Source organism: Lepisma saccharinum, chromosome 11, assembly GCF_977018435.1.
Source record: "Lepisma saccharinum chromosome 11, izLepSacc3.1, whole genome shotgun sequence".
Lineage (NCBI taxonomy): Eukaryota > Metazoa > Arthropoda > Insecta > Zygentoma > Lepismatidae > Lepisma > Lepisma saccharinum.
This window is the reverse complement of record NC_139239.1, coordinates 63253743-63325831: the sequence shown is the minus strand read 5'-3', so window position 1 is coordinate 63325831 and position 72089 is coordinate 63253743. Positions and strand designations below refer to the sequence as shown.

The following is a 72089-nucleotide window of genomic DNA, read 5'->3' as shown; positions in this document are numbered from 1 at the left end:
ATATATACCCAACAAAACTCAGAAACTGTCATACGCGAGAGCTATATTTTGCAACAACTATAATTACCCAACACTAGCAACAAGAACAAAAAGAATATATCAATTATTTGTATAATATTAATTAGTAACTTTAGATAATATTAATTATTAGTTTTCAGTTGTAATTAATTTTAAAAAACAATTAATAACATGTTAGGTGATGATAACCAAGTGCAAAAAGCATTGCATTTTTTTACACACAAACAAAGCACCACTTAGTTCACAAAACCTCTAACAGATGGCAGATAGTTACATGGTTCTAGTTAGGATGATGATTTTTGGGTTGTTGGATTGGGGTTGAAGAAGACTATTTGTTGTAGTGACCACAGTATTGTTTTTTTTTTTTTGTGTTTTCTGTTCTCTTACGAGAATTAATATAGGTTGTCATAGAACCCTCCAATTCATGAGTTAGAAAAAATCTGTTTGCGGAAATCAAAAATGGCAACCGGAGGTGAGGTTATCTTGGAAACGGTAAGACTTAGGAAAAATCTGTTTGCAGATTCATCATGTACACCTATACGTGAGAAAAAGTATGAATAGAACCTATGTTCGGAAATCCAAAATAGCAACCGGAAGTGAGGTTATCTTAGAAACAGTAAGACTTAGGAAAAATCTGTTTGCGGATTCATCACGTACACCTATATGTAAGTAAAATATGAATAGAACCTATGTTCGGAAATCCAAAATAGCAACCAGAAGTGAGGTTATCTTGGAAACGGTAAGACTTAGGAAAAATCTGTTTGGGGATTCATCATGTACACCTATACGTGAGAAAAAATATGAATAGAACCTATGTTCGGAAATCCAAAATAGCGACCGGAAGTGGGATTATCTTGGAAACGGTAAGACTTAGCAAGAATCTGTTTGCAGATTCATCATGTACACCTATACGTGAATTAAATATAAATAGAACCTATGCTCGGAAATCTAAAATGGCAACCGGAAGTGGGGTTATCTTGGAAACAGTAAGACTTAGAAAAAATATGTTTGCGGATTCGTCATGTACACCTATACGTGAGTAAAATGTAAATAGAACCTATGCTCGGAAATCCAAAATGGCAACCGGAAGTGGGGTTATCTTGGAAACGGTAAGACTTAGGAAAATAAGACTTGAGAAAAATCTGTTTGCGAATTCATCATGTACGCCTATACGTGAGAAAAAGTATAAATAGAACCTATGTTCGGAAATCAAAAATGACGACCGGAAGTGGGGTTATCTTGGAAACGGTAAGACTTGTTAAAAATCTGTTTGCGAATTCGTCATGTGCACCTATACATGAGAAAAAATATGAATAGAACCTATGTTCGGAAATCCAAAATGGCAACCGGAAGTGGTGTTATCTTGGAAACGGTAAGACTTAGGAAAAATCTGTTTGCATATGCATCACGTACGCCTATATGTAAGTAAAATATGAATAGAACCTATGCTCGGAAATCCAAAATGGCAACCGGAAGTGGGGTTATCTTGGAAACAGTAAGACTTAGGAAAAATCTGTTTGGTGTTTCATCATGTACACCTATATGTAAGTAAAATATGAATAGAACCTATGCTCGGAAATCCAAAATAGCAACCGGAAGTGGTGTTATCTTGGAAACAGTAAGACTTAGGAAAAATCTGTTTGGTGATTCATCATGTACACCCATATGTGAGAAAAAATATGAATAGAACCTATGCTCGGAAATCCAAAATGGCAACCGGAAGTGGGGTTATCTTGGAAACAGTAAGACTTAGGAGAAATCTGTTTGCGAATTCATCACGTACGCCTATACGTGAGAAAAAATATGAATAAAACCTATGTTCGGAAATCCAAAATAGCAACCGGAAGTGGGGTTATCTTGGAAACGGTAAGACTTAGGAAAAATCTGTTTGCGGATTCATCACGTACGCCTATATGTAAGTAAAATATGAATAGAACCTATGCTCGGAAATCCAAAATAGCAACCGGAAGTGGGGTTAGGGGCCAGGAATCTTAAAAAAATAAAAAAAAATATTTGTTTGTTAGCTTGCATCACAATACGGAAGTAATGAGAAGCACGCACGCGCGTGTGGCACATCGTTCCCGAGAGGTAGGTTTACAAAGATCACGATATATAAACATTTGACCGGGACTTGGAAAATTACGATAAGGTGCATTCATCCTTCAAGGATGAGAAAGTGCATTATTTACTCATCACGCTGTGTCAGTGCAACGAATAAAGGCACGAAACGTGGAGAGAAAGTAAGTTTTTTTTTTTAGGTTTTGGTGAACCTCAATTAATAAAAATAAGTTTTTGAGGTTTTGGTGAACCCCAAATGAGTAAAATGAGTTTTTGATGTTTTGGTGCTATTTTCTTCGCTGTGAAACATCGTCAGCACAATAAATAAGGCGCAGAACGTGGAGAAAAAATGAGTTTTTGAGGTATTTTTGAACCCCAATTGATGTCCTTCAACCGGGGCACCTGCACTACTAGTAGAGGCTCTCGTGTAGTTTAGCACGTAATAAAAAAGGATAGGTTAAATTATATCACGTAAGATCGTGGCATTCATACCAAGTGTGAGTGGGAAAAAAAAGGGAAAAAAAAGGAAATTTTACTAAAACATCGCTAACCGCTAAAACATCGACAAAAAATTGTCAAAATATGTCAAAAACTAATATTCAATTGATAAAAAAAAGGATACAAATACATACCTACCAAGTATGAGTGGGAAAAAAAGGGAGAAAAAAAAAATTTTACTAAAAACATCGCTAACCGCTAAAACATCGACAAAAAATTGTCAAAATATGTCAAAAACTGATATTCAATTGATAAAAAAAGAGGCTACAAATGCATACCTACTAAGTACGAGGTGGGAAAAAAATGAAATGCATTGAAAATTGTACTAAAAACATCGCTAAACGATAAAACGTTGACAAAAAATTGTCAAAATATGTCAAAAAATAATATTCAATTGATAAAAAAAGAGCATACCTACTAAGTACTACTTTGAAACGGCCCAATTACACTACTTACTGAGATGTTTTAAACTGCCTAATGAAAACTTTCCCATCTTTCTTAGTTGGTTTGGTTTTGTACAGTTCAGGACACGGTCGCTCGACTCACAATCACAAGCTCCAACTTTACACCATATGTTCTCGAACTGAATGGTTTTGAAAGAAGGTCCCTAATCAAGGCCTTACCTGCAGCACTGCAAATTGATGACTCTTCTGGTATGTCAACCCTGGCGGAAATTTTCAATGTACTTTTACACCAGGTACAAAAACACGACACAAAGAACAGAAAAGAACAGCACAATATCACAGTAAAAAACAACACGCAACAGCAGCACCCACGCTTCTAAATTAACCTTCCTTTTCACCCTAACCTGCAGTGTTACATACCCTCCATATTTCCGAGTAACCGACCACATGACGAATATGTTCAAGTACCGGCTGTGATTTCATTTCTTATAAATAGCATACGACTTGTGATCACTCGCTAACTTCATAATGTAATTTGTTAATTACTATAGAGTATCAAACATGAAAATCGTACCGCGTTAGGTGGTGCTACAGATGCACAGAAAATTCTGGAAGTTAGCAACACTTGTGGCCGTGTGGACGAATTTTTTCCACCACCCTTGCCAAAGACAGATGCGGTCTTGGTGTTGCTTGCCCTCGGTCTTTTTTCCTCGTAAACGGGGATGGACAGTGTCCATGCAAGAACTGCGTAAGTCACTCGAAAAGCGAGAAGAAAGGCGAGCAGTCCTCTTCTTCTAAACGCGGCCAATCGTGCCGCATCGCCCAACGTCGTCAAGGGTGTAGCCTGTTTATGTTTCAAGCCAAAAGAACAGAAAATAGAGGACATGAAAATTCTGCAATGTAAATATCTTATAGTAAATAAATTCCATTCTAATGTGTATAGAGGCATTGAAAAACACGAACTTTAAATATCAAAAGTGTTTTAAAAAACAACGCAAGCGGCGCTTGCCCCGCCTTTCCTTACCGCACGCTTCTGTGAAGGGACACTGACAAAGAACACCCGTGCTCACGCCGGGATTCGAACCTGGACCTCTGTCGTCTTGGCACACTGTGAAAAGCAGAGTGGATGATCCAAATATCGTACACTCCACTGACGTAACAGTGCCGATTAGTAATTCAGACCACTGTTTATTACATCTTGAGAATGCTGATAAACATTTTAAAATAATTTTCTCCAGAGACCATTCGATGTTAAGAGTTTTCAAATGAATGCTAAACATTTCCATTCACACAATATTAAGTAGTTAGATAATAAGGGTCATTCCATGTCAAATCATCCAGAATTTTGTGAAAATGTCACCCACCATCTCCGATTTTGATGAAATTCAGTATACTTATAGAACTTTTGATGCTAATTACAAAAATGACAACTTTTTTGAGATTGGTCAAGGGGTTCAGAAATTACGCGATTTTAAAAATCTCCCTGTACGCCACATGCGGCTCCACTTTGAATGACACGCATTAGGTTATAAATTATAGTATCTTCTCTCAGGTTTGCCGTAGAAACTTCAAGTTTGATTTCTTTTGCTCAGGATAGTGTAAGCTTTCATTTAAATAAGGTTTCTGATCAGTGCATCAATAATCATGTATTTTATGTATAGTTTCATGTATTTTTTTAGAAAAATAAATGACTAAATTCAAGAGCGAATTTCGTGAAATGCCCCCCCCTTCAATTTCACCCAAATTTTATATACAGGTAGCTGAGAGTGAGTACTAATGCTTGATGGAAAAATTGGGATGGGCGGTTTAGAGACAGGGTGATCAAAAAATCATTTACATTAAAAGTTAATCTTATTAAAAATGCTTATGTATTTAGCACAAAGTCTGAAGTACAATATGTTTTGAGGTATAATATTCAAAATTTCTGTTCACTAAGTGTGAAGGTAAGCATAGGCGTAACCTGGTGGGGGCAAAGGGAATCATTTTCCCTATCCAAACTTTATAGATTAATTAAAACCTACAAGTCAAATATATTTTGTGAACCTCCTGGCACTTGAGAAACAAACAAAAAAAGAGTAATTATTGTGATTTTTCAAATGTATTTAGCAAATAATCTTTGACACTATTTTTATGGGATTGAAAACTTTGATTCTCTCAACCAATGATAGTTCCCAAGTTCCCAACTTACGCCCATGAAGATAGTACCGAAAAGTACTTACTCGATTGTATTCTATGCATTGCCAAAATTTCATGCACTATAAATTGTGCAGTTCACATTTTCTGTTCCCAACTGTAAAAAAAATATATATCTGTACCTTCTCTGGATGCTACATAAAAGGATTTTCTTGGAATTGCTGGCCTGTCAAGGAAGCTATGCTTTGTTGCATGCTAACTTCATCCACGCTTTACTTCAATTCATATCTACTTGTATGTGAAAACTTCAGTGTTTCAGGTGGACTGTCGAGCTAGGAAACAGTCATCGTTGAAGGAGTGGATCTTTGGATTTTGTTGAACTTGTAATGGGGAGCAAGAAATAGGTGCAAGTGGAATCAATGACACCATATTCAAAATACCGTGGTCAGCATTCAAATGATTTCTTAATTAAAATCGTTCAAACAAAGTTGATTCTGTGTTTCATCATTTATTTGCAGTAGTAATGTAGGTATATGAAGACATACGGATTATGTACTAGAAACACAATTTGTAATTTTTACACAAATCAATGATCATTAACTGTAAGTTTCTTTCACAGTAACTGTAAAGTAACTCAGTTACTTTCAAAGTACCAGTAACTGTAACAGAGTTACTTTTTAAATGAGTAACTGAAACTCGGTTACTTGTAAAAAGTAACTTACCGAACACTGTAAATAACCTGTAGCCTAAGTTCAAAACAGTTAGTGTTGCCCACGGGACGAGACGGGACAGGCTTTTAAAAATTCGAGACGAGACGAGATTGACCATGTGTCATAAGACAAACGAATATTTTCGAGACGAGACAGCATTTCCACGAGACTTCACGAGACGAGACAGGCCAAAGTCACGTCTCGTGGGCAACACTAAAAACAGTGCATACTTAATCTTCCTGGTGCTGTTGTATAGTACTTTGCAATCGCTGACACATTGTACTGCGGGTTGTTATCATTTCACCTTACGTGATTAATAAGAAATTTATGCCTCTAATACTATTTCTATGGAATTGGTACTTCATTGCTGAACTTGTTACTTGATACTGTTGATGTCTATACAAGTCTTCTAAGTGTTCCAACCACCCCATCACAAGGAGATTTTCTGTGGTATGTGGCAAGAAAAGCTCCATTTGGAAAAACTTCAATCAGCACAAATGTGTATTATTAATTCTTACTTCATATTACGTATCTCCGTGAAGAGTATAAAAAAATCCATATTGAGATAAAATGCACAAAAAGAAGAATGTTCTCGAAGAAAATTTGATAAGCTTGGGAATGCTAATGACTATGATTATTTTTTTTAAAAAAAATTGAAGACAGTTGAAACTAACTTAGATACAGTTAATGAGATAGTGAAGTATAAATTAGATGTAGTAGCTGTCCAGGAAGTTAGGTGGCCAGGAGAAGGGAATTGTAAAACTAAAAATTATACTTTTTTCTATGGTGGTACTGAAAATCATAATTTTGGAACAGGCTTTTTCATAAATAATAGAATTATCTCGGCTCTTAAAACAGTAGAATTTATTAATGATAGGATATCATATGCAGTTTTACAGGGTAGGTGGTGTAAAATTATTTTAATAAACATACATGCACCAACGGAAGATAAAGATGATAATACTAAAGATGATTTTTATACAGAGTTAGAACAGTTCTTTGATAAATTTTCTCAGTATGATATGAAAATTCTGTTAGGTGACTGTAATGCACAGATTGGCAAAGAAGAGACATTTAAACCCATGATTGGTAAAGAAAGTCTTCATGAATTAAGTAATGATAATGGTATAAGATTGATTACTTTTGCAACCTCAAAGAATTTAATTGTGAAAAGTACCACTTTTAAACATAAAGATATCCATAAATATACCTGGTCTTCTCCAGATGGTAAAACTCATAATCAGATAGATCATATTCTCATTGATAAGAGAAGGCACTCTAGTATAATTGACGTTCGTACACATAGAGGCGCTGACTGTGCCAGTGACCATTATTTAGTAATTGCTAAATTAAGAGAAAGACTCTCAGTGATAAATCATAAGCAACAAAATCTAAAAGTTATAAAATTTGATACAGGAAAGTTTGCTGATGAAAGAATTAAGAAAGATTACCAAATTAAACTGTCAAATAGATTTGAGGTTTTGCAGGATTTAAATGATGATGAAAATATAAATGAAACAGACGTAAATAAGAATTGGGAGCACATACGTAATGCAATAGAATCAGCAGCTAAAGAAAGTATAGGATACCATAAACCAAGAAAAAGTAAGCCATGGTTTGATAATGAATGTCATAATCTAATAGAAATAAGAAATCAGGCTAGACTTAGGTGGTTAAATAACTCGGATGATACAAATCTAAGCAATTATAATACAATAAAGCGAGAAGTTAACCGCACATTTAGAAGTAAAAAAAAGAGATTACTTGAAAAGCAAAATCAACGAAATTGAAATAAACAGCAAAAATAAAAATATCAGAGATTTATATAAAGGTGTAAATGAATTTAGAAAGGGGTGGCAACCTAAAGTAAACTTGATAAAAGATAAAGACGGTGATTTTCTAGCTGACCCAAGCGATATTCTAAATAAATGGAAGAACTACTTTAATGACCTTTTAAATGTCCATGTAGGAGATAAATCAGAAGTAAATGAAGTACACACAGCAGAACCTTTAGTTCCAGAACCTAACTTGACTGAAGTTAAAGATGCTATTAAAAGGCTTAAGAATAACAAAGCACCTGGCATTGATTTAATACCAGCTGAGTTAATTAAATATGGTGGAAATTCATTAATATGTCAAATTCATAAATTAATTTGTTTAATATGGAATAAAGAAGAAATCCCTCAACAGTGGAAAGAATCCATAATTGTTCCTGTGTTTAAAAAAGGTGATAAAATGAACTGCAATAATTACCGTGGAATTTCTCTACTCTCAACAACATATAAAATATTATCTAACATTCTTTTAACAAGACTAACCCCATATGCTAATGAAATTATAGGTGATTATCAATGTGGATTTAAACGTAACAGATCAACTACAGATCAAATTTTTCACATCAGACAGACACTTGAAAAAAAGTGGGAATATAATCAAAATGTCCATCAGCTATTCATTGATTTCAAAAAAGCATATGATTCGGTCAAAAGAGATAAATTATATAATATATTAGTAGAGTTTGGAATACCTAAGAAGCTTGTTAGTATGATAAAAATATGCACCAGTGAAACAGAAAGTAAAATTCGTGTGGGTAATAATATGTCTGACAAATTTATAATTCATGATGGGTTAAAACAAGGAGATGCATTATCTCCATTGCTCTTTAATTTTGCCTTAGAATATGCTGTTAGGAAGGTAAAAGAAACTAAAGAAGGACTAAAATTAAATGGTGTGACTCAGTTGTTAGCATATGCAGATGATGTAGACTTACTGGGGGATGATATAAATACGATTAAGAATAATGCTAAAATATTTTTCAAAACTGCTAAAGAGATAGGTTTGGAAGTTAACAAAGAGAAAACTAAATATATGCTTACAGGCCGATCTGGAAAAGAAAAGGTGTCAAAAGCAATAGGTACGGTGATAACTGAATACATTATAAACCGAAGAAGAAAGTGCAATCCTATTGAACTGAAATCGCACCACATAAATAATCAGGGAAGTGAAGTGGTAAATGGTAAGAAATATAGTGATGTGGTAAATAGCGGAAATGTCTGTCTTGTGATGAATGGTGAAAAATGCAGTCAAATGGTAAGTGATAAAAATGGTAGTGAAGAAAATGAAGATTACAGTGAAGTGAGAAAAGATGAAAAAGACAAGGAAGTGGAAAATGATAAAAGAGTTAATGTAAAACAAAAAGAACCATCTGCACGAACATCCGATAGAATAAGGAGTGTTCCGGGCAAATTTAAAGATGATTTTTTATTGTAAAATGTAAAAATGCAACAAATATTGTAAATGTTAAACCTAAGGAACAAGGTCTTACACCCAATAGTTTCTCTCAAATGAAAAAGAGAGTTATACAATGCAATATTGTGCATCTAAACATTCAAGGTATTACAGGCAAAGTGTTAGATTTAGAAATGCTCCTAACCAATGAATGTTTAGATGCACATGTACTGTGTGTTACTGAGCACTGGCTATCCAAAGATGAAATTACTTATCTTCAAATTCCAAATTTCCACCTAGCTAGTTTCTCATCAAGGTCTCTAATAAAACGAGGGGGAACAGGCATATTTACAAAAAATGATATAATTGCCAAACAAATTGTCCCCAAAACTGTGAGAACTATACAAAAACATTTTGAAATTAGTGTTGTACGTCTTGCACAATATAATTTAATAATAGTATGTTGCTACAGAACGCCTGATGCAGACTATACAATATTCATAAAAAATCTGTCAGTATTGTTAGATGAATTAAAAAGTTATACATGTGAAATTTTGGTATGCGGGGACCTAAACATTGATTTTCTAAAAAATAGAGGACGGAAACTACACTTTGAAGCCACAATAAACACTTTTGGCCTAAAGCAAATTGTAACTACACCCACACGCATAACGAAAGAGACACTCTCCCTCATAGACCACATGTTAATAAGTGTACACTCAAAAGAGTTTCAATGTGAAAACATATCAGTCCACTTCTCCGACCATGAAGCACAATTTTTATGTCTCACATGTAAAAGAGAAGCTACTGAATATCATAGAAAGCCACTAAAAATGCAGAAACGTAAATATGATGAAGGTTCTATACTCATGTTTATTGGAAAACTAAACAGCGAAAATTGGGAAGATATTTATAACTTACCTTCCACAAACGAAAAATTTAATCTCTTTCTGAACAAAATTATCTTGTTACACAATGAATGTTTTCCACCTAAACAAGTAAACATATCCACCGAGTGTAAACCATGGGTCACAAACGGAATCAGAATCTCAAGTAGAAAACTAAAAATGCTCCATTCTGAAAGTAAGGTGAATCCCAATCCATCTTTTCTGAAATATTACAAGAGGTATAAGCAAATATATAAAAATGTACTCCACCAATCAAAAATTAATCATAATGACCGTAAAATCAATAATTCAAACAATAAATGTAAAACAATGTGGGAAATTATAAGAAATGCATCAACAAAACACCAACCTTTAGGTAATAATATGGTGATATGCATTAATGGAAAAGAAGTCCAACATCCCCCTAATATTGCGAATGCTTTCAATGAGTATTTTGTAAATGCAGTTCCAAATAGAAGGAATGGGTTTATGGCTGCTCCAGAAGAATGTTCTACACACATAACAGTGAATGACAAATCCTTGTTCATTTCCCCCATTACTGAACAGGAATTAAAGATAATCTTCAGGCATATAAAAAACAAACGATCTTCCGGCATTGATGAAATACCAGACTTCCTAATTAAGAAATGTTATAGTTCCCTATGTCAACCATTACTACATATAATAAACAATTCCATTGAACAGGGTATTTTCCCAGACAGGCTAAAGATAGCTGTTGTTAAACCATTACTGAAGAAAAATGACCCAAAGGATTTATCCAATTACAGGCCCATTTCGCAACTCTCAGTCTTCTCAAAAATTATTGAACATGCAATAATGATGAGAGTAGAAAATTTCTGTAGTAAACACTCAATCTTAAGCTTGTCGCAGCATGGTTTTAGGTCCGAACGAAGCACGAAAACAGCGTTAGCAGACTTAGTAGAATGTGTCACACAATCTCTGAATAATTGTAATCACACGGTAGGAGTCTTTTGTGACCTATCAAAAGCTTTCGATTCTGTAAATCACGAGATATTGCTGTGGAAACTTCAAAAACTTGGTATTCGTGGACTACCACAAAAGTGGTTTCAATCTTATCTTACCAATAGAAAGCAAATTATAGAAATCGCTCACACCACAGCAAAAGGATACGTAACACATCAACACTCCACCATGAAAAGTGTAACATGTGGGGTGCCTCAGGGAAGTATTCTTGGCCCTCTTTTGTTTCTTATGTACATAAATGATTTACCAAATGTTATACCTGAGGCAAATGCAATATTATATGCTGATGATACAAATATTATAGTAACAGATACTTCCAAAGATGCTCTACAATCTAAGGCTAATAACGTATTAAACAAATTAGATGATTGGTTTTTAAATAATAATCTACTCCTCAACAGCAAAAAAACAAATTACATTACATTTTCTACAATCCAAACCAGAAACCAAATAAGCCTCAATCTAATATCTGGGAATACACAACTAGAGCCTAAAAAAAATTCAAAATTTCTGGGTATCATTCTGGATGAACACCTTAGCTACACAGAACACATAAACACGCTACAATCAAAATTAAGTAGTGTGTGCTATGCCCTTCGAGAAATGGTAGACATCTCAAGCACCCAAACTGTAAAGTGCCTTTATATGGCAAACTTTGATGCTTTACTAAGATACGGTATTATGGTTTGGGGTAACAAGGGCCACTCCAATGTCCTTTTGATGCTTCAAAAAAGAGCTATAAGAATCATAGCTGGAGTAAAGAAAACTTATTCATGTAGAACTCTTTTCCGTGAACTTAATGTGTTAACTCTCCCCTGCATATATATTTATGAATGCTTAATTTATGTTAAGCAAAATATTTCCAACTTTGCCACAAATGAGGAAATACATGGCCTAAACACAAGAAATAAAGACAAACTTCACATAAAACACTGCCGCCTTAACTTATGTAAGAAAGGTCCCTTAAATTCTTCCATAGATCTCTACAATAAACTACCACAAGATGTGAGGAAAGAACCAAAATTGATGATATTCAAGCACAAGATAAAATCAATGCTTCTGAAGCATGTTTTTTATTCTATAGCTGAATACATGGAAGCGACTTTTACATAAGACAAATGTAACATAATGTAGTATAATCACATATTATTCTTGTAAAATTAAATGTCAAATGAAAGTGGATAATTAGTATCACCTAGAAGTAGGCTGCAATGTTCTATATCTTCTCATGTTATATCTTTTTGTGATTTTTATATAATACCAGAGTAAGACCCAATTTTTTACAATTTTTGGCTATATATTTTGTATTTGTAAAATCTATTAATGTAGTATTGTATTGTAATGTAAGTATTGACATGTCCTATATTACCATGTACTGTAATTTGTACACACCGGTAGTCCTTGGACGCAAATAAACTAAACTAAACTAAACTAAACCAAGTGTTAGGTAATAATCAAAATCTAATTATTGATAACAACTCGTTTGAACCAGTTTCCAAATTCAAATACTTAGGAGTAATATTAACAAATGAAAATTATATTAAAGAGGAAATAAAAAGTAGGCTTAATTCAGGAAATGCATGTTACTTCTCTCTTCATAAACTTTTGTCTTCTCGTTTAATATCTAAGAAACTAAAAGTTAAAATATACAAAACAGTAATTTTGCCTGTAGTATTATATGGGTGTGAAACTTGGTCCCTTACATTAAAAGAGGAACATAAATTGAGAGTATTTGAAAATAAGATCCTTAGGAAAATCTTTGGACCTAAAAGGGATGAGGAGACAGGTGAGTGGAGAAGGTTACATAATTTAGAACTACATAATTTGTATTCATGTCCAGATATTATTAGAATAATTAAATCAAGAAGACTTAGGTGGGCAGGTCATGTGGCACGAATGGGAGAGGAAAGAGGAGTTTACAGGATTCTTGTTGGGAAACCAGATGGTAAGAGACCTGTAGGAAGGCCAAGACGAAGATGGACCTAAAGGAAATCGGTAGGGATGGAAAAGAGTATATAGATCTTGCTCAAGATAGGGACAGATGGAAGGCCTGTGTTGCTGCAGCCATGAACCTTCGGGTTTAAGAAGGCTAGAGAGTTAGTTAGTTAGTTAGTTTGAAACTAACTTAGATAGAGTGGAACTTCGATTTTACGTTGTTCAGGGGACCAAGCTGAAAAAACTTAGAATGTGAGAAAATGTAAAACCGAGGAAAATTTGCTATGTTGGGACCAGCATGAATGTAAAATGCAGGGAAATGTAAAATCGAGGAACTTGAAATCGGGGTTTCACTGCAATTATTATTTGTAGGTTTTAATTAATCTATAAAGTTTGGATAGGGAAAATGATTCCCTTTGCCCCCACCAGGTTACACCTATGCTTACCTTCACACTTAGTGAACAGAAATTTTGAATATTATACCTCAAAACATATTGTACTTCAGACTTTGTGCTAAATACATAAGCATTTTTAATAAGATTAACTTTTAATGTAAATGATTTTTTGATCACCCTGTCTCTGAACCGCCCATCCCAATTTTTCCATCAAGCATTAGTACTCACTCTCAGCTACCTGTATATAAAATTTGGGTGAAATTGAAGGGGGGGCATTTCACGAAATTCGCTCTTGAATTTAGTCATTTATTTTTCTAAAAAAATACATGAAACTATACATAAAATACATGATTATTGATGCACTGATCAGAAACCTTATTTAAATGAAAGCTTACACTATCCTGAGCAAAAGAAATCAAACTTGAAGTTTCTACGGCAAACCTGAGAGAAGATACTATAATTTATAACCTAATGCGTGTCATTCAAAGTGGAGCCGCATGTGGCGTACAGGGAGATTTTTAAAATCGCGTAATTTCTGAACCCCTTGACCAATCTCAAAAAAGTTGTCATTTTTGTAATTAGCATCAAAAGTTCTATAAGTATACCGAATTTCATCAAAATCTGAGATGGTGGGTGACATGGCCTGGATGATTTGACGTGGAATGACCCATAACGAAAAAATACAATAAAAAAATAATAGTTTTGCGGGTTAAGTGGTAGAGCAGCCACAGGCTGAATTTCTATCACGAGGACTTCAACAACTAATTTGACAAAAACTGTGTTGATCTTTTCGTTTCTAATACACATCGCTGTTCGTGCGATAAATTATACAATGCAGTGGCCATTAAGAAGCAGTATATTTGAGATTGGTAAAGTTACGTCAGTCAATATTGCGTATTGTAGCATCACACAGCACGAGTTGCATGAGCGCGAAGAGCGAAGAACCGGGTAGGAATTCTGCCGCTGTCGTCTGCTTCAGAAGGCAGGAAGGGTCACATGAACCAATCACGGTAGACCTCTCGTACGCTGGCTTAAGAGAGCCTATTTACGCACGTGCTGTAGAAATGGAAGCTTTCCCTCTATAGAGGCAGCAAGGAATATAGGAGTCCTGTACGCCGAACCTGCTCGGTGTCCGGCCGGGAAAAGCATTGGAAAGAGATGCTAGAACGAGTGTTGAGAGTGGAGCGTTGCAAGCGGATCGCGAAAAATAGCCATTATAATGCCATGAAGGTCAAACATATATGAAATTAGTCACGTTTTACTTTATAATCACAGCATTTAAGCATTTTTGAAATTTTAAATCTGGGAACGCCGGGCGTATGGGCGTACTATAACGCTACGCCACTGATCATAAGTCGTTTGGTTGGGGCGCCGGGGCTGCTTCTATAAAGGCCACTTTTTCAAAGCAGCGGCAAATACGAATGTTGTGATGAATTCGCCCCAAATTTTAGCACAAATATTTATTGAGTTGAGCAAGTTGTCCATTCTTAAGGCTCGGCAGGACCTTTGGCCGACCTCAGAGCAGCTTTTTTCAAATTTTCATCAACTTTCGAAAAACCACTATGTCCAAAATCTGAAAAATTAGAATTTCTTCTAGAGCATTCTCATGTGAATGTTTATGTGGTTTGCTTCCGCTGTTTCCTAGATATTGTCAGTAGTTTCGTAGCTACGTAAGCCTATTATTTTTTTTTTTAAAAAAAAAGTGTAAACTTATTCTTCATCACAAAGGAATTTCCACTTGGCTTTGTGTGTATCCGTGACTTGCTAGGACAGACAAAGGGTCTATGGACGATGGAATTCTTTCGGGTAATATTTCAAATTAGGATTTACTACTGCATCACAGAGTTTGAGTCCTAAGATAATTAATTTGAGACCAGACACTATGAATGAGTCTTTTCCATGGTTGATGGATTTGCTTTATTTTACTTCTCTTCTTGTGCCACTTTTGGCTAATTTCAAATTTGCGAAGATGGCGATGAGTGATGATATGATGAAATTGATGAATGGACACTCTTAAACATCCACGCCCAGGCCAGGATTCGAACCCAGGACCCCTGACATCGTAGCGCGATGTGCTAACCACTCCGACACGGGAGTCTTTCCCATGGATATCAAAACATGGCAATTTTTTAATAATACCACATGTCCCATGAATATCCAGGACAGGAGATCCTCCAGATATCCAGAATGGGAGATCTTCTATGGATATTCAGGATGGGATATTCCATAAGTATCCAGAGATATCCATGTATCTGATCTGGACATTGTGGATATGGATATCCCTTTTTGTGCGGTATGGGTCGCAACCGGAACCTCAGTGACGAGATCCTGAGTTCAACTACTGGTTCAACATGGAGAGAGTCATTAAGAAGTTAAAGCTGTCTAATGAGTCCTGACCAGATTCATGCACTACAAAGGCAATGATCTTGAGTTCGAATTATATATTTTTTTTAATAGGATTACAGCCACACTTTTTTATATTTATATTTCTGCACAGACAGTGCAATTGCAATATGCTGTGAGGGCACATGATGGAGGGGTGTGGGTAGGGTCACACATTCACAATTTCGGCCACTAGTGGAGGTGATGTGATGAGCAACATGCTCCAGCTGCCTTTACTCCTTCCCACATGGTTGCCCAAGATACCCAATTTTTAGAGGAATATGTAAATGATACTTCAATTACTCGTTCTAACTGATCACATCAAAAATTACAAACTCAAAATGTACAGAAATCAATGAAACTTCAATTGAAATCACATGCTTTGAAGCCTCACATGATTTTAATTCACTTATTTCTAAGTTGGTGTGATTTTACTATCTGTGCACTTACAAATCTTTTAATTTAGATAAATTTTGGTTTGGAACTTTTGAAATATGAAACAGATTTCTTTATCTCATACATATCTCAATATATTTTTTTAAAAATAGATGAAACTGTTTAATGTTACAAACCACTGACACAATAATGAAATCTATTTTTATGAGTTTCTTACTTGTACGCATAAACAACAACATAATTCGATAAAGAAGTTCTTTCAGAATATCAATGAAGTGAAGTCAGTTCCAGATGGGCTTCCGAGGACTAGTTGAAATCCAAAGAGAATCTCTTCAACATGATTTAATCCCTGTATGATTAAATACTAACATGTCTAATAAATTTAAATTAGTAAAATGTACATATAAATCAACTTTTTGAAGATGGTAGTTTTATTTTTAGCACTTTAAAACACTTTAGATTAAAAATAAACTATAAAAAATGGACAACTACACAAAATGTATCATTTATGGACATTATAAAAACAACAACGTAAAAAAAAAGTATTAAATTTCCGCAGATCATGAAGTTTTGCTTGTAATTGGAACATTTTAATAATATATAGTTTCTTTCAATCATGAAATGTTAAAAGGCATGATTTAGAAACAAAGTAATGCAATGTGGACATCCTTCAGCCAGCTACTTGCGTTTTGTTGCAATAATAGCCCAGCCTGCACAAAGTAGTGAAAACATCAACACACTTCCTTCCATGTATGAAACGCCCATCCTCAGAGCATCCAAGAATTTTTTGATATGTTTGTTTGTTATTGGTTCATCTTCCCTACCAATGATTCTAAGCATCTTCAAGTATTTAATTATTGGTGCATTCTCTCTAGACACCACTGGCAAATATTCTCCAAGTCTTTCTCTTGTCCACCAAGAAGAGGAAAAGCTTGTAATATGAAAAAGAAGTATAATTTATTAATATGCTGTAAGTGTATAAACAAGGGAAAACATCCAGTGTGTCTATAGTAATCTTACCAAACATTACTGTTATACAGGGCAGTCCTAGGTTTATATGAAATGCTTCTGGGTTTCCAATTCTAATTTTAAAATGGGCAAATAGTGTTGAAACATTTGGTACAAATTGTCACTGGTTCAGTGGTCAAGCTTCTTAAGTGGTCACCTTTCGATCTTGCCACTCAAGGCCCAGGGTTCGAGTACCATCTTAGGCATGGTTGTTCTTTGAGAGTGTAATAACCCATAGCGTTATTACCATAACGTGTAATAACCCATGAGGGCCAGTGCCTACTTACTGACTGCAGTAGCGAAGCGTAGACTGACAAAGTAGGCAAGTGATTATATAGACAGCTATTTTATATATACTGCTGGACAATGAAAACCGGACACTTTAATATTTGACATCTGAATTGCAATAACAGCTCGCAGATATATTACAGAATGTTCGGCAGATCATGTAGTACCATATGCACCATTCATAGGCTCGGACTTTGTTTATGCATTCATACTTAATTCAGTTTCTGCAATAGTTAGTTAGCCCTTGTACCAGAGCTTTTATCGACCCATTGCGTTATCACAAAAAATGCAACTGTCCGGTTTTTTTTTGTCCAGCAGTATATATATATATATATAATTGTTGATTCAAATTTTGCCCTCCCCAATTCATATTAAGTTGGCTCCTCTGACACAGGGGACAGAAGAATTAAAATCTCCATCCAAGCACAGAAACACATGCATGGACGATGTACTCAACACATAAACTCCAAACTCCTGGAAGTGTCACACAAACCCTCCATTAGATAACTTGATTAAAGTCTGGTAAATCGGATGTTGGTCACCTCGCTTCCACGGTTTTCATTTTCACACTTTTCTCTCTTGAGCAAAACAAAGCAGATTTAAATTGCTAAATAATACATACACCCTTAAGGGTTTCCCGATGGCATAGTGGTAACGTCACCCTGTAGCCAAGGGGTCCCAAGTTCAATACCTGGTTGAGGCACATTCTACGGTAGTTCGGATCCCACATTAAACTGTAGGTCCAGTCAGTGACGTGCACTGAGGAGTAGCTAGTCTAGCAGAGATAGATCAATCAATCTCACATCTCTAATTATTTTCAAATCACAATATTTATTGTTTTGTTAAAGCCACAGTTCATATGCAACACTTTTTTTCACGCCCTTCTCGTCCCTCGGTGTGTTCAGCGGCCTAGCTCGCTCTTTCTCCGCCTTAGCAGTTCCAGGTAGAAACGGGTTTTCGAAGGGAAAGGGAAGATTTCTGCCTCTTTTCTGCCTCTACCTCCCTTGCCACCTCGCCCCCACTGCAATGGTTGAAAGCCCATGCTTTCAGGTCCTCTAGTCTATCTCCTATAGGGCAGATAGGGGATTGGTTTCCCTTCGATTTCTTTCAATCCTCTAAAGAACTAAGGGGAAATTTTTCTGCAGTTCTTCTGTCCTCTGTATTTACACTACTTTTTACACGTTGTACAATATGTATGTATAATATGGGATGTGCTTTTATCATTTATGCAATTGGAACGTCTTATGTGCAGACAAAATGTTATGCTTTTTTAAAAAAATATGGAATATATAATGGTTAAATAACAAATATGTGCTCGCGCTCTCTCTTGTTCTCGTTTTAGTAGTGTTTTATTTAAATATACTAATCTCTTGGCCTCCAATAAAAAAATGGATAAGCTAAACAGTCATAAATACGGATGTACTTATTTGGGCAAGTGAACGCACGTTCCAATTCTTGTTGCTGGTTTAGTTTATTTTACTTCGCTTTTCTGCCACATTTGGTTATCTCGAAAATGAGGATGAGTGATGATATGATGAAAGTGATGAACGGACCTCACAAAAAACAATTCAGGCCGGAATTCGTGACGAGCATGCATTCTTGTTCTTATGTGTTGTACTCTGGCTGCAGTAAATAATGAGAAAATTAGAAATGAAAAAATGTATCCCAGAACTCAAAAAGCCAAATGAATATCATTGAAGAAAGTAGAAAAATGGTTTGTTTAAAGTTGTGTTTTGTTACCCATCGCTTTTTCTAGCTGTATAGATTTAATCGGAATAAGTAGCTAAGAGCTTGGAAAGTCGTGAGGGACAATCATAAACAGAGAATTCTAGGCTCCTGATTTCACACTGCCCTGCAGATGCACTGGGAGGAAATTATTTGTATTTTCTTCTCTCTTCCACCGTTTTACCTAATTTCTGCCATGACGATGAACGTTGATTAAATTAAACGGGTGAAGAGTGGTTGCAAAGAAACACTCATGCAAAGGCCAGGGCTCGAGTCCGGATCCTTCATTAAGGAGATCGTGAGATGGGGAAATTATGGAAATCAAGCAATGCAAAATTTTTGAAAAAAACGAAAGATGGTATTTAAAAAATTCAACTGAAAATTACTACTCAGGAAAAATGCAGTTTGCTTTACCGATACCCACGTATCCGAATGGTTAGCATCTTCCTCACACGTTTGTTGTCGGCCGACCTCCGTGGGGGAGTGGAAGAGGTCCCGGATCTGTACCCGATGGAGGCATGTAGTGGTTTGGATCCCACATTAAACTATAGGTCTAGTCCCGATTAGCCTTTCTGTGTATAAAGTGGACTTAAAACGTCAAATCAACCAACCGTGGGGGAGTGGTTACCACAGCGCGCTACAACACCAGGAGTTCCTGGTTCGAACCCCTACCTGGACATGGGTGTTCTTTGTGTTTGTCCCTTCATTAATTTTGTCGTATCATCTTCGCGATTAAACAAATGTATAAAAAAGCGAATCAAATCAAATCATTCATTGATTGATTGTGTGATTTGGTTTATTTTACTTCGCTTTCCGCCATATTTGGCTAATCGCGAAGACGATATGATAAAATTAATGAAGGGCAAGGGACACACAAAGATCACCCATTGCCAAGCCGAGATTGAAACCCGGCATCTCTGGCTCAGTAATCAAATCAAATCGTTTTTGATTTTCGAAAGTGGGTGGAAGTTATGTGTACAATTTTTTGTAGTCATTCCTAACTTTGCAATTTTTCCTGTATTTGACGTTCTTCTTTTAAAAATACTGGGCCCTAAAAAAAGGGGGGGGATTATGACCCGTTGGGCACGCCACTCATTGCTACCCCACGTGTCGACGTCACCGCACGTCACTGGGTCCAGTCCTGATTAACCTATCTGTGCAATAAGTGAACGAATTAACCCAACTCAAACAAACAGTAAAATACCGGCATTTCGCTGTATCAACTGTTGCTAAAATCATGTCCTTCCGATTAATTCAGAGCACAAACACAGCAACAAACACTCACTTCCTCACAAATTCTTTCCCCAAATACAAAGCATCCAAACAAGATCACTTTGTAAAGCTCTGAAACAACAGAAAGTGATACCAACATATTTTCTTAATTTTATCACTCACGGGAGAGACGATATACCAGTTTGGCAGTGGCGGAGCGTGACCTTTCCAACAGTGTAAGCTTATCATGATGAAGGTTATTTCCCGTTGTGTTTATTTTTGGGCTGACATGGTTAGTGATTTATCCACACACATCGACCCCCCCCCATTTTTCAATCCCTGGGATTGGTGTTTTCTTTGCTAGGCTGTGTATCTCCTACATTTCAACTGATAATTAAGTCAGTCTTATTCCTATCACAATGACTAACGTAACGATAAAAAATATGCAAAGTTAGATAAAATGAATAATAATAATAAAGAAACGAAAACAGAAGGAAACAGAGAAGTGCTGAATACTTTTTACAACCGCATAACCAAGTATCAGCTTCGTACCCTGAATCACAAAATCGGTGAATTTTATTTTTCGTTTCTGTTACTATGCCTGCTAGAGAAGTTGGCAGCAAAATCCTTGCTGGACAACGGTGTCTTCAACAAGTTATCCACCCCACCGCACAATCACACTCATTTTATTCCATAATGCACTATCACACCACAGCACAGGGCCGACAGTCCACTTTCAATAGATGGAATTTCGCAAAAGCATTACCTCGACAACAAGAACGGGGAAACAAAAAGAAACCAGATCCAAAATTGATCACTGTTCACTGTGAGGGGAATATCCCTTTCGGATATAAATAAATTCCCTCTCTTGCCCTAAAATTCCCTATATTTAGTAAAAAAAAATACAATATTAATTATAAAAGAAATGCTCACTATTTGTAGGGACATATCCAGAAATTTCTATCAAAGAACATGTAAGTGCTTTCTTAGGATATTGTAAAAGCAAATCTAGCACCTAAAAGATCATAAATAGGCTGTTCGAAGAGTGTTTGAATCACAGACTACGTAATTAATAATATTTGGTTCACATTTGACATGAGATTTGTAAAATTGGTTCAATCTTCAGCTTTCATTAACATTTATTTATTTATTTATTTTTGCACTTTTTAGCTCAATTATTACCAGCTGAGTTCATACATAAACGGAAAACAGAGATGTTAATATTTCTGATGTTTATGCTCTCCTACAAGCTAAAAACAGAAAGAAGAATTTAGCACATCAATGTGTATCTAGTTTTCCGGTATCCTGCCCATTTTTAGGTTTCTCCTTTTTCCCCTTCCTATTACATTTTTCCTTCAGAATTCCCTGTTCCTGGAATAAACCTCCTTGAAGCACCACCGTCTCAAATTTCCTTTGCAGTCAACCATTCATACTCGACAATGCTGGAGCCCCTCCTCTTGCAGGACCTGTCTCTCGCTGGCACGTATTCAGTGAAGCCAACCCAAGCATAATGGTGCTAAATCTTGCACAAGTTTAAAAAGAGTTTGTAAGTTGGGGATATAAATAAAACAAGAGGGCCACTTTTCGTTGTGGTTGAATTTTCTCAAACTTTTCACGTATAAAGTTGAACCCATGCCGTTGGTTGAACCATTCGAATTTATATTTATGTTTTGTTATAAATTAATATTAATAATATGAAAATCACAGAACAATTTAGTAGTACGTAGCATAATTTCGGAGTTTAAACGACACCATGGATGTCCAGAAGGATCAAGGCAAGGAGACACTTCCTGAAAAATGAATGTCAACCATTTTCACACATACAATTTCATTTCAGTCACATCAAATTGTTAATTACTGTAAGGGCGTTGCAGATATTTTGAGAAGGGAAATATACCTAGTTTACCCCAACACCTGAAAAAAAAAAATACTTTGCAATCCTCCCTGGTGGAAAGAAATACTGCGGACGTCCATGAACAACACTTTTTCTAAACATGAGGTTTGCAATGCTGCTGTAAGCCTGTGGCCGTAGGTTTACAAACCTAGGGTTTGGCCCACTCTTCTCCCTATATTCCTTGCTCTTCACCATCCAGATACGGTAGGCACTGCTCCTTCGCGGTCCGAAATTTGTAAGGCAACATTCAGACGGCTTACAACTTTCCGCGAGCAGAAGGCAGGAGTTCCCATGTGGCCCCTGGTGCTGAAGTGTTGCAATCTAACAAATAGGATCTCGAAGACTGGTATCGAGCCGAGTTGAACTTTGAAGTTTTTACGAATTTTGCCATATAATTACATACATTTTACTAGAACTAATAAGTGTAAGCCCGGCTTACACGGCTTACATGGATGCTCCGCGCCTGCAGTTTGGTGATAGAACTACACTGTGGAATCAGAATCATTACAACAGAAAGAGTATGTATATAATATTTAAGTAACACAGTGCCATAATAATACAAAATGTTTCTTTGTTCTTAATGTGTACAATGTATACGATTTAGATTGTACTGTTTACAAATATCAGAAGATAAGCTCCTTTTTCATATATTATTTTCCACCCCAAGTTCTATTCAAAAGCCATCAATTTATTGAATTAACTTGTAAAATTCGTTAAACATTTCACTTGAATTACCTTGTAAATAATTTGACAGTTGCCAGGACTGTAGCTGCCAACACTGATGATGTAATTTGAGCTGAATGCAGGGTGCAGACTGCAGGCATTCATCTTCCTGGAAACACAAATGCTCGCCCTTTCCACCTTTGCCCCAACCCCTAATGTCAAATTCTTGACACATTTTAAAATTCGCGAAATACAAAATAAATTGTAATTTAAGTGACCTACATGGAATTTAGAGCAATGATAATAGCTTCTTTCAGTTATTTTATGATTAATAATTATTAGTATCATTGTGATCTTCTTTATGTGCTCATGAATACACACATTGGTTTTTGGTCTGCTGGTAATGTCTCCTGCTTTCGGTTGCTTTCCAAGAAGCACTGAAGGCTCAGCTTTTCTGTGAGGGTTGAGACACATTTCTCCAACAAGATTTCAAACATCACCATATGATTGTTTGGGTGCGTTGGCTTCCCGTATCGGCAGCCTCAAGCAGAGTCTGCTGCTTGCAATGGGCTACTGAAGGAGTTTGAGGCCCTAAAAGTTTGTGAAATCGATTGCGATGGAAACTAAATAAGGCTAAAACATTAAGTACATGAAATAATAATCTAATAGTGCAAGCAGTGCTTGCATTGCTTGTACTATGTCTTCACCACTGACTGATTGTGGGCTTCAATCCCATCAGAGGCGGAAGCTCGTCCAACCACTTACGCTACTCACTCGTAACTCCACAATTTCTTCATGATGATGGGTGGCCACAGGTCCCATACACAGGCCGAAACCTCAGGAGAAAAGTTGTTACGCTTCCCCCAGGAGACTCGAAGCTGCGCATAGAGCCCAAAGCTTGCACCTTACACTGCATGGTCATGATGCTGGACTCTTTGTAAGTGTCCCTTCATGAATTGAATCATGTCATTACAAGTTGTTATAAACTTTTAGACAATTTGAAATTAATGGGACAATTTGTGTGGAATTTATTTGGTCAGTATGGAATGGGGAACTATTACTAAATTTTCATTCCAGTACAGGAAACTAAGATGTGGAAAGAAAAAAAAGGGTTCCTTCTTCTAGTCCACAATGGTCGAAATGAGATTTCATTTTTCAACTATATTCCAACTGATTTTTAAGTACAAATTATAGTATAATGAACTCCTGAATAGAATATTGCATACGTACTGATGTATTTCATTGTATGACTGATAACCAGGTAAATTTGCACAAAATTTTCTATTATTGTTCTCAGCAAGCCTTATAACTATTATATGTCTGTGCACATGCTTCACAATTATGAATAAATTAAAATTAATAAAAAAATCATATTTTTACCATTTACAAGTATGAAGTGGCCCTACAGAGACATTTGTTTGGTGGTATTTGCATCCAACATTTCTTATTTCATGTCACTTCTCTGTATCTTTAGTATAATTACGATGTTGAAGATGAATGATGATTAGTTGAAATTGATGAAGGGACACATGCAAAGAAACACTAATGCTGAGGCCAGGACTCGAATCAAGAACCTGCATGCTAAGAACACTTACACAAGTTATTAATGTAGGTACTTATATCTTTCATGTGGATTATTTGGCTAAGTTTGAATTCAATCTTTGCCTACTCTCGGCAAAATTAACTACACCTTATATTATACAACAAACAACATATATATAAGTATTTTGCATATTTAATTTTAGTTCCTATCAATTTTTTTAGGGAGTCCAGACCTCCCGAGACTCCCTAAATATGTCCTTGGAAAGGAGAACACATAATACTTACATGTGAGGCCACTTGGTGTAGTTATAAGAGTACAAAGTTGCTTTAAGGTATTTTGGAGGTCCATTTGGAAATGGATTCCTGTGTTTATCAAGAAGTCGGAGAACTGCTGGTTGACCCTCTAAAATCCTATACACAAAACTTACAAACCATGGATGGTCTTGATATTTTCCTTCAGCAACAACCCACATCTGCCAGTCTAATCGTGGTTGATAGGGTGCTGGAGAAACAAAAGGGAAGTACACATTACAATTAAAGTACACATGGGTATCATCTGCATCTAGAGGTGCAAGGAGGAAAAAGTGGGGCGGGGGGTACACAAGATGATGTAAACCTTCTATATTTTAATGTGTGAACTGCTAGATTACTAGCATGGCACTCCATATGATATATTTTACAATCCTAAAGATTATGAACTAGCAAAGTTTTTTGGCAAGTTAAATCATTTCCATGAAGTCGCTAAAAAAAACTATGTGGAATCGCAATTCATAAAAATTCCAATCAACTCCCAAAATACTGTAACAATAATAATGTTATCATCTGCATTAGACCGGAGGCAATTTTATTACAGAATAATGGTGGGATTAGTTCTGAGGAAGTTGATCTGTTTAAGCTGGCACATAGAGGCAGAGGGGCTTTGCCAATGACAGTTTTAGGGAGATATGAAATAGGATGGTCGTTAGGTTTTCGCAGTGATGCCTTCATATGACTGTGATTAGGGGGAGGGGCAGTTGCCCCCCCTCCAGTTTTAGCACCCAATCGCCATCACTGATATGATCTAGATCATATGCCATTTATCTCACCCTTCAAGAAGTAATATTTAATGAACTAATTGTTTATAATGTAATATCTGCACATATGCTATGAGTCAAAGCTTTAGCGAGTAAAAGTATATTATAGGCTTCAAATACAGTCATGTATCAAAGTGGCCTTAATAAAGATGAATCCATTCTCTAGTCCAAACACAATGTAGGACGTTAATATGTATGTGGGGAGGGGAGGGGAGTAATCAGATGAGTCCTTGCCTAAGTGACAGGGAGCCCAGTTCCACCTTTGGCAATGTAATGGTGGAGGGGGATATCACACCCCTCTCTTGGCATCTAAAACATAGTTGTTACCTTAAGGATGATTGCCTCTCCCCATTGTATATTGGGCAGTAACAACAAAGCTTGAATGAACATTGTGGAAGCCAGCCTAAAACGCAGGGAGTTTACACATAGAATTCCATTTCAGTTACAGTAATTTGTGTTAATCATTATAAGAGACTGACAATTACAAGTAACACTGGAACAAATCATTGCAGCTAGTAGTGTTTTGGGACGTATACATTGTTTTCTCCCTCTTGGGGTGGGGGGGGGAACCTCCTTGAAAACATTTACATACAATTGGTGATCATTAATTGGAATAAAATAAACATATGAAGATGTAAATGTGTTTTATTTATGCTTCTGGTTGGTACATAATATAAGTCTTCATACATTTATGTTATTCAGAAGAGACGGAAGGTATTACTGTAGGAAGGAAACAAATTACCAATCATTTCTCGTGGGGTGGGGGTTCAGTTTAAAATATGAAAACCACTTTTAAAATTCCCCATAACAATAAATAACACATATTAAATCGATAAATTATCCCACATTTTGGCCTCCCCGATGGTGCAGTGCTAGCATCATCGCCTTGTAATCAAGGGGTCGCGGGTTCGATTCCCGGTGGAGGCACATAGTGGTTCGGATCCCACTTTAAACTGTAGGCCCAGTTCCGATTACCCTTACTGTGCATAAAGTGGACTTAAAACAAGTCAAAACCAAATCAAAATATCCCACATTTTAACTACACACACGCATAGCTGGTAATGCAAAAACTGATCAGCTGCCACTGATGGATTAACTTTGCAATTATGATAAATAAAATACATGGATGACCTGGAGTGTTGCTAACAGAACATGCCTTTTGGAATTTGAAACGAGAGATGAGACATGAGACGAGACAAGATGGCTGGTACAGTCTATATATATCTCGAAAAGAATACAAACAAAATATTTAAACAGTTGAAAATACTAATTTACTTGGAATAAAGTAGTTTCCTTGGAAACCCAGACCAGCGTTTATTACGTCTAATGAAGGGTATCATTCAAAGAGTAGTGAATGAATATCTAGTATTTCTTAATACTCTTTTGAAACCCATCATTACTTCCCATTTTTCAATTTATTCAAGGTTATTAATTTTATGTTTCGCTGCGGGACGGCGTAGGTTCGAATCCGGCTCTGGTCGGAATTTATTCGGCCTACGTATAGGGCCGGTGGCAACCCACCATCGTGAGGAAATTGGGAAGCTCCGAGTGAGTGAGCGTAACCCGGTCGAGAAGACCTACAGTAAAATGGCTGGGGGTTCGTCGGGCTGATCACCCGTCCCCCTTTACTGGTCTAAGAACTCCACGCTCCAACAAGGTGACGGCGGAACAGTGTGGGAGGGAGACCAGCAGTCGGTAGGTAAGCCAAGGCCCTTCAAGGTGCTGTAGAGCTGTGGGTTATTATTATTATTAATTTTATGTTGTAATAAAAATCTAGACACAAATACAATTCATAAAACACTGATTCAGATTCCTGTTATTTGTGAAAAACATTGTTAGAGAATGGGCAGTTTAAGAAAACATTGTAAACTGTTCAAAGAATGTTGCAGGCTATGCTTTTAATAAAATTTATTATTTTATAAAGCTTTTATTATAGAAAGAGATATTTATCAATAGTAAAAGCAGGAGATACTTTTCTTTGTGTAATGAGCTAAGAATTGCAGTTCTGGATATATTTTTTTGTTCACAATACACATTTAGAACAATAGTTTTTGTTGCTCCCCGGTGGCAAGCTTAGAATTTAAAGAAAGCAATCCATTTTCACAGTGCACCGAAGTTCATATAAGAAATTTATAGCAGTAATGAAAAAGATCACTCGCTTATTGAACTTTCAGACTGAAGCGACATGCAATACACATCTTTTGGAAAGCAATGTTCAGAAATATATGCAGTCTTTCGAACTGAAGCGACACGACAAGCTGCATGTGTTGCTTGTCACTTGCATGATTCTCGGACTGAATACCGTGTTGCCTTGGTTTGTTATTCGCACGGTGAGTGCATGCAGATTGACCGAAGTGTCGTTTGTCGTTTCAGTGTGAAACTTCCACATCACTTGTTGCCTGTCTCTTTGGTATGAATGTTTCGTTAAGGGAGATTTTAGATCAAAGCGACACAGGGTCCTTCAGTCTATATCTAAGCATTCACCATGCATAGGCGAACAACATAACTTTAAAAGAGAAAATCGAAATAATTAAAAGACTATTTAAGATTCATGTTGACATACTTGAAGGTGTTGATGTGGTCATTCACGGATTTTGGTTTATGACCAGTAGCTATTTACCACTGCAGAAAATCAGCAACAAAGCACTTGCATTCTCTATCTCTATCACAGATCAAATAATAGGACTCGTTGATCTGAAGCTATCAACCGAGTGGACCTGTTAACCCCCAGGCGAGTTCCTGAAGCAGATTGCATTCTCAGTGTGAGGAATGTTGAAAGCTGGATTTTTTTGCAAAGACAAGACACCTTTACCTAGGAAGGATTAAATGTGCTCCCCTTCCTCCTCATTCGCTGCTCTTTGAACAACAGGGGGGCCAAGCAGATAGTTGGCATCTATGATTACAGTCAGCTTGAAATTTTGCCTTAGGTGATCCAACGAAAATCTTTAGAGTAGCAAAATTAGCTCTTCTTCCACGTTACAAACATCCAAGTTAGCAATTTAAGTGTCGTAAAGTAACTAAAAGTAACTGTTGAAACGTTACTTCTATTGAAAAAGTAACTCAGTTACAGTTACTTGATTTTAAAAGTAACCAGTTACAGTTACAATTCTTCAAAAAAAAGTAACTGTTACTTGTAAATGAGTTACTTGTAACTAGTTACTTCCAAACACTGGTACACACATACCAACCTACAAATGTAAGAGATGAATTGACTCGACCAGGCTTGTACAGGAAATTGTATTCCAACCATGGACCACTCTCACTGTTGCTGCCTTCAAGGACAATCTCAGGCCTACCTTTGACTCCTTTTATTTGGCTAGCATATCCATAAGGGTTAGTGATTTTCATGTGCTCTGTCGCTTTGTACATAGTTTCAAATTGTGGATATGATTGCAGGGCATAACTTCCAGCAGGGTGCAAGGTAGCAAGTGGGACCTAGAAAGATGAAATATGAAAGTTTCTACTAACTATTGACAGTGTGCAAACTAAGATTCTTTTGGGGGGAAAGTGGGTGGCATCCATTATTAGAATCAAGTGCACACAGGAAATATGTTTTGGGGAGATTTTTTTTTTATTATTATTGATAATAACCAGAAAAACATTAATCCAATACACGACTGTACAAACCATTTATTTCATCACACAAGGTTCACTGTTATATTATTGACTCTACTAACTTTTCATTCTTCATGTATATTACTTATTTTCTCATTCCTAAATACAAATTTAGATGCTTTGTCTTGATTGATTTGCTTTATTTTACTTCGCCTATTGTGCTACTTTTGGCTAATTTGTGAAGATGGGGATGAGTGATGATATGATGAATTGATAAATGGACACTCACAAAGATCCATGCCCAGGCCGAGATTTGAACCCGGGACCCCTGGAATCATAGCATGATGTGCTAACTATTTTGCCACAGTGGCAGGCAGATGCTTTCCTTTTATATAAGCAATATTTAAAATCACAATCTATTCTAACCTCCATCAAAATAAGCTCACAGTGAAATACATGTAAGAAACCGAATTATTTCTTAAGTAGCTATCGTTCATCAATACAGTATATCAGTGGTTTCCAAAGTGTGTGCTGCAGCACTCTGGTGCACCATGGCTGGGTTTCAGGGGCGGCGCGAAATGTTCCATTCCTTTCACTGAAATGATTATATTGTTCCAGATATTTGCTTATTTAGTACTTTTTACATGTAAAATGTTTCTGAATTTTGAAATATGTGTATATATTTTTAACTATTCTGACTAGGATGCCACGGAAAAATCCTGAAACACTAGTAGGGGCACTGCAGAAAAATATTGAAACACTAGGGGTACCATGAAATGAAGAAGTTTGGGAACCTCTGCAGTTTACGGTTTTAAGGGCTACAACTTGAGTAGTAGTTATTGTAGACCCACTAGAAAACATGGAGGATGTGCTATTTTCATCAAGAAAACCTTTTCTCACAGGCCTGTCCACAGTGTAAACAGCATGTCTATTGAAATGGTATTTGAAGTTACGGTATCTTTTCTTGTAGAAATAAACACTATCTTAGTTGCAGTATATAGGCCGAATGTTGAGTGTAAAGATTTTAAATTATTTATTGATAGAATACACAACCTCTTAGAACATGTGTGTACATTTAATGCTAAGATTATTTTATGTGGAGATTTCAATATTGACTTTAGGTTAGTAAAGAATCTAGAAGGTGTTATGTTAAATAATCTATTTTCAACGTTAAATTTAGCTATAACTACAACTGAGATTACTAGGCCCAAACTCGGAGGTGGAAGTTGCCTTGATAACATAGTTACCGTTATGGATGGGTTAATTAAAAGCTCAATTGTTAAAACTGTTGTATCTGATCATTGGGCAGTTTTACTTAAGTCTCAGGTTAATTTTCCTAAAGTCTCATCTAAAATCGACACCAAAAACTGCAAGTTAAGGGTGGGACTAATGAAAGAGGAAAATATTTTAAAATTTCACGATGAACTATCACTTGTTAACTGGAAAATTATGTATCGTTCTGTAAATAATATAAATGGCAAAGCAAAATTTTTAATGTCTGAAATGTCTAATTCAGCTGAAAGGGCATTTCCTCTAAAGTATGTTGTAGGCAAACTTACTAAACCCAAACCTACAAGGGTTAGAAGTAAAGAAATTGACAAACTCAAAGGAGAATGTGAACGTTTTTATGACTACTATATTAGTACTGGTTCAAATGGCATGAAGAATCTGTATACAAATAGTAAGAAGAAATTATATAGATTAGTTAGGGAAACTAGGATTAAGGTTAATGATAATTTTATAAACAACTCTAGTAATAAGTCAAAAGCAATGTGGGATATTGTAAAAAAAGAGAGTAATTCCATACATGTACCCAGAACAGATTTTAATAACCAACTTAGCGCGTCTGAACTCAACAATTTTTTTATTAATAAAGTTGAAGAAATCCTGAACAAAGTTTCATCTTGCCCAAGTAAAAATGATTCAAGTTTTTATTTAAATGGATTATTAAAACCTACAACTACTTTTAATTTTCATCTTGTTGAAGTAAAAGACATTGAAAGAGCAATCATTAAAATGAGTAGTAGTAGATGTGAGGATATTTATAACTTAAGCTCTATCATATTGAAATATGGAGTAAATTTTATAAAGGAACCTTTAACTCATGTTATAAATTCATGTATTATTGGGTGTGTTTTCCCTGAAGATTTCAAGCTTGTAAAAGTGATACCCATATTTAAAAAGGGTAGTAAGTCTTTTCCTGATAGTTACAGACCTATTTCATTGGTTCCAGTCATATCAAAAGTTTTGGAGATTGTTCTAAATAATCAGATTGTTGATTATTTTGAACAAAATAAGTTATTTAGTAACTCTCAATTTGGCTATAGAACTGGGCTACGCACTGTTAAGGCTGCTGTCTCATTCTTGAAAAATTGTATATTAGGGTTAGACAGTAAGAAAGTTGTTAATGTGAAACTATATGATTTGTCCAAAGCATTCGATACTGTATCTCACTCTCTTCTGCTAAAAAAGTTAAAATTTTATGGTTTTGAGGATGGAGCGCTGTCACTTTTGCAATCATATTTAAGTGGGAGATCTCAGAGAGTAGTTTTTGAAGAAATGGAGTCAAACTTGTTACCTGTTAAACATGGAGTACCTCAAGGATCTATTCTGGGTCCTATTCTTTTTATTATTTACATAAATGATTTTCCATATAACATTTCAACACCCTTGGTCAGTAGTTACCTATTTGCTGATGATATCAATATCTGTTTGAACTCTGATTCTAATAATCTTTTAAGGTCCTCATTAAAATCTACTTCCGATATTGTACAGGACTGGTGTACTGCTAACTTGCTTTGTATAAACACTGGTAAGATCCAAAACTTGGAACTTACATATTATAGTAATAATCATAATACAGGGCATGAAAAGAATTCTGTCACCTTTTTGGGATTCTTAATAGATCATCATTTGGAATGGGAGGATCATATCAGTAGAGTTGAATCCAGGGTTAGCAAAGGGGTTTATTTAATGCGTAGGTTAAGATTATGTGTAAACTTGAAGGTTCTAAAAACTGTTTATTATGCACAGATACACAGTCACTTAAGCTATGGTACCTTACTTTGGGGTCATCAGCCTTCAATAAAAAGGTTATTAAAAATGCAAAAAATATGTGTAAGATTAATGTGTGGTCTTCCAAGACGTGGCCACTGTAAGTTAAGTTTTGTTAGACTAGGTACTATGACAGCTCCTGCTATCTTTGTATTCCAATGCCTAGTCTATATAAAAGAGAACATTCACATTTATGAGGAGTTAGGGTGTTCACATGCCTATCAAACCAGAAATAGGGATTGTTTAGGATTGTTTAGATGTAATTACAAAAAGACACAAAAAACCTTCTACTACATGTCAGTTAAGTTTCACAATGCTCTCCCTCTGTCTTTAAGGCAACTGCCCTTTTTAGAATTCAAAAGAAAAGTACAAAAAATATTAACCGATAACTGTATATATAGGGTAGAAGAATTCTTTGAAATTAATTGTATTAGGTAAAATAGTTATGATTGTAAAACAATAATGTTAACAACTAAATTTATGTAAGTGGTGTTACGTTTCTAAAATGCTTTTTGGATGTTTTTTTGTAAGATCTATAGATACTTTATATGTATATTTCTGACGATTGTAATACATGTGATGTTCTCACATGTTTCTACAATAAAAATTATTATTATTAATATTATTATTATTATTATTATTCATTATATGCATATATTATAACTTAAAATAATTTATTGATTTTTCTGGTACACAATATCTACATGTATTTCTTACATGTTCACATAACTAGACCTCGTTACTTTACATTCCGATAGGAGAAAATATATTTAAGATGCAATTGATTGTCTGTCTCTATTTGTATTCATATATATCACAAGAAAAATAATAAGACAGGAAAATACAGGAAATAAGAAAATATACATACCAGGCTTATCCCAAACAATAGAAATGCAGTGCCACAGTACCAAAAGGTGACAATAAATGAAAATATCTTATGAAGAATCCCACGTTCATCCAAGAGAGCTTTTGTTAGAGTTTCAACAATAATTAAGGTAAAAAAGAACCAACCGAAGATCATAAATTTTGGCAATACTGCACCCAGTGCAGTTTCAAACTGGTAATTGCTAAAACCTATAGGAAATAAAATAAACAATGGGAGTATCTTTCAGACTAGCCATCTAAAATTGAATTATTATAAAGAAGAATGCACTTTACTCTTGCTGACTGAAATTTCATTTTTTGGTGTTTTGAGACATCATTAATTCACCCAAATTAATTTACAAAGTCATAATTTCAGTTATTTCATTCTGTACTCATCATGTAAAAACTGCATATAATTTTATTGGTAATGTTTACGATAAGTACATCAATCCAACTTTCTATTTATATTCTTAGACCAAGTTAAAAATTCTGTTGTTTTTTGTTATAAAGGTAAAGTTCATGTCTATACTCTACTATAGTGAAAATAAATTCTAAATACATGAAGCAATATCAAGCAATCTCGCTATATGTGCATAAGTAGAACAGGTTGAGTGAATTTACACTTAAAATATAAATTATATTCTAAAAAGGAATAGACATTTACATAGGAAGAACAACTTACCAATTTTTATATCAAATGATCTATTTAAAGTCTTCTTTATAGGGAAACACAGATGTGAAACATAAAAAACAGAACCATATACTGAGACAGTCAGCAACCAGTCAAACAGGTTAATGAATTTCGCCACTATTGATGGATCTGCAATAACACCAGTACATTGATTGATATATTGGGTAGGGTAAGAAAAAGAACACTATACCTATCATCTGCATACAGAAGTAAGAACAGTGTTAATGTTAATATGCGCAAAGGACAAAATATTACATTAAATTTTGGCTCACACAGGATATATTCCATCATAGAAATATGGCGAAAAATGCCCTACTTTAGCCACATATCTTTCATTATTTTTGTATTACCTGTGTCAAACTGTCTTAACCAAAAATATTGATTTGAAATCCTAATATTTTATTCTTTATTTCATTCAATATTCATAGAGTTTCTATAGTAATACTAAATTATGCTTATAAAGGTAGCAGCAATTAAAATATAAATAAAAAGCAAACTCTACATACAATATCAATAACTGAAATCTCTAATTTTCGTCATTGTTATTAGTTTTTAACATTTATTTGAAATTCATATTAATGCATTGTGTTCACAATTCCACACATGGGCATCATAAAATGCGGACAGTGGAGATACATCCACCAAAATACGTTCTTTCCCTCCCAAAAATTCAAACACAACAATGCTTATGTGTCTCGGTACGTTCGAGAATAAATTTTTCAAATGGAAACTCCTTACAATTAAGTTGAGGTAAAAATATATATTTTCAATGATAAAATAAGTGTTAAAAACTAAAATAAAAAATATAATTACAGCCAACTAGTGCATTTATGTTTGGAGGGGAAGCGATTCAAGCCCCAAAGCTCATTGACAAAACTGTGGATTACTGTAATCCCTCAAGGTGAATAAATAAATCAAATCAAATCCTTTAAATATTCCACCAGTATCATACATATAACTTGTCACTTCAGTGGCAGAGTACTTTGAGTGCTGGAGTCATGATCTTACAATTGATGGCCCCAGGTTCAAGTCCTTGCATGGGCATAGGTGTTCCTTTATGAGTGTCCCATTTATCAATTTTATGTAATCGTTATTGATCTTTAGAATTACGGTTGGACCAGTCCTCAAACTGTAAATTCTTAGCTGGCAGGATGCTTGACAGAGTTTTTGGATAGGGGGGGATGCTTATGTGGGTCAACATGGAGGGCAGAACATGCGGGAATGCTTGTGCTAATTTCCCTAGCTAGAAGGATGCTTTAGGAACAGTTTCTTAACTGGGGGGATAGCATCCTCCCACATTATCTCCTACTTCGAACACTGGATTGGATGAAAGATGCAGAAACGGGATGTAAAGTAAGTAAAATACAATTATAGAGCGTGGACAAACATTGTCAAGAAATCTCCTATCTGGAGAATGAGGAAAACATAACAAATATATTGATTTATTCTGTATGTCTTATATGCAATTTAAAAACGCTTTAATGAAAACACTCTCAAATAACACTCACTGAAGCATGTATGATAACCTGTATCTCTGTTCCATTTTGTAACATGAACTCTCTAACTGGGTATCAGCCTATTGAGTTCATTAATGTAAATAAATAAATAAATAATTTACCTTTGCTGTTCTGCTTGTAAAAAAACTCATCATCAAGAAGTGAGAGACACAGCATAATTGTCAGCAAACCCATAAAGTTGCAATTGCCAGTCAACATTTCAAAACACTGAAGAAATATCTAAGAAAAAAAATGTAAAATATGATTAGATAAACAAAAGCACTTCTTATGTACTAATCGAAGACTTAAAAATGCATTTGTAAAACCAGCAGTGCTGAAGCAATATATTCAAGGTGAGAATTGGAGGCATGCTGGTCAGGGCCGGATTAAGGTGGGTGCTATTGATGCTGCAGCATTAGGTCCATTCCTGAAATAGGCCTAGAGAATTTTCCGAAAGCTGAACAGTTTTTCTTTGCTATATTAACCTGAAAATAAATCTTAGAATGAAATTTGGAGCCCCAATTTCGGATGCCTAGACACAGCGTTACTTATTATACAGTTACTATTATTCTTTGCATTGTGACTTAACTATAACGTCATTGTGTTTATTGTTCACCGAGGATGCTTAATCCGGCCCTGATGCTGGGAAATTATTTGCAAGAAGAGACAACTTCTGTCAAAAGATAATTATTTTTGTTATTGTTGTTGTTTATATGCTTATATAAGCATGTCTCTTCACAGAAATTCAGCAATGGTCATGTAATTCTCCCCCTTGCCTTTAAAACAACATTTTTAATATTCACACTGATTATATATTTGAACATCAGTTAACACAACTAAATGTAGATAATGTAAATATAAAGTCATTACATTAATAAAATAAAGTCTGCAAAAACCGATAACCAAATGCCTGCCATTCACAAAAAACATACACTGAGGTATTCATACACACACAAACACACACACATATATATTATCTATGAAACAATATAATGATTACCTGAAGGTAGAAGCTACAAACTCTCACACGGCGATGAGGAAAGAAGAAGAGAAACGGGATGCCAATCTCTATTACATAAGTAGCAACCATGCAATACTTCAGTACCCACAATGGAAGTTGATACATGTACCATGCTAAGGGTGTAGGAAGGCACTGAGCTTGTAGGTGCACTTTGAAGCCTGAAAAGAAGAGCAAAACAATAATTCAGAGCGGTGTTCCATTAGTGAACTTTATTTCATGTATGCACTTAAGAATATGTACATAGAAAAGAGTTTCATAAAAGTAGGAACAAATTTCGACAGAATAATATATATATATTTTTTGCCAAGTATAACTTAGGATGAAATTATCCTGTAATTTTTGGAGAAATTTCCAGGCACTGGTGATTTAAGTTTAGTTTAGTTTAGTTTATTTGCGTCCGAGGACTACCGGTGTGTACAAATTACAGTACATGGTAATATAGGACATGTCAATACTTACATTACAATACAGGTACATTAATAGATTTTACAAATACAAAATATATAGCCAAAAATTGTAAAAAATTGGGTCTTACTCTGCTATTATATCAAAATCACAAAAAAATATAACATGAGAAGATATACTAATTACCCACTTTCATTTGACATTTAATTTTACAAGAATAATATGTGATTATACTACATTATGTACATTTGTCTTATGTAAAAGTCGCTTCCATGTATTCAGCTATAGAATAAAAAACATGCTTCAGAAGTATTGATTTTATCTTGTGCTTGAATATCATCAATTTTGGTTCTTTCCTCACATCTTGTGGTAGTTTATTGTAGAGATCTATGGAAGAGTTTAAGGGACCTTTCTTACATAAGTTAAGGCGGCAGTGTTTTATGTGAAGTTTGTCTTTATTTCTTGTGTTTAGGCCATGTATTTCCTCATTTGTGGCAAAGTTGGAAATATTTTGCTTAACATAAATTAAGCATTCATAAATATATATGCAGGGGAGAGTTAACACATTAAGTTTACGGAAAAGAGTTCTACATGAATAAGTTTTCTTTACTCCAGCTATGATTCTTATAGCTCTTTTTTGAAGTATAAAAAGGACATTGGAGTGGCCCTTGTTATCCCAAACCATAATCCCGTATCTTAGTAAAGCATCAAAGTTTGCCATATAAAGGCACTTTACAGTTTGGGTGCTTGAGATGTCTAACATTTCTCGAAGGGTATAGCACACACTACTTAATTTTGATTGTAGCGTGTTTATGTGTTCTGTGTAGCTAAGGTAAGGTGTTCATCCAGAATGATACCCAGAAATTTTGAATTTTTTTTTAGGCTCTAGTTGTGTATTCCCAGATATTAGATTGAGGATTATTTGGTTTCTGGTTTGGATCGTAGAAAATGTAATGTAATTTGTTTTTTTGCTGTTGAGGAGTAGATTATTATTTAAAAACCAGTCATCTAATTTGTTTAATACGTTATTAGCCTTAGATTGTAGAGCATCTTTGGAAGTGTCTGTTACTATAATATTTGTATCATCAGCATATAATATTGCATTTGCCTCAGGTATAACATTTGGTAAATCATTTATGTACATAAGAAACAAAAGAGGGCCAAGAATACTTCCCTGAGGCACCCCACATGTTACACTTTTCATGGTGGAGTGTTGATGTGTTACGTATCCTTTTGCTGTGGTGTGAGCGATTTCTACAATTTGCTTTCTATTGGTAAGATAAGATTGAAACCACTTTTGTAGTAGTCCACGAATACCAAGTTTTTGAAGTTTCCACAGCAATATCTCGTGATTTACAGAATCAAAAGCTTTTGATAGGTCACAGAAGACTCCTACCGTGTGATTACAATTATTCAGAGATTGTGTGACACATTCTACTAAGTCTGCTAACGCTGTTTTCGTGCTTCGTTTGGACCTACAACCATGCTGCAACAAGCTTAAGATCAGTGACGTGCGGTGACGTCGACACTTGGGGTAGCAGTCAGTGCGCGTGCTCAAGGGGAGTGGGGTTGGTGTGGGTCACACCCCTCCCCCCTTTAGGGCCCAGTATTCCTAAAAAAAAGAATGTCAATAACAGGAAGAGATTACAAAATGATGAATGAGTACTAAAAAAGTACATGTAAACCCCACCCACATTCAAAAATAAAAAACGCTTTGATTTGACTACTAAGCCAGAGATCCTGGGTTAGAATCTCAGCTTGGCTATGGGGATACTTTGTGTGTGTCCCTTCATCAATTTTATCATATCATCTTCGCGATTAGCCAAAAGTGGCGGAAAAAGGAAGTAAAATAAACCAAATCGAGCAATCAATCAATGATTTGATTTGATTTCTGTTACTTAGCGTCGCTTTTTGTCACATTTGGTTAATTGCGAAGATGATATGATAAAATTAATGAAGGTACAAACACAAAGAACACCCATGCCCAGGACGGGGTTCGAACCCGGAACTCCTGGTGTCGTAGCGCGCTGTGATAACCACTCCCGGACAGATGGTTGATTTGGTGTTTTAAGTCCACTTTATGCACAGAAACAAAACACACTTTTTTGTAGTTTCTTCAATAATATTCATTTGGCTTTTTGAGTTTTGAGATACATTTTTCATTCCAAATTATTTCATTATTCACTGCAGAGTACAATACATAGGACAAGAATGCGCACTCATTATGGTTCTAATCCTGACCTGGATTGTTCATATGCGGTCCCTTTCATCAATTTCATCATATCATCACTCATCCTCACTTTCGCCATAACCAAATGTGGCAGAAAAGCGAAGTAAAATAAACCAATCCAAGAACAATATGAACGCGCGTTCTCTTGCCCAAATAAATACATCCGTATTTATGACTGTTAGAGGCCAAGAGTAGTATATTTAAATAAACCCTACTAAAACGAGAGTGAGAGAGAGCCCGAGCATATATTTGTAATTTAATCATTATATATTCCATACTTGTAAGAAAAGAAAGAAAGCATAACATTATTGTCTGCACATAACACGTTCCCATTTCATAAATAATAAAATTACATCGCATATTATACATACATATTGTACAACGTGTAAAATGTTGTGTAAATACAGAGAACTGCAGAGTTACCCTGAGTTCTTTAGAGGATTTACAAAAAAAATCTATGAGAAACCAATCCCCTATCTGTCTTATAGGAGATAGACTGGGGGACCTGAAAGCACGGGCTTTCAACCATTGCAGCGGGGCGAGGGAACAAGAGAGGTAGAGGTAGAAATCTTCCTTTTCTTTCAGGCCGCCGCTTCTACCTGGAAACTGGTCTGGCGGAAGAAGAGCGAGCTAGGGTATCCAGCCAGCTATGCCCGCGGAGAACACCGATGGACGAGAAGAGCGTGAAAAAAAAAGGTGTTGCATATGAACTGTGGTGGCTTTAACAAGACAATAAATATTGTGATTTGAATATAATTAGAGATGTGAGATTGATTGATCTATCTCTGCTAGACTAGCTACTCCTCAGTGCACGTCACTGCTTAAGATTGAGTGTTTACTACAGAAATTTTCTACTCTCATCATTATTGCATGTTCAATAATTTTTGAGAAGACTGAGAGTTGCGAAATGGGCCTGTAATTTGATAAATCCTTTGGGTCATTTTTCTTCAGTAATGGTTTAACAACAGCTATCTTTAGTCTGTCTGGGAAAATACCCTGTTCAATGGAATTGTTTATTATATGTAGTAATGGTTGACATAGGGAACTATAACATTTCTTAATTAGGAAGTCTGGTATTTCATCAATGCGGGAAGATCGTTTGTTTTTTATACGCCTGAAGGTTATCTTTAATTCCTGTTCAGTAATGGGGGAAATAAACAAGGATTTGTCATTCACTGTTATGTGTGTAGAACATTCTTCTGGAGCAGCCACAAACCCATTCCTTCTATTTGGAACTGCATTTACAAAATACTCATTGAAAGCATTTGCAATATTAGGGGGATGTTGGACTTCTTTTCCATTAATGCATATCACCATATTATTATCTAAAGATTGGTGTTTTGTTGATGCATTTCTTATAATTTCCCACATTGTTTTACATTTATTGTTTGAATTATTGATTTTACGGTCATTATGATTAATTTTTGATTGGTGGAGTACATTTTTATATATTTGCTTATACCTCTTGTAATATTTCAGAAAATATGGATTGGGATTCACCTTACTTTCAGAATGGAGCATTTTTAGTTTTCTACTTGAGATTCTGATCCCGTTTGTGACCCATGGTTTACACTCGGTGGATATGTTTACTTGTTTAGGTGGAAAACATTCATTGTGTAACAAGATAATTTTGTTCAGAAAGAGATTAAATTTTTCGTTTGTGGAAGGTAAGTTATAAATATCTTCCCAATTTTCGCTGTTTAGTTTTCCAATAAACATGAGTATAGAACCTTCATCATATTTACGTTTCTGCATTTTTAGTGGCTTTCTATGATATTCAGTAGCTTCTCTTTTACATGTGAGACATAAAAATTGTGCTTCATGGTCTGAGAAGTGGACTGATATGTTTTCACATTGAAACTCTTTTGAGTGTACACTTATTAACATGTGGTCTATGAGGGAGAGTGTCTCTTTCGTTATGTGCGTGGCTGTAGTTACAATTTGCTTTAGGCCAAAAGTGTTTGTTGTGACTTCAAAGTGCAGTTTCCGTCCTGTATTTTTTAGAAAATCAAAGTTTAGGTCCCCGCATACCAAAATTTCACATGTATAACTTTTTAATTCATCTAACAATACAGACAGATTTTTTATGAATATTGTATAGTCTGCATCAGGTGTTCTGTAGCAACATACTATTATTAAATTATATTGTGCAAGACGTACAACACTAACTTCAAAATGTTTTTCTATAGGTCTCACAGTTTTGGGGACAATTTGTTTGGCAATTATATCATTTTTTGTAAATATGCCTGTTCCCCCTCGTTTTATTAGAGACCTTGATGAGAAACTAGCTAGGTGGAAATTTGGAATTTGAAAGTAAGTAATTTCATCTTTGGACAGCCAGTGCTCAGTAACACACAGTACATGTGCATCTAAACATTCATCGGTTAGGAGCATTTCTAAATCTAACACTTTGCCTGTAATACCTTGAATGTTTAGATGCACAATATTGCATTGTATAACTCTCTTTTTCATTTGAGAGAAACCATTGGGTGTAAGACCTTGTTCCTTAGGTTTAACATTTACAATATTTGTTGCATTTTTACATTTTACAATAAAAAATCATCTTTAAATTTGCCCGGAACACTCCTTAGTCTATCGGATGTTCGTGCAGATGGTTCTTTTTGTTTTACATTAACTCTTTTATCATTTTCCACTTCCTTCTCTTTTTCATCTTTTCTCACTTCACTGTAATCTTCATTTTCTTCACTACCATTTTTATCACTTACCATTTGACTGCATTTTTCACCATTCATCACAAGACAGACTTTTCCGCTATTTACCACATCACTATATTTCTTTCCATTTACCACTTCACTTCCCTGATTATTTATGGGGTGCCATTTCAGTTCAATAGGATTGCACTTTCTTCTTTGGTTTATAATGTATTCAGTTATCACCGTACCTATTGCTTTTGACACCTTTTCTTTTCCAGATCGATTCAGATGCATGCCGTGATTTGTGAAATTGTTTCTCTCTAGCCTGCTTACATCAACAATATCGACATTACTAAAATTTTTGCACAGGTGTCTGATATTCTTGTTTGTCTCTTTTATGGCCACATTAACACAAGATTCCGGTATGAGATCGTATCTCGTTGGTATATTAACTATGATCACTTTAGAGTTTCTTATTTCAGGTAGTTTCTTTTCCAATGTATATATCACATTGTGACCCTCATTGCATGCTACATTGTTTGAACCTGCCATTAGCACTACACAGCTGCTGATTTCTTTGTTTTGAGGTTTTAGGCTACTTACAATCTGCCCAATTTTTGCACCTGGCTTGACAAAACCTAACACTGAAACATCGCCTAGCTGACTCTTCACATTTTCTGCCATTCCTCTGCCATGACTATCAGCATAGATGATCACTTCTGGTTGACTAACACTCGATTTTTTTATTTTCGAGATGTTTGTGGTTGTGTTTTTTGACTTCACATTTCTTCTGTACGTTCTTGAATTAGTTTCTGGGTGTATTTCTTCAGTCTGGAAATCTTGTAGTGTAGAAAATCTGTTTTTACTCTCGAAATTTATGCTATCGATGTGATGTTTTTTCTTTGTTGATTTCCTAACCACTTGAGTCCATGAGGATGTAGAATTTGTTATTTCCTTTGCCTTTTCAATAGTTTCTAGTCTGTTTTTCAGGGCTTCATTTTCATTTTTTAACTCCTTTATATCACTTTGCAGTAGATTCACTACCTGTAAAAGATTCGCAAGTTCCTCATTTTCAACACTCTTTTCTCCGTTTTCACATTGCGGACAGAACCATTCACTGTTTTGGTCGATTTCTTCATCGGCATTCAAGTTGCCGCACTTAAAGTGTAACCATTCGTCACACATGTCGCAAAGAATTCCATTTTTTACAGATCTTTTACACTTTGCACATTTATCATCATATTTTGTCTTCAATTTGAGAGGAGCTGATAAAAGTATGTCTTCACTCGTTGGCGCCATCTTAGGCTATTGCCTAAGAAATCACTCTTATTTCAGTAATTTTCTTGCGGTTAATCTCATCACTCCCTGAATGATATTTCAGACTCATTTTCAGCTCTTTGTAGTTAGGTCTTGCTTTCATGGTTGAGCTGATATCAGTTGTCTCAATATAAAGAAAAATATCACTTTGAATTTAATTTCTGGTATTGGCAAATACTTTTCTAGAATGCAAGTGTCTTGTTGTCTATACCAAATGCCAGTCAATGCTAGAGAAGCTACTGGGAATTATGAATGTGCAAATTACCATTAATTCTATGCTAATAACTTGTACCAAAAATTAACTTCTTAATTAAACAAAACTATTGTATTTTATATTATATTATGCCTATAATTTTATAGATGTATTCTAAATATACATGTACAATGTGACAATTCCAAACTTTTGTAAAGTTGAATGGATGCTAATAAATAAATAAATAAATAAGTCAATATCTATTTTAATCCTCCAATTAATCTCACATGTAGATCTATCAACATTTTTGAGCAAACCAGCAGCTGATGCAGAATGTATTGTTTCAATGGAATACTTATACTACTTCATGTCAAATATTTCTCTTCTTGCACCAAAAATTCAGTCTCCCATATATATGTGTGCACGCGCATGTATATACTACGCATATACTACTTCAAAGGTAGTAACTATAGGTATGATGTGAAGGCATCGGGAATATTCCATTTTAGAACAGCACACGAATTTCCTGTTTTTTAATTTAAAGATTGGCATAAATAATTTTTATTTCTTTGTTTTTCTTAGTATTTATGGTCATTTTAAAAACAGATTTTAACCAGATAACTATTCTGAAAAATATAAAGCTCTGGACCTTTTTCATGGGCTCATTTTGAATTTAACGAAACGGAATATCAGGAGTTCGAAATGTGAAAATTGCGAACAAAGATACAGCTATTGATTTTTAATGCAGGGTGAGATTAAAGGGGGTGAAGAGGATCCCCCCTCTCATCTATCTTCAGCTATCCCAACCAGGAATAATCGTCTCTCACCAACTGGATATAGAAACCATATTATTGAATATATCATACTTATAGAGTCCACATCAGTTCAGTTCATTTTAATTTTAAAGTCCCATAGCTAAGCATAAAAATATCTTTAAACAATTTATGGCAGATGTGTACCACATCCAATGCCTTTTAGAAGCCATGTATTCGGTATTTCCTCAGACATCTATAAGGTGTTGTATTTTTTAAAAAATATATTGAGTTGAGATGGTTCCCGATCAACTCGTAAGATGTCTAAGTTTGGAATGTTTGTAAAACATTTGACAAAGCATTTATTTGTAACATAATTATTTGTACCTAACGACGTTCTTCAAGCACTGATTCATTACATATACAAAATCGAAATCCTTCAGATATTAGAGCAAGCAAGGAAAGCCAAACGCTCGAAAGTTGTTTTATTTCTCTTTTTAATCTTCGGTGGATAATATGAAGAGCTGGCCAAGGCTTCTTTTCATATTTAGTAGTATTAAATGCATATACATGCATGTTTTAAGGTGACTTGTTAATTCCTCGTTTCCGTGAAAAGGTGAACTTTAATGTAAGCAAAAGCATGTGCGCGTCACAGCTAAAGATTTTCGCATCTACAATGAAAATCCAAAACACATTCCCACCTCGCCGGCCTCCGTGGCGGAGTGATTAGCATAGCCTTCTACGACGCCAGAGGTCCCCGGTTCGAATCCCGGCCTGGGCATGGGTGTTATTTGTGAGTGTCCCTTCATCATACCATCACTCACCCTCATCTTCGCGATTAACCAGAAGTGGCTGAAATTTGAAGTTAAATAAACCAAATCACTCAATCAAACATTCCCAACTTGCTCAAAGACCTTGTGAATTCAATCAAAAATCTACCAATATCTACCAACCGAATGTGAAATGTCATAAACCTAACCTTAACTGATTAGAAAAATAATTTAGAAGTTTTAAACATACTTTTACATAATTTTTCATGTTGAAAAATTTGCAAGAAATTGAATGAAGTCTAGTCTAGATAACACAGTGGGCTTGACAAGCCAACTGGCAAACCATAGGACCTGTTGCAGTGAGTCTCATTTATCCCATGCATTCATTTGACTAGTGTAATTTTCTTTCAGTTTGACTTTAGGGTTCAACTTCAAATGCCATTGTGTATGTGTTGTATTCTATATCAAAATTAGATTTTAAGCGATTAATGTCCAATTCTAAGTACTATATCTAATACTTAGGTAAAAGTAAGTTATCATCCTCTGGTAAAATCACAAATTGCACCCTGTTCTAATGTCTAGAAAAGGGGAACCTTTCATTTGACCTAGGAATGACATCGAGATGACATGAGTCGAGAATTGTCACAGCCTTATCTCGTCTCCTATGTGGTGAGTTTGAGTTTGTTTGAGTTGCTGTATTAAGTCCACTTTATGCACAGTTAGGCTAATTGGGATCCGAACCACTGTGCCACGTGCCTCCTCAGGGTATCGAACCTGGGACCCCTTGATTACAAGGCGACGACGCTACCACTGCATCATTGGGGAGGTCCTCTGGTGTGCTGAGGTCCTTCTCGTTATTGTTTGCGCTTTTCTTTTGTTTCGGTGTCCAATCAGAAGTTGTTAAAACTTATTCTATGTACCTTATATCCACTTCATGGGCTAATCGGGACTGAATATGCAGTTTAAAGTGGAATCCAAAGTTCTGTGCATGTTGGACCCTTCAATTAATCTACAAGGCGAGTTATCTCGTCCTGACCAGTGAAATGTTTCCTATAAGCAACACGTACATTGTCTCACCACTCAAAGTTTCACAACGTATAACAGTTGGGCTGAAAAGTTCGTAGGCTGACTCATAGATGGCGTTACTAGAATTAAATCCATGTGATTTTTACTTAGTACTAACCTTCAAAAGATACGTGTATAAATTTCACAGCTGCCGGATCGTGAGATATAGCATTGTGAGTGAAGCAGCTTTTGTTATTGTGAAAAAATGGATAAAAAAGAATTTCGTGTGTTAATAAAGCATTGATTTTTGGCGAAAAAAAATACTGTTGAAGCCAAGGCTTGGCTTGATAAACATTATTCGGATTCTGCACCAGGAAAATCAACCGTTGAGAAGTGGTTTGCTAAATTTAAACGAGGCGAAATGAGCATCGAAGACGATGCACACAGTGGACGTCCCAAAGAGGCTGTTACCGACGAAAACATAAAAAAAGTCCACAAAATAATTTTAAATGATCGTAAAGTGAAGTTGATCGAGATAGCTGAGATTATTACATAGCGTTGTTGGAGCGTTTAAAGGATGAAATCACGAAAAAACGGCCCCATTTGAAGAAGAAAAAAGTGCTGTTTCATCAAGACAATGCACCGTGTCACAAATAAATGAAAAGGATGGCAAAATTATATGAATTAGACTACGAATTGCTTCCCCATCCACCATATTCTCCAGATCTGGCCCTCAGTGACTTTTTCCTGTTTGCAGACTTTAAAAGAATGCACGTTGGAAAGAAATTTAGCACTGATGAAGAGGTAATCGCCGAAACTGAGGCCTATTTTGAGGCTAAAGAGAAATCGTACTATAAAAATGGCATCGAAAAATTGTATGACCGCTATAATCGTTGTATCGCCCTCAAAGGCAACTATATTGAATAATAAAATCGAATTTTGTCAAAAAAATATTTTTTACTATGTTAGCCTACGAACTTTTCAGCCCAACTGTTATGTCATTAAAGCAAAACTTTTCTTAATAAAATCTCTTAATATATAGGTTTAAGTATAGTTTTCTCTCTTACAAAGTTATGAAGTACAGGAGTACATTGTACCCCCCAATGTCTCGTCTCATTTGTGTAAGTATTTCGTTTCGGAAAATTCCATTTGAAAAATTTAAAAGAAGAGGTCAGTCATATACTCTTCTAATGAAGATTTATACAGGGTGTCATTTTAATGGCGCCCACGGACCACAGATTCGTGTAGATGACATCAAAACAAACAACTTTTCTCAGTAACATTTTTCACGTTGGTGCTTCAATTCGACGCTACAGCCGTTCAAAAAATACCGTTTTGCCGCCTGGATGCTGGCAACCCAACACAACATTTGATCGTATCTGTGACGTCATTTCCTGCGGCGAAACAGCTCACGCTAGGGTTGCAAGGAACACACAAGTTTTGTGAAAAATGACAAACTACCAACCACATTATTAGCTGTAAAACGAAGCGAGAAACGCGTCCAGTAAACCGAACATCATCGCCTACCAGCCAGAAGATCAGCAGTCATCTCAGGGGAAGGGGGAAGTGAACCAACGATATGAGAAATGGTATAAACGTATTCAAAATGAAGAGTCAATATCGGATTTTGACTCAGCCTACATGTCAAATATCAACAACAATAACTTTTATTGTACTTACAACTTACATGTGGCTGTTTACGCCCAACTACATGTCAAATATTTGCAAATCTCGTTGCAAGGTTGATAGCTACAGGTTTGTGTCCAGATGCCTTGTGGTACTTTGTGGTGATAACGGAAGTATCTGAGGTTCACGTTGTTAAATTACGGCTAAAACACGTACAATCACAGTAACAATCTAATGATGAATCAGTAGCGAATATACTGCCCTGTTCAGAGTTGCAAACTATTACATGTGTATCCGGTGCGTAGATAAACACAGTCGTCGGAGAGTTTGTTTTACTACTATTTATATCCCTGTATTTTCAACCATTTTTGTCACTTGCCTCATAATGCCCTGAATATACATTATATTATGTGTTGCTTACCTTTGGAATTTTGAGTTCTTTCATTTCTATTTTGTCATCTGTTCAGTGTGTCACAGACAACTAGTATCAGAAGGACGAAGTGGATAGACTAAATTGTAGATGCCAACTTGCTAACTAGATTTGCAAATATTTGACATCTAAGTTGAGACAAAATTCGATATGACCATTTCCATTTGAATTCTATTTCCTTTCTACCATTTTTAGCATCGTTTGTTTACTTCCTGTTAGGTTGCAGAACGTGTTTTCTCGTTTTCTTTTACGGTACATAATGTGGCTGATTGTAGCTATGTCATTTTTCACAGAATATGTGTGTTCCTGGCAACCCTGTAACGCATCGCTTCACGACGGGATATGACGTCACAAATGCAATCAAATGTTGTGTGTGGTTGCCAGCATTCAGGCGGCAAAACGGGCTTTTTTGAACGACTGTAGCGGCGAAACGACGCACCAACGAGAAAAATGTTACTGAGAAAAGTTGTTTGTTTTGATGTCCTCTATACGTTTCCGTGGTCCGTGGGCGCCATTAAAATGACACCCTGTATATTACCTTTGAATCGACGCGACCACTTCTTTAGAAAAGTGTACCCCCCCTTACGCAAAGGAACATTCATCTGGAGCGTGATTTTCTGAGAGCAAACTTTATCTGATTCCATCATTTCACAGAAATTTCACACAATTTTCATCTCCTTAAAGAGGTTTCCAAGAACACAGGTCAATGAACTAACTACATAGTAGCAAGCACAATGTAGTAGAATAAGTTTACAATGGCTTGAATTTCTGTGGTAGCTAAGTAAGATACATTCGATAATGCTTGTAAGTTATAAACAATATACTTAAACCTTTTTTATTGAGCGAATTGAAAATATGTTCCTTTAACAGTAGCACCTTGCATCTGTCAAATTATCTAGGGGGGTACAGGAGGTACAACGTGATTTTCGGATTTTGGGGGGTACAGTACTCCCTTCAAAAATTTGAGGGGGTAAAATGTACCCCTGTACCCCCCGTTCCTGCACCACTGTATATATATATATATACTTAATATTGTATTTAATGAGTTGTTAAAATTTAGTTTTATGTGTATATATACTCATTAATTGTATCTTTACAGTTCTTATTTCATTTCAAAATGTCCATACATTTTTCTTTCATCTTTCTTACTTACTTATTTACTATTATTATTATAATTATTATTAATTTCTTTTATTATTGGATATATATATAGTTTGTAACTGTAGACTGTATTCTTACAAGGGTTAGGTGGGAGAACAGTGTATGCTGAACCTCGCACGCTCAATAAAGATATATTATTATTATTATATTATACACATTAACATTTATAGCTATTCTGAACATCTTTATTTTGTTATTAGTTTTAAGTATTGGCACTGGTTGCCACTGGCGTACGTGAAGGGGGGAGGGAAGCTGATGGGGCTACAGCTCATCCAGAAATTTTGAGAAAATCAAAATTTCCAAATAACTTGGAAAAACTGAGGTGGTAAATGCAAATTCCCCTTAAAGTAACCAGATTACCATTTTTGTCTTTGAACAACTTTTAAAACGAAGGTTAAAAATGGTAATTACAAAATATTTTATCCCGGCCCACCTTAGAACACAGCCACCATTACAATTCCAGCCCCTAAAAAAAAAAAAAAATCAGTAGAAATAATATTAATAAACCAAATACGAATGAACGTAACATGATAATCTGCCTTACCTGTCAATCTCCACCACACAGCACTCCTACTCGAGAGCTTGGAAACTCCAGCAGAGAATTTCAAGCGAAAGAGCAGCCACCTCAGCATCCAAAAGAGCAGTGGAACGTGTGGGGGAGTCTTTCCTTTAGCATGTGTTATTGGTGCGAGCAAAATCAATAGAAAACCAGTTTCCAGAAGCAACATGTCCCTGGTGGATGAAACTGCAGTATGAATGAAACATCTTCACAAATAGTCTAGAGTCAATTAAGAACAAATTGAACAATGACAACATCAAAATAAAATAATAATAATAAAATATTTTACTTTCATATTCATATATTTGTTTTAAAGTGATATACAAGAAAAAAAAAAAATGCTGACACAGATTAAGAGGAGGTGCTACATTCACATATCTAATGGATAATCCATCAATCAAATTACATGTTTCTTTTTAAGTTCTGTGTCACTTTTATACATTTCAGAATTGAATATAAGACACATAATAGATAGTGAACTGATGATACAGATGAGTGAATGAAAACAAAGAACATCCATGTTTTACCCTAAAGATAAAAACCTAGGAATTGTAACAGTACGGTAGACAATTTTCATATTCTATTCTAAAAGTATTACTAGAGTGAATAACATTTGGATACTTCCTTTTTGTCGTATTACATTTTCCCAATGCCAAAGTTGTCAGCTTAAAGTGTTGAGAGACCAGAGGTCGCAAGTTGTGAGCTCTGGTAGGCATGGATATAATTGAATCAACTTTTGACTAACATTGGGTGGACTCAAACACTTGAGTTATATGTTTACAAAAAGTTTGATAAAATTTCCTCCCTTCCTGAGACTAGGCGAGAGTATTGTCTCATCACCCATTTCATAAGCTCATCATTCATATTAAAAGGCGGGATTAGCACAAGAGGCAGAAGAATGATATATAATAACCAAAATTCAAATTGTAACCATTTCAGTCAACCAATCAATTCAATTGATTCCATTAACCATGAGTAATATCTCATTCCAATAGGGAACATCATTTATGCCTGTATTCTATTATCTAATATGTGTCTCTTAACGTTTTATATTTCTTAATTATGCCCACTTAATATCTTCAGCTACTACTAGAAGCGGTGCTTGCGGAGGGAAGAGATGATGGGTGGTACCATCTCCCGAACTAGTATAATTTATTTAAGCATCTCCCTATCTATCCCTAAGGCTTTACCAAGCATCCTAAGCATCACTACTTCCAGAACTGACAAAAAGTGCACTTAACATAGAAGAAAATAATTAAAAACAAAATAACGTACCACTGATTTGCCATGAACTCCTGACCAACTTGATATAGGGACTGGTAGAGTACCCAAAGAGCTAGAAATAAAGGAGCAGTACAAAATTTCTGCCATACAAACCTGCAGAGGGAAAACACATACATATATTATCATATGTTATAGAAAACATTATAGACATTCAAAGTATTTATTGTAGCATTATATTTTTTCTCTCCTTCTAGTTCATAACACATAACATGTAGTAACATATAATTCAGGCAACAAACACATATTTTCACAATTCTGTTCGCACCAGCTCCATGGTTGAGCATATTGAGTGGTCGATTTTCCATCTTAGCACTGAAGTTCCCATGTTCAAGTCCCACGGGTGTTCATCAATTTCATATAATGACCATTCATCCTCATTGTTGGGATTAGGCAAAGTTGACAGGAAAGCGACAGTAAATAAAAAAACATAAATATAAATACAATTCCATTTACAATTAAATTTAATGATAGAGAATTATTAAAAATTCTTACCCTACAAATGATAAAAAAGTTCCTATTACGGCAAGAAAATCCATCATGTAGTCTGTATCTAAGCCAAAGTCTGGAGCTAACCATAGCAGAGATGGTTTTGGAATCATTCGATTTTCAAACAAATGTAGCTCATCTTCCAACTGGGTTTTGGCTGGTAAGATTCCATTTTTGCCATAAAGACCTGTAAAAAAGTAGTTTCTGCAATATTAATTCCAAACAGCAATGGAATTTTAAAATTATCTATTTCTTCTCGGGTAGTTAGTGATCCAGTCAGTAGGGGGCTAACTGACACATTGAAGGGTTGTACCTGGAGTACAAAGGCAGTTGGAGTATGGTGCTGATCACATCACCTCCATGTTAGGGTGCACAAAGTAAGCAAGGTGGTTCACCCAACTTAACATTTGTATGGAATAGAACAGATATGACTTTAATATTAATACGCAGGTACGCATGTTCAGTTGCAAACACTGTTCTCTTATTTCTTCTAACAATAATATTGTTAATATTGATAAAGTGGATGAAAACATTAATACCTTATGTGTGATTCCAATGCAAATGCAGAATTCAAAGAAGAGTGGAGGTTCTATATAAATCTAGGTCAACATTGTCTCTATTTACATTTCTTTTCTTTACTCTCACCCAGTGCACTGTAGTGGCGTCTCCCGAGAGGGTTGGTGAAGTTCAGATCCCCTTCCCTTTGGCCACCTATTTCTAAGAAGAGCGTAAAATGCTGCGAAAGATGGTAAAACATAAGACTCACCACTAAAAAACAACCTAATCCCACCTCCTGCAGAAGTCAGGGAGGGTCTCCCTCATTGCACAATGTGTGAGCAACCTTGCATTCTGACGTCAACAAGGAATGCTTTCCTTGTTATGCAAATGCCTAAGTTGTTGGGTTAGGATTTTTAGGTTTAGTTCTCATAGCATAAATAATACATTTGCTGTGTATTTTTGCTAATACCAAACCTAGCAGACCTAAACTAACAACTTAGGCATTACTAGTCTCACGTCAGAACATGAAGATGCTCTCGCATTGTGCAATAGAGGACACCCTCTTGGAACATGTCACTGTCCTCACCAGGCACGTATCCAGGAATTCCTTTCGGGGGGGGGGGGGGGCTGAACACAATTTTTTTAAGGGGTATAGATAGAACCTCACAATTATATGTTTAAGGTCAGTGGTGGCAATTTGGTTCCAAAACCTGGGGGGGGGGGGGGTGCAAGGAAAGTTTACTTTCTCTTGTTAGACAAGCAAGGCTTAGGATTAAGTGGCGATAGTATGGAGGCGTAAAAATAGGGAGCAACTATCCCCTAAATCGTCACCACTGTTTAAGGCAGTGATTTTAATCAGAACGTGAAATCGGAACATTTTTTTACCACTCGACTCCTCAGTTTCCATTACCTTTGTGTGCCGGAACCATCTTAGTATGTGTGTTCGTCCATTTCTCCTCGTCAGGCATCAAAACATCTGTGTACCAGGTAACCAAAAGTGTTTTTACGAAGCTGTTACACATGCACGGGATGGACAATCAATCCACTCGACAACACGAGATTCAAACTGTGTGCTGCGAACTGGACGCAGACAGTTCTCGAATATTTCTCTGATTCGAGCCTGAACACCACTAATGTGTCTTGTCCTCCCCTGTTTGCAACTCTTTTAAAAGCCGAAACCCACCAAATTGTTCATAATCAGTCCTAAGCACTCGCAAGTGTTCAAAATTGTCTGTCACAGCTTCCGCAGTCTTGTCATATATCGGCACGAAACAAAGGAAGTCTTCTATAGGATACAGCTGGATCGCGAAACAATTATTGCACAGTGAAAACCCTTCCTTTCCCAACACATCTAATGTTTCTTCTCCCAATATGATCAAATGCTTACTCATTTAGGTATCTTCAGGGATGTGCCCAAGGGAGGGTTGGTCGGGTCATAACCCCATTTTACACAGTCCTTAAAAAAAGAACGTCAAAAACAGGAAAATATGGCAAAATGAGGACTGACCACCAAAAATAGTATGCGTAACCCCTCTCCCTGACGAAAATCGTTGGCACGCCACTCTTTATCTCGGACACGTTTTTAAAAATCAACTCACCAGAAGTTTTTATAATTTCGTATTAGAGACTGAAGTAAAGCACCTTTAACACGATCAAATAAATCATGAACAAGTCCTTGAATTGAACGTTTAAAAGGAAATGATGTCAAGAGACACGCCATTTTTCTCATTGGATCCAAGGTTCGGTCAAAGAATTTCTATTTGGGAATGGTTCTAATTAACGCATATTTATATCCTCAGTATATTCTAGAACGTTGCGCAGATAAACGATTTATAAATATTGCCAGTAGTTCGACTCCACTTATTCAAGAATATTCCCTCTCGCGCCTTCCTGAGATTAAAAATTACAACGAATCGGTCTACGTGTGGCGATACCTTTGCTGTGCAGCTTCCAAATACTGACAAGTCTCTACATAGTGCTCAAGTTTGCTGCGACAATACTGAAAGCTCAAAAAAAGTTTACGTGCAATATTATCAACAACAGGGTTATAGAACATTCTCCGTCTTGCCTTGATAAGTATTTCTCCCCTTAAATTATCGACACATTATTCAAGAAGCAAAAATCCTTATTTTATTTAATGTAAACAGAAATATTTCCTGAAGGTGTGTGTGTGTAGGGCGGAGGCTCGAGCCCCCTGATTCCCACCTTGGATACGCGCTATTAACAATAACAGAGTTATATAACATTCTTCGTCTTGCCTCGATAATTGTATCTCCTTAAAATATCGTCACATTATTCAAGCAGACAAGAACCTAATTTTATCTAGTGCAAACTGAAAATTTTCCTTTTACTGGGGAGGGGGCTCGAGCCACCTGATTCCCACCTTGGATACGCGCTAGTAACAATAACAGGGTTATAGAACATTCTCCGTCTTTTCTTGATAATTATTTCTCTCAAATTATCATCACATTATTCAAGAAGCCAAAATCCTAATTTTATTTAAAGTAAACAGAAAATTTCCTGAAGGTGGGGGGGGGGGACCCTCGAGCCCCCTGATTCCCACCTTGGATACGCGCTATTAATAATAAGAGGGTTATAGAACATTCTTCGTCTTGTCTCGACAATAATTTCTCCTTAAATTATCGTCATATTATTCAAGAAGACAAATACCTAATTTTATGTAGTCTAAACTGAAACATTTCCTGGGGGGGTTTAGACACCTGATCCCCACCTTGGATACGCGCTATTAACAATAACAGAGTTATATAACATTCTTCGTCTTGCCTCGATAATTGTATCTCCTTAAAATATCGTCACATTATTCAAGCAGACAAGAACCTAATTTTATCTAGTGCAAACTGAAAATTTTCCTTTCCTGGGGAGGGGGGCTCGAGCCACCTGATTCCCACCTTGGATACGTGCTAGTAACAATAACAGGGTTATAGGACATTCTCCGTATTTTTTCGATAATTATTTCTCTCAAATTATCATCACATTATTCAAGATGCCTAAATCCTAATTTTATGTAGTGTAAACAGTAAAGTTTCCTAAAAGGGGGGGGGGGGGTTCGAGCCCCTGATTTCCACCTTGGATACGCACTATTAACAATAACAAGGGTACAGAACATTCTCCGTATTGCCTCGATAATTATATCTCCTCTTAAATTATCGTCACATTATCTTATTTCACACCACAACAAACAAAAAACCTCATTTTATCTAGTGTAAACCGAAAACTTTCGGGGGGGGCTCGAGCTCCCTAAGCCCCCTCCTTGGATACGTGCCTGGTCCTCACTATATCACAGTGGCCAGCTCAACAAGATAAGATGAACTACCAAGTTCGTTTTATATGGGATTGAGTAAAACACACTACACAAATAAAAAATGTGGACTATTGTCACACTGACCTGCCAAACGGGAGTTACTTCCTTAGCCAAGATGTCCATGGTAAGAGAACGTCAGATATGTGTTTGTACGAGGGTGAATCAAATATGAACGAGCCTTGATTGGCTAAGCGTCGGAATGGCTGTCGTGAGTCAGGAACCAGACCAGCTGGCGTGTCGCATGCTTCGTTTAGTAGCTCTCACGATGAGTGAGCAGTGTGTGCCAGTGTCTGTTGTGCAACGCATAATCATCAAGTTCCTCACCCAGGAAAACGTCAAACCGGCCGAAATTTACCGGAAACTGCAGGCCCAGTTTGGGAATGGTAACGTGGGCAAGAGTGAAGGTGTGGTGTAAGGAATTCCAGCAAGGCCGTGAACGTGTTGCAAATGAAGTGCACCCCCGTCGTCCTCGCACCAGTGTGACGAATGACAACATGGCTCGTGTTCGTGAGCTTGTCGAACAGGATCGCCGAGTCACTGTGAAGCAAATTGCGGCAGAAGTTGGTGTAAGCTATGGAAGTGTCCAATCAATAATCACAAAGCACTTGAGCTTCCGCAAAATCACAGCTCGGTGGGTTCCCAAGCTGCTGAATGTTGCTCAAAAAGATGACCGAGTTCGCATTGCTCGCCAGCTTCACACTCGTTTTGACGTGGAAGGGGAAGCGTTTTTGCATCGCATCGTTACCTGTGACGAGACATGGGTGCATCATTACACCCCAGCATCCAAGCGTGCCAGCATGCAGTGGAGGAGGAAAGGCGAAGGAAACCCCGTGAAGGCAAAAGTTCGGTTGTCTGCTGGGAAGGTGTTGGCCACGGTGTTTTTGGACTGGAGGGGGATCCTACTGGTGGATTTCTTACACGAACGTCGGACTATCGACGCAAACGACGAGGCTGTCCCATCCGCCAGGTCTTGTTCCTCCACGACAACGCCAGACCCCATACAGCAGGTGTTACGCATCAGAAACTGGTGGAAGTGCACTTGGACCGCTTCCGCATCCACCGTACAGCCCGGACCTTTCACTATGTGATTTTCACCTATGCGGACCCCTCAAAGAAGCACTTGGGAGCGAGCGATTTGCGACCAACGATCAGGTGGAAACCTTTGTGTGCAACTGGTTGGCTACCCGCTCAGCTTCATTCTACGAGAAGGGCATCAAGAACTTACCACAACGTTGGGAAAAATGTATCACTAAGGGCGGAGACTATGTAGAAAAATAGGATGTGGCAATGTCTCTGTTTCTTTCAATAAATTTTGTTTTTCCGCACAAGGCTCGTTCATATTTGATTCACCCTCGTATTTTTGTTATTTTTATATTACGCTGCTTTCAAGGCCAGTTAAGTGAAAATATGGTAAAATATAACAGCGACTACTAACAAAAAAGGAGGAATCCCTGCCCAATCGCTCCCCTTAATGGAATTCATAAGCATGTAATGTAGGGGTGTGCGGGACAGGATTTTTTTGGTCGGGACGGAAATTTTTTTTTAATCCCGACATTCGGGACGGGAAAAATTTGCAATTTCCCGACAAAGTCGTGAAATTTTCGGGACGGGAAATGTTAGAAATTTCCCGAAGTTCTAGAAATCTCGAATTCTACACGTCATTTTCACCTTAAGCGATTGTTTTTGCATTTCTGGTACAAAAACTAACGATGTTCGATAATTCCAGACATTTTCATAGCAGAAAACGTCGATAATTAGCGAGTTTTAAAAATGACTATTCGGTATTTCCCGACTGATCGGGATCCAGAAAAGTCGGGAAGTCATTTCCTGAAGTCGGGATCGGGACGGGAAATTTATTTTCCTGATCCCGGTCCCGACTTTTCTGGATCCCGCACACCCCTAATGTAAAATAAATGATCAAATGGCACTATCTCTCGACATCCATGCTCTCTGAGTTTGTATTCGTTGGTATTTTTCCTATTTTAAGTAGCCTTTCTGGCACTTGTGGCTGATCGCTACGATCAAGATCTAATTGATGAAGCGGACGCCCACAAAGGAACACCGATACCAGGGCAGGACTTAAACCCAGAATCTCTGGTGGTGAGACCGTAACGGCCACCCGCCGATCTCCGTGGCAGAGTGGTTAGCACAGCATGCTACGACACCAGATAGTCCTGGTTTCGAATTTCAGCCTCGGCATGGGTGTTCTTTGTGAGTGTCCCTTCATCAATTTTATCACTCATCCTCATCGTCACGATTAACCAAAAGTGGAAGAAAAGCGACGGCGGCTCCTTGAGTTAGGCATAAACGTGTCTCATTTTTAACCAGTTCGTTAATCATCCCTTCTGCATTGGCGTTGTGATTGACAGTATACAACTGTATTTGATTTATTCCAATTTCGACAATAATAATGACGTTTGAAATTTTAGGCTCCCGGACCTTTGGCCGACGCCAGCTAAGCCTTATTCCAAATTTTCTCTCCCCTTTCAAAAACCCGCAATGATTTTCCAAATTCTGAAAAATGACATTTGTGTTAGATAATACAAAATAGTCATACGCAGCCACGAAACTATTGCGAATAGCTGGACAACAGCGAAAGCAAACCTCATGAAGATTGACGTGAATGCTCTAGTACGAATTCTAAACGGATGTATCTTTATTTAGATTTTGGAATATCAGATAATTTTCGAAAGAAGAAGAATTTTCGGAGAAAAAAAACCAGAGAAGCCTGCGGAATTTCCGTGCCAGAAGTCTGCAGGCCATCTTAAAGTTATCGTCCACTGAGACGACGGAAACGTGTATGTTGCCGCGTTTCTCCGCGACTCAGTGGGCGTGGAGCTTGTATCTGGTGTCTGTCAACGTATTTCCCTTTGTTCTGTCCCCCTTTTTTTCAACCAATCACTGTGTATCTCTCTCTCTCGCTCCGAACCAAACTTTATCTTATCGCTTAATAAAGAAAAGGGTCCGATCGTCGTATTTGAGTAATCGAAAGCAAAAGTGTGCGAGTCTTTATTTTTTATTATTATTATTTGAGTTAATGGTAAAGCTAAAATTAGTAGGTGTTAAGCAAGCAAACTAATGTAGCTCAGCTGAAAGCGAATGGTATTACGAAACGATATCACATCACAACTATAGTGCAACCACAAGCAAAGAAACCTGCGCAGACCCGCGACTCCTGTGCACCGTACTCCCGTGTGGAGGGGAGGGGCAGAGTGGAGCATGCTTCCTTATGGCCCAAAATGAACGGAAGAAGGGAAAGTTGTACACGGAGACTTTTCGCCGAAGATTGTTTTCCTTGTGGTCGCTCTATGCCGACAATAAGAAATAAATAAGCATGGAGTGAGGATGATTCAGAGAGCATACATATTTATTTGTTGATTTTGTTTGGATGGACAATCAGATGGGTAGAGGATTTTTTAGGTGGGCGCACATCAATCCCAGCGCCGTCCCTGGATACAAACCTAAATCCTGAACTAGGAGATCAGTTTGAGGTTGTGCGAACGCATGAGGACTTGAAAACTGCGAAATATCCAGATTTTTCAAACGAATAATTGAGTGTTTTTGTAAAGGTCACACACTTTTTATGGGTTCACACAGAAACAAAATCGAATTCCCAAAAGCATTATGAGAACAAAATATGGTGTGTGAGCTGCCGAATGAAATGAAAGAGCATGTGGATTATTTTTAGTAAATACCGTCAAGCATAAATTATTAATTTTTGACAAATAATTAAATTCCTAAGTGACCATTACAGTGAGATATTATTGTTTGATGTGCAATTAAATTTAAGACTCTTATTCGTTCTTTTCTAAATATTTCTTCAATTAATTAAGAAACCTTCCCCTTTGTTTAACTCGCCGTTTACTCAACAGTGATATTTCTAGGGGAGTGAGGGACGCAAAATTTTTGTCGAGATCGAGATGGGAATTTTTAATAATCCCGAAATTTGGTACGGAAAATATTTGAAACCTTGTAATGCCAATAAAAACAATATTCACAAAATAATTTCGAACTTTTTAAAAAATATATGTCGTTCCAAAATAATTTTTAATAGGCTTTTAAAATCGTGTGAAATTCAGGAACAAACATTCCATCGTTTCGCACTCATTTTGAATAGTTTTTACTTCCTCACATACTTTCCAAGAAAACTGATCATGTGAGATAATTATAGTACCGCAATATATAAAAGGTTCACCGTGGTTTTGATTCTTGATATGCCACCTCCGTGGCGGAGTGGTTATTACAGCGCACTACTCCGCCAGGGGTCCCGGTTTGAATCCCGGGCTTGGCATGTGTGTTCGTAGTGAGTGTCCCTTCATCAATTTCATCATTCATCCTTATCTTCGCGATTAGCCAAAAGTTGCAGAAGAACAAAGATTCTTCTGGATAGGCATATAATATACATAAAATTACGTTATTTGTTTTTAACTACTAAAAACGAGATTCTTTGAACGGCAGTATCTTTCGCCTGTGAAATTATTTGAACGGGATACGATTCGGACCAAAGGGTTTAAGAGAAAGCTGTACCCTCTCCAAAAAATTGGGGAGTAGAATGTACTAGTGTAAACTCCCGTTACTGTGCCACTGATCAACAGGTTAGATGGTCGCTGTTAGGAGCTACGAGAAAAATGTCCAAGATCTGATTTGGTTTTTCCAAGCAGCATTACACTTCAAATAAATGAATCGGACTAAGGAAGTTAGAAATCAAATGGATTGCTAATCAGCAATGAAAGTACTTATGTCCAACTGAGAGGGTCTCATTTATGTGATCCATCTATACCAGCAGCGTAAAAATGATGATAATTTAATGACATTAATTCCTTAAACTGTGACCCTCAGAATTTTGACTTGGTAGTTCAGTGCCCTTAGCGAAAAAATGACATGACAGCGATTCGCTCATTGAGTTCCTGTCTCTTCGTGTCTTGAGAAGGGGAGGGGACGTCACCAGACTCTTATTTCTCGTGCTGCGGATATTTCATCACGCCACTGGAGAGAAGTGCTTAAAATTTACTTGTGTTTGATATAACAATATGAACTCGGCTGTTCTTATGGCAAAAGTGTATAGTGTAGGTAGACCTATTCATACTTTCGGCGACATGGTCAGGGGACACAGTGGTATGCTTTGAGTATTATTTTAAGAATCACATAAGCATTACAAAATAGACATGATATTGTACTCACCTGGTATTTGCACGTAGAGTGAAGCGAAGGCGAATAAATACACTACACTCATTCCTCGGAGAAATAAATTTCTCGTGTACTTTAAATCTCCCATTGTTTATAGTCTAACATCTCATTTCTCCTCACAAAGAAAAACAAATTACAAAATATCGACCTGTTTTAATATGTAATAGCAAGTTTGCTTCAAAAATAATGTTATTTCAAAATCCACACCACTTCGTTTCGTTAATTCAACAAGTCAGGAAATACAGAACATTTGTTGAGTGCTCGCCACAGACTAACTGAACAGCTAGATGTTAGATCCCATTGCAGATTTTAGACCAAAAGACTTTGTAAATATGAACAAGACTGTTTGATGGCGCTGGTGGGAACGTTTTATCATCTAATTGTTCCAGCTTATTTCGTTAATGTTTAAAATATAGTTTTGGGAGAACTAATACAGGAAGAATTGGCATTATCAACTTTCGAATGAATTACTGAAATAACAGTGAAAGTTGTGAACCCAGAATACAAGTTGTAAAATAAAATATTAGATAATTAATTTTCACACAGTTATAACGAAGCGAAAAGAAGTATCATGATGCATGTTTCTGATCGAGTAAAAGATTCAGAAAGTACTAGATTGACCAATCTGTTATATACCTACCTTGGTAAAATATCGAGTAATTGATCAAGGTTAATATAATTGATGAAGTCTGGAGGCAAATAGTCTTTCTTCAGGATCCTTATTCTACAAACTTTGAGAAATTACGTGTCGGAGGTGTGCGCACGATGGGGAAGAGGAGGAAGTTGCCCCCTCTAAAATAATTTAACTCTTAAATGAAATGGAATGTAATTTTTCTTTCCTCGACTGACCTTTCATCAGTAGATGTGTGCACGCCTATTTTTCATGTTCATAGATACGTTCAAGTATAATGCAAGCTGGGGAAGAAAACAGTCACGTATAAAGCTGAAAGTCTAATAGAAATGAATATGATGATTCAAACGTAATTATTTCCTTTAATACAAAATCGTTGTATGGCTTGCTTACCATATTTTTTCATGTTTAGCGAATGTTTAATAAAGAAAACTCTCAGTTACAAGATGTACAACTATATTTATTGTATCTGTTAGACTCGAATGAAAGTAATGCTGTTAACCTACATACAATGCAAATAAAAAACTAAACTAAACATTTGTCGATTAAGAGCATTCGAATCTAGTCACCTAAACAATATTAATCTTTAACATAATTAGCAATATTATTCGCTCATTCGTTTATTGTAGCTAGTTTCATTAGCAATTTCTTCAGAACTGTGAGCTAGCTTCTTTGATTTGCCGACGACGAGGGACACAAGCCATGGAAATTTGTTGGTTGATGCCTTCAGCTGAGCTACTGGTTCAATCAATGGATCACTGCTTCGTTGTAGCTCAGAAATATATGTCATATCAGCTAAGTCGCTATCGTATTCGTCATTTTCTGGTGAATGCATACTCTCTGGTTCTGTTCGCACACCATATATCTGAAATGTAATTAGGTATGTATTTATATGATTATATAATTGCACTGTATTAAGATATGCTAAAAGTAAAATTAAAAAAATATATAAAACAGACATATACTTTATACGAGTATTTCTCAACCGCCGGTCGGGTAACGGGCCGCGTATCAATTATACCGGGCCACGAGAGGTTCTCCTGCAGTTTGCGACTTGCGGCCCGAGCTAGTAACAAGCTGGATATATGCCTTTTTTTCGGGTTTTCACGGTGATAACAGAAAATGCTTCCACGATAATGGCAGTGATGGATCAAACAATCTGCTGCTTCCCGAATCCACATTTGGAGGTTGACGGTTGGGTCTTTCTACAGTTAGAGCCGGAAGGGTAAAGCGACTTGCAGCCCGAGCTGACAACCACCTGGAAGGCCCTTAGTTCGGGTTTCCATTGCAATAACAGAAAATCTTTTCGCGACATTGGCGGTGATGGATCAAACTATTTATCAGGGGGGAAGACTAATCGAACTAATGCTCACTATGATTATGGCATAATTTATTTACTAATACTAAATTACCACGTATAAAGTTTTAAAAAATCAGAAAGATATTTACGAGTAAAAAATTATTGGGATCGGGGCATCGACTTTTAAAAACAAATTTACCAGGCCGCGGGCTCACGAAGGTCGAGAATCATTGCTTTATACCACAATATTAGTAAAACAGTACTTAACAACACTTAAGATTCTCCTAAAAAAAGGCACTCAAATGTCAACATCTCTTCAACGTAGTACGCTCGGAAAACCGCATTCTTGTAGGCAAACGAGGCTCTGGCGGTTGGACCTACAGCCAGTATAATCCTCTGAGAGGTTTGTGTTGAGTGTCCTGTGCAGGGGTTAATTCCGTTTTCCACCTGAGTAAGCTCGTAAGTAAGGAAGCGGCCATTTAGAGTCAAAATGACTATACATTGGAGCTTTGTGAAAATTTTATGGATGCAAAGAGGATGTTTGGGGTGTATGGATAAATTATTGGTCCTGTCTAATTGCCCCTTCATCCATTTAATCTAATTGCCATTCGTCGTCGCAGTCGTGATTAGCCAAAACTAACAAAATCTTTACTTAAAATAAATAAAATCAATCAAAGCAAAGTTGTGTAATAACAAATAAGTGAAGGGCAAGGTTAAACAACAACGGTACATATACACTTACTTGATACGTGGACACAGTGAAGATGGAAAGTGTAAAACTTCGTCCGGCCTAAGAAGCAAAACGAAAATTAATCGCAGATTGCGGTTCATGACCTTGCATGAGACAGAAAATGGTTCCAGTCTACAATGATCTTGCTGCATGGTGTTAACCCAGTATAAAATATCGCAATCGCAATATCAAGAATGTATGATAGTCGATCCATTGATTGATTGATTTGCTTTATTTTACTTCGCTTTTGTGCCACTTTTGGCTAATTAACGAAGATGGGGATGAGTGATGATGTGATGAAATTGATGAATAGACACTTACAACCATCCATGCCTAGGGCAGGGCAAATGCCTCCCCCTAACCATGGACGTCCACAGATGTCTTTTCCACGGATGGACAAGCAAGGTATTCTCCCATGGGGCATATTACCCCGATAAAAATACCACTTGAATTTGAAATTATCGCATTCTTGCATCCCCATTATAATAATTAATGTAAATTACTATGAATAAAATCAAATTATACTAAATGTGAAATATGTACTTTTAGGATGACATTAGTTTTCTAAGGGGGAGGTGTGGCCATCCTTGCCCCCTCCTCCTTCCAGACGTCCATGCCCCTTTATTATTATACTTTCACTTAGAAATTTAGTGTAGAGGAATCTTATCGCCGTTATTAAACGATATTATACTCTTAAAGAAAATGAAGTATTTTCAAGCCGATGGAAGTTCAAGGCATCTACAGGGGAAGGAGGTGCAGTGGCGCAACCACAGGGGATCATTGCTCCCCCCCTCCAACCTTGGACGGAAATTAATTATAGGGGGGCAAACATTGAAGTACAAGAAAGCAAGTCTAACAGAATCTAAGAGTAGCAGGACAAAACGATACTCAATATGGAATTAGTTTTCACGTCCTTCTTGCATTATTTCTTCCAGACGGCCAAGAGAACCTGCAGGGGGGCCAAAGAGGTGCAATTGCCCCCTCAATTTGAAATTTTATCCAAATAAAAATATGTTTCGTAAAATTTTCTTGCTCGCTTCGCTCACAATAACTCCTTTTCTTAGCCTCATCAAGTTCAGAGCCGTAGCTAGCGGATAGTGGGAGTTGGCCCTGGCCGAAGAAAGATGTAAGAGAGAATACCTTGGTGCTCCATGAAATTCTTTGCGCCATATTAAATCAATATTCTTTTCAGTTTGCAAAAATTTGGATCTGAAAGTGTTCTTGCTCGCTTCTTTCGCAATTTTTTTTCTGTAATACATTGTAAATTACCAGAGAGAGAATCAAGAACAACTAAGTACTACAGAGTTCAGACTGTTGCTGCTAAACAGTTTTCTCTTAAATGCATGAACAATCGTTTGGAGGAAAAGGAGCGCGCACATTTCAGAGACAATTTATATAATTTTTGCTGTTGGTTTGTTATGGGGCGGATGAATTGATTATGCAATGTTTTTAAATATTATACCCATCAATGCAATAAAACTAAAACAGCGAGATAAAATGAGGTTTTTCTTTCCCGACTGAACTTTCATCAAGGGTCTTGCCCCCCTAATCAGAGAGTCTGCGCACGCATTAGTGTTGTGTGCTGATCATGCATGTTTGCGATTGTCCTTTCATCAATTTTATCTTACTCTTATATTCGCGATTAGCCGAAAATGGCAGAAAAGCTAAGTCAAATAAACCAAATCAATTAAACATATTTTTCATTCATCAGGAACCTTTCTGATTCTCTCCAAAAATAATGTCAATGTAAGCAAGAGGATTAGATTCTAATATCCACAATAGCAAGGAATAGCAATATTCCAAATAATGCTATTGTTATTACAAGTTGAAAAATGAAGCATAAAATTTTCACAAATGTTGATGAATAATAACGTATTAACCAAAGCCTTCTTGTGTTAGCACCAGCTAAGATAGAAGTGCTTTGTGTTCATTCTCCTGTTTCATCAGGATCCCACTTTAAACTGTAGGTCCAGTCCCGATTAGCCTTACTGTGCATAAAGTGGACTTGAAACACCAACTAAATCAATCCTATTTCATCAATTTGTCATCCCTTCTCGCCGTCGCCATTGAAACTCAGAGGTAACAAAGCGAGATGATACAACTAATATATAAAATACTGAGTTACTATTACTTACAGGAATGGAGAATGCATGAGCAAGACACAAAATTGCCATAAGGCATATGGTAATGTGCTGCATTGCGTATTCTTAAAAGTCCAGCGACAGAATCAAGAAGCTCAACGGTTTGGATCAACTGAGATCACTAGTTCTAGAACTCGATCTGCATTCGCGTTGAGGGCAACAGCCCAGGACGTCCACGCAGAGGTCACTTTAATTCCCCTCTTCCTGCAATAGAGACGTCGCACTCAATCACTTCGTTTTATTTGGACACGTTCAGAGTCCGCACATGGGCTTAGATCACTCTCGCTGAAGTACTTCCTGTAAACCAGTAAACACTTTAGGGAAAATGTATCTCGTTTCTAGGGATGGTATCGAGGCGAGGCGACACGAGACAAGTTATATATGCCCCTTCGAGAGAATTGTGATTCTGCCGAATAGGTATTGTTGAAGTTTGTGTTTTCTCTCGCGGGTTTTTTCTACATTATCTTGGGAAATATTGGGGTTGTAATGACTGTATTATACCATTTTATAACTCTCGTGCTGCTCTACAAAATGAGACAATCGGATTTTATGTAGCTACATAAAATGTACATGCAGCCATCTATTGGCAAATTTTTAACCAGAATTTCAAAAGTGATATTCGCTACATAAAAAAAAAGACACCAACTAAAAATGCTAAATAAATTAAAGAATAATGGCATAACGGACGGTGTTGAAACCAGGCACTTTCCTCCGGGAGGGGGATATGAAACTTCACGGTGAGGTGGGGGGGGGAGTCATAGGAATCAAATTGCAATACCGATAAATCAATACTAAAATTTTTAAATTGTCCCTTACATCTGATATGTAATTAAATTAAGTACAATTAAGTTTAACTAACTATTATTTTAAGAATGAGATTATGAGAAGCAATAAATTTACAGCAAACTAAGGCGTCTAGGTTTACTGCAGCATATCTGTGGATGACATCAATGAAACTTTCTGTGGTTTCCTCTTCCCCCTCAGCAGTTGACATCTTCACACAAGCTTGAAATGTAGATCCATCATATTTCTTAATTTAGCAGTTAACAAGACGAACGATAATTTAAATGCGTTCATTATTTGGAATTTTAAAAATGAGGGCTGAATCAATACAACAAAAAAACAAAAACAGAAAAAGTACATTCTACGTTTAAGTGAACGAAAGAATTCCAAAGTGAACATGGCTGCGAAACTTCTTAGCTATTATCCGAATGCTCTGCCAGGTTGCTGAAATTTTCGGGAGGGACTTTTTAATTTCCAGGGGGATTTTCCCCTCAGGCAATCACCTGAATTCATCACTGATAAGAGCTGTGGTTAATACGTAGCTAATATGAGTCATATCTGCACAATCGAAACAATATGTAGATGGCGCCTACCACGGATTTTTAGGAGGGGGGGGGGGTTAGATCCAAAAAATGTGAGACATACATGATAGTATAGGGAGCACTAGCCCCCTCCGCCACAAACAGATTTTCCACCGGTAAACCAACTTTTTTCAGATATTTTGTATACATTTAGGGTGTTCCAAAAGGAACGCAGAATTTAAAAATAAAACATTTTATTCATTTCTTAGTTGGTAAAGTTATTACATTATTTGAAAGGGTAGACATTGCCATTAAATGTGGAATAGGATATCTGACAAATTTGACACTCGAATTCTCTTGCCAAATTCTGGATAACTTTTTCGCATTACTGCGGCTCAATGCCGTCGATAACTCTTCGAATTTCTGCTTTCAATTCAGGAATCGTTCTTATTTTCGCAGCATAAAGTTGGACTTAATGAATCCCCAGAGAAAAAATTGTGTGGTGAGAGGTCGCACGATCTTTGTGGCCAATTCACTTCGTTGTTGCGTGAGACGAGATGATTAAATTTCGGCTGCAACAAGTGGATTGTTTCACGCGCCGTATGGCAGGTGGCGCCATCCTGCTGGTACCACATATCATCCAAATCCATGCCGTTCCTATGAGGACACAAAGTCCATCGTCTCACGATAATGTTCACCATTGACAAGTCACTGAATTTCCGGCCTCAGAAAAGAACGACACAATCAATCCATCAGTATGAAATCCGCACCAAACTGTCACTCGTTGGGTAGGCCGTTCTTGAATGACTCGAGGTTTTTCCATGCCCCAAATGCTACAATTTTGCTTGTTGGCATACCCACTAAAGTGGAAATGCGCTCGCCGCTAATTATGATTTTCATAGCAAAATCGCCGTCCACGTGTTGATTTTCCAGCACCCAATCGACGAATGCCCGGCGTTTCAAATGGTCGTCTGGCTTGAATGGGTGCAGATGTAGATTTTTCGTTAAAATTCGCTGCATTCTGCGTTTCGAAGTGACCGACGGTGCACTGAAGTTTCGGAACACTTTGCCGCACTATAGCTCACAGCGGCAATGTTTTCGGCTGAACGGTCGGTACGAGATCGGCTGTCTCCAACCGAACTTGCTCGTCCAAATTTGTCAACTAGTTTTTCACAATTGTTTCATTTGGGGCGTTTCTCCTACCGAAAATGTTACGTAATTTGCGCACAGACTCAGCGAAACATTTTCCGTACTTGCAATGAATTTCAACAGCCGTCACCCGGTCCTTCGTCGTGTAGCGCCTTACATTGACTAACCGCAACGTGTTTACTACAACATGTGACCTCGCAGAACGCTGCCAACCCTGCGGGAAAAAATGGCGCACAATTTCAATCTTGCATTAAATTTGGGACACCCTTTTACAAGCTTTTAAACCAGAATTTAGGTAAACTATTAAATATGTATGCCACTGATCATTGTCCAATGCACCAATCTGACGACTGGGTTTCCTCCTCCGTTATATGTGGGGAGGGCGAGGGAGCCGAAGAAAAAGTGGGGTTGAGGTTAGCTTAAGAACACATAGCCTGCGTGGCGGAAGAAAATCTGCTTGTTCTTTCTATTTCTGTGCCGCGCTTGGCAGAGACAGTGTTGTTACATGAAGGGAAAATTTCCTTGGTGCAGGTAAATGCATGCGCAATTTTAGATGAACATGGAACTTTTTTATGAAAAATATCTAAAAATTGCCAGAAATGTTGAAGATGTCGGACTCCTGTTTTGGCCAGTCAGCATACAATCGAGGAACAGTGTAGCACAAGCACTGGGAGAACCATGTGGACACAACCATTCAGGGGTTGACAGTTGCACATAAGCAGCACTGAAGAAGAATCAAACGTAAATTTTTCAAGTTGATCACTTCAAGTGTCAACCACCCACCCCCGTGCTGGAGTGATCAGCACATCGTGCTAAAGGAACGTCGTTAGGGGGGCCGGGGAGGCACTGGCCCCCGCAAACGTCCACGTGCCCCCGGCAAATGTGTCTGTATTTTACTGGAAATTTTAATTTGATAGCAAATATTGCAAATTGTTCTTCAGTAAATTTTGCTTACATTTTGTGAAACACTGCTCCCAAATTTCCCGCGCCATGAACGCCAAAGTTTTTCTACTGCTTGCCTGTCGAAAACGGATGCAACGCAGGAGCTGCCGCTAATGATTTTATAGCCCGTCCCGTTAAGGGGATTCGGAGGTCTTTTGAAAATTTACTTTTCCTCCCTGCCAGGTCAAAATTCGGGCCGATTGACTGATAAGCGGTAACAGATGTCCCTCGGGATCCATGTTACTCCTTCCGGATCTCTTTGGAAACAATTTTCATTCCTGTCTCAGATTACGGAGACAGTCATAGTGTGGTGCGTGTGATAGAAGTTGCAAGATAAAACTTCAGGGGGGAAGGGGATTGCCGCTAACACATGGCTATTATGAACAGTAGCGTACGCAGGATTTCTACAAACTTTTTACAAATTCACATTACCATTGTTTTATTATACTTTAATTAATTAATAACCATCATAATTAATTAATTAGTTTAATTGCTACTAATAATACTACTAATGCAGCTGCTGTTACTACTTAGCAATTGAACAAAATTACATTTTTTTGTTTCTTTGTTACGAAATAATTGTCTAGTCAACGGTTATTTGTATATGATAGGTGAGACATTTTAAGTGTGAAGAAAATCCATAAAAACAAGCAAATATATTAAATTAATTGAAATAATCAAAATATGTAACTCATTCAAGGAGCCGCGGTGGTCTAGTCTGACAACCTCGTGGGAGATCCGGGTTCGATTCCCGGAATTCGTTAGAATTTATCCAGTCTTGTTTCCGCACCCAGCCTCATATCAATGGGTACCTGGGAGCAAGCCTGGGGGATAAAGGATGCCGGAGCATGGTGCTGATCACATCACCTGCAAAATGGCCGAGATCGAGAATGTGTGGGGCCCACCACACCACTACGTCTGCCTTCATGGCACGGTGCTATATGCACGGGGAAATTTACATTACTTTTACCTATGGAACTCACCCAGGATGATGATGAAGCGCGAGAATACATGTTGTTAAATTCCACTGGGTCTATGTTTTCGTTCAAAAGTAAGTTTATAGACATTCCAACACATTTATAACTTCTACGTGATTCACAAAGCACTTCTTCAACATTATTTAATGATGTGGATGTAGACTCAGCATCACTTGAGAGTTCACAACGGGATGTGAAATCAGTACCGAGAAGAACGTTTGCAATAAGGTCGGCACACTGCGACGAAGCAAGGAATTTTCACAATTCTCGCGACTCTTTGCAAAAAAATTACAAAATTGAACTTTTGCGGCCGCTTAGATTGTGTTTGGAATGTTGTGTTTTTCTTCATGCTGCATGGGAATAATAATTCAAATTATTATTATTGGTATTATTATTATTATTACTGTCGGAGTTCTTTGACTGTGATAAATTAGCCATTTTTAATTTTTTCTACAACATTTTTCATATTATTTCAAAAGCTCAAGGGGGGCTGTTAAAGCCGGTAAACCCCCTTTGCGTACGCCACTGATTATGAAGAATAAGCCACCCCTCATTTATGGAAGATAACGAGGTATGTACTAAAATATTAACAATGATCGACACGTTTTAGATACATTAGCTTTTCAAACTCTAAAGCGCTTTCTGTTATAAGTTGTATAATTACTCAAGGAAGATGGCGGAGTGGTTAGCACATCGCGCTACGACGCCAGGGGTCCTGCGTTCGAATCCTGCCTTGAGCATGGATGTTTGTGAGTGTCCATTCATCAATTTCATCATATCATCACTCATCCTCATCTTCGCAAATTAGCCAAAAGTGGCACAAAAGCGAAGTAAAATAAAGCAAGTCAATCAATAATTACTCAGAGAAGCGGAAATCTTCTTCCCATGGGGTAGTGTACTCAACTTGTGCAATTTCGAGAGAACGTTTTCTAATTCCATTTCTAGGTTGGTTCTTTTTCGTTGCTTTTCGTTAATCGCGGCGATGAGAATGAATGATGAACTGAAGAAATGGTGATGGGACAAGCATAGTACACCCATGCCTGACCAGAGTTAGAGCCTGGGGCATCTGGTTTCATAGCGTATTAAGCTTACACATCGGAAGCGGAATTTTGTAAAAACTGTAGAAGTGGGCTGAAGGAAAGTAACATCGCTGGGTGCATAAAAAGCCACGTTTGGCTCAAGCATAAAAATAAAATTAGCCAATAACTGTGCGAAATCTGTTATATTAATTCAATTCAATTCAATTTTAATTTATTAAAGGGTGAGGTTCCAGTGACATCAAATATTTACAATAGTTCTGCACTCACAAACAAGATTATTTTTTAAGAAATTATACCATAAACGTATGTAAAATTTGTTATCCAGCGTCATCATTCTTGAAGTTCACAACCAGTTGGAAAACAGACAGGGACCTCCCCGAAGGGTAGTGGGTAACACGATTGCCTCGAAATAAAAGGTGCTAGGTTCGATTCCGGTATAAACTATATACATGAGATGCCCATCAGAGTATTTATTGGAGTTTTATTCCCATAAAACAGATCCATCACCACATTTGAAACCCTAGCATACAAGAGACAGGGTGAAAGAAAGAGGAAGGGAAGTTTGTAGTTTCGATGTTTCAGTTATCTTGGCGCAAGTATACACCGCTCAAGGCTTATGACGGCTACTACGCTACATTATGAATCCTGAAATAACAGGAAACGTCAATTTCTAAAAATTCTACTCTCAAAACCACATGGTTATTAATATTGTGTAATGATTATTTTTTGTTACACGCGCACACACACACGTGTGCTTGCGGTATACCAGTAAACCACCAATATTATTTATAATATGGGAGTGGTGCTTACGGAGGGCGCTCAAGTATCAACCTTTCTTCCCGTGGACTACATTGTTGCAGATTAATGAGGCTCCGGTATGCGGACCTACAGCCCGTGTAATCCTATGACAGGTTCTGTTTTGTCTTCTCAATGTTCTTCGTGATTGTCCTTCCATCTTATCATCATTCGTCCTCAACGCCGCGATTAAAGCCAGTTTTTGAGAACTAGATATTATCGTAGAAATAAAAGGGGAGGATAACAATGAAGCAAAAGTAGTTAATCCACAATTTCCAAGTTCTTTCCTGCAATTCACATTTCTTCTTCTTATTATTATAATTTTCTTTGAATAAAGCATTTTCCATATAATCAATTTCATCTAGCTACTATTCATCATACTCGTTACGATTAACCGAATGTAAATAAAATGAGCCAAATATAAGAAAAATACAACAAAATACCAAAACAATCAAGTCAACACTTGTGCCATCAAGTGCATACGTGTTTTTTCATCATGTTGGGTGCCTATTTGCCTGCCGTTTTAAAAGTTTTTAGCGTCTATAATTCTACATCCCTGCTCATTACTCTAAAAAAACAACAGCACTGCGTGCTTTGTAGTACTGCAGTATGAGATACTCGGAAGGCAGTTTCATCTTGATGTCAGAGAAACCCTCCCGCGGTTGTAAACACAAGAGGGCGGAAAAGAGCCCAGTGAACCTTCTGGCTTCTGGCCCTGAATGCCGACGGCAGAGAGAATGGGATGTATGCCATTCTCTTTGGCCGACGGTGTGTCCGTTTCATTTCATCCTTCCTCAATTTGGTCACAGCCTAAATGCAAGTGTGCGGGGCGGTAAACCCTCAAATTTGTCTGTCAGCTTGAACACAATAGAATCACGAATGTACTCTTTCCAGAAATAGTTTATGAAGGGAAATCGGTAGAAACTTTGTTTCACAAATAAAATAAATATGTCGCTGTTCGGTCTGTCAGAGAATTTAGACTGGTAACCTAAGAATGAAAAAAGTGGAAAATGCAAACCCCCATTAACCGCCCCTGTGACGGAGTGGTTAGCACATCGCGCTACGA

The 72089-nt window shown here is 36.8% G+C and overlaps 2 protein-coding genes across 3 annotated transcripts; both read right to left on the bottom strand.

Moving 5' to 3' along the window:
* Positions 1 to 16486: 16486 nt before the first annotated feature.
* LOC145995285 (lipase maturation factor 2-like) lies at positions 16487 to 60268 on the bottom strand. Of its 2 annotated transcripts, XM_083131875.1 has the most exons (11): positions 60009 to 60268; positions 51014 to 51194; positions 50513 to 50614; positions 49223 to 49410; positions 36115 to 36293; positions 35237 to 35354; positions 33610 to 33747; positions 32932 to 33137; positions 28643 to 28889; positions 24667 to 24883; positions 16487 to 16980 (listed from the first exon to the last, which is right to left on the bottom strand). In XM_083131875.1, exons 1-11 carry the CDS (start codon positions 60100 to 60102, stop codon positions 16728 to 16730), a joined length of 1923 nt encoding a protein of 640 aa, XP_082988001.1. In that variant the 5' UTR covers positions 60103 to 60268; the 3' UTR covers positions 16487 to 16727. The 2 variants fall into 2 exon arrangements, with proteins under 2 accessions (XP_082988001.1, XP_082988002.1); XM_083131876.1 differs by lacking the exon at positions 60009 to 60268 and having other exon boundaries at positions 50513 to 50573; positions 51014 to 51103.
* An 831-nt stretch (positions 60269 to 61099) lies between these two features.
* LOC145995284 (uncharacterized) lies at positions 61100 to 64938 on the bottom strand. Its single transcript, XM_083131874.1, has 2 exons — positions 64811 to 64938; positions 61100 to 61510 (listed from the first exon to the last, which is right to left on the bottom strand). The coding sequence occupies exons 1-2, from the start codon at positions 64871 to 64873 to the stop codon at positions 61250 to 61252; spliced, it is 324 nt and encodes a 107-aa protein (XP_082988000.1). The 5' UTR covers positions 64874 to 64938; the 3' UTR covers positions 61100 to 61249.
* Positions 64939 to 72089: the final 7151 nt, after the last annotated feature.

Excerpts from the sequence above, each read along its gene's own strand:
- LOC145995285 (XM_083131875.1), bottom strand. The coding sequence starts at position 60,102 with ATGGGAGATTTAAAGTACACGAGAAATTTATTTCTCCGAGGAATGAGT. Across the intron at positions 51,195-60,008 it reads ACTCTACGTGCAAATACCAG|GTCTTTATGGCAAAAATGGA; the intron begins GTGAGTACAATA and ends ACTTTTTTACAG. Across the intron at positions 33,748-35,236 it reads TTACAAGCAGAACAGCAAAG|ATCCATCAATAGTGGCGAAA; the intron begins GTAAATTATTTA and ends GTGTTATTGCAG.
- LOC145995284 (XM_083131874.1), bottom strand. The coding sequence starts at position 64,873 with ATGCAGCACATTACCATATGCCTTATGGCAATTTTGTGTCTTGCTCAT. Across the intron at positions 61,511-64,810 it reads CTCATGCATTCTCCATTCCT|ATATATGGTGTGCGAACAGA; the intron begins GTAAGTAATAGT and ends ATTACATTTCAG.